Source organism: Bactrocera neohumeralis, chromosome 2 (assembly GCF_024586455.1).
Source record: "Bactrocera neohumeralis isolate Rockhampton chromosome 2, APGP_CSIRO_Bneo_wtdbg2-racon-allhic-juicebox.fasta_v2, whole genome shotgun sequence".
Lineage (NCBI taxonomy): Eukaryota > Metazoa > Arthropoda > Insecta > Diptera > Tephritidae > Bactrocera > Bactrocera neohumeralis.
In genome coordinates, this window is record NC_065919.1 from 4,323,533 (window position 1) to 4,376,801 (window position 53,269).

At 36.6% G+C, this 53,269-nt stretch overlaps 6 protein-coding genes across 8 annotated transcripts in view; 3 read left to right on the forward strand and 3 right to left on the reverse strand.

Moving 5' to 3' along the window:
* The first annotated feature begins 958 nt into the window (after nt 1-958).
* Nucleotides 959-3,276, forward strand: LOC126752737 (uncharacterized). The gene is made up of 2 exons (XM_050463701.1): nt 959-1,330; nt 3,122-3,276. Exons 1-2 carry the CDS (start codon nt 1,132-1,134, stop codon nt 3,250-3,252), a joined length of 330 nt encoding a protein of 109 aa, XP_050319658.1. The 5' UTR covers nt 959-1,131; the 3' UTR covers nt 3,253-3,276.
* Nucleotides 3,277-3,451: 175 nt separating this feature from the next.
* Nucleotides 3,452-4,514, forward strand: LOC126752722 (uncharacterized). Its single transcript, XM_050463696.1, has one exon. The coding sequence runs from the start codon at nt 3,454-3,456 to the stop codon at nt 3,865-3,867; it is 414 nt and encodes a 137-aa protein (XP_050319653.1). The 5' UTR covers nt 3,452-3,453; the 3' UTR covers nt 3,868-4,514.
* A 32-nt stretch (nt 4,515-4,546) lies between these two features.
* LOC126752692 (cilia- and flagella-associated protein 43) lies at nt 4,547-14,564 on the forward strand. Of its 3 annotated transcripts, none has more exons than XM_050463674.1 (13): nt 4,547-4,614; nt 6,896-7,164; nt 7,890-8,266; nt 8,338-9,536; nt 9,816-10,632; nt 10,698-10,925; nt 11,447-11,940; nt 12,001-12,559; nt 12,716-12,859; nt 12,936-13,079; nt 13,156-13,292; nt 14,001-14,162; nt 14,226-14,564. In XM_050463674.1, exons 2-13 carry the CDS (start codon nt 6,942-6,944, stop codon nt 14,380-14,382), a joined length of 4,641 nt encoding a protein of 1,546 aa, XP_050319631.1. In that variant the 5' UTR covers nt 4,547-4,614; nt 6,896-6,941; the 3' UTR covers nt 14,383-14,564. The 3 variants fall into 3 exon arrangements, with proteins under 3 accessions (XP_050319631.1, XP_050319622.1, XP_050319638.1); XM_050463665.1 differs by lacking the exon at nt 4,547-4,614 and adding an exon at nt 6,643-6,828; XM_050463681.1 differs by lacking the exons at nt 4,547-4,614; nt 14,226-14,564 and adding an exon at nt 6,643-6,828 and having other exon boundaries at nt 13,953-14,008.
* On the reverse strand, nt 14,393-19,264 carry LOC126752712 (putative fatty acyl-CoA reductase CG5065). The gene is made up of 8 exons (XM_050463693.1): nt 17,986-19,264; nt 16,725-16,949; nt 16,497-16,660; nt 16,278-16,436; nt 15,448-15,743; nt 15,109-15,383; nt 14,831-15,041; nt 14,393-14,763 (listed from the first exon to the last, which is right to left on the reverse strand). The coding sequence occupies exons 1-8, from the start codon at nt 18,032-18,034 to the stop codon at nt 14,697-14,699; spliced, it is 1,446 nt and encodes a 481-aa protein (XP_050319650.1). The 5' UTR covers nt 18,035-19,264; the 3' UTR covers nt 14,393-14,696.
* Nucleotides 19,265-21,240: 1,976 nt separating this feature from the next.
* Nucleotides 21,241-36,631, reverse strand: LOC126759473 (solute carrier family 22 member 13). Its single transcript, XM_050474306.1, has 6 exons — nt 36,327-36,631; nt 23,325-24,242; nt 23,098-23,252; nt 22,529-23,032; nt 22,317-22,457; nt 21,241-22,233 (listed from the first exon to the last, which is right to left on the reverse strand). Exons 2-6 carry the CDS (start codon nt 24,101-24,103, stop codon nt 21,821-21,823), a joined length of 1,992 nt encoding a protein of 663 aa, XP_050330263.1. The 5' UTR covers nt 24,104-24,242; nt 36,327-36,631; the 3' UTR covers nt 21,241-21,820.
* Nucleotides 36,632-50,335: 13,704 nt separating this feature from the next.
* Nucleotides 50,336-53,269, reverse strand: part of LOC126754444 (solute carrier family 22 member 3) — a 5,948-nt gene continuing 3,014 nt past the window's right edge. Inside the window, exons 3-6 of the mRNA XM_050466409.1 lie at nt 53,077-53,245; nt 52,589-52,911; nt 52,394-52,528; nt 50,336-52,336 (exon numbers count right to left, since the gene is read on the reverse strand). Coding sequence (XP_050322366.1) covers nt 51,789-52,336; nt 52,394-52,528; nt 52,589-52,911; nt 53,077-53,245 — 1,175 coding nt within the window. The 3' untranslated portion in view covers nt 50,336-51,788. The remainder of the gene's footprint in view (nt 52,337-52,393; nt 52,529-52,588; nt 52,912-53,076; nt 53,246-53,269) is intronic.

Sequence of the window (53,269 nt, forward strand, 5' to 3'; positions counted from 1 at the left end):
TATTCGGGCTTCCTGATACTGAATATGTGGACCCCAGTTTTTATTGCGAGAAAAAATGTAGATTGAAACAATTATGTATTAGTTCATACTAATAAATGTGCATAAAAACGAAGTCTTAATAAATATTCTAGTTAAAAAATGCCTTCTCCCTTTTGGGCAAATGAGCTTCATAGTCAGTATTATACGGTGATCTAGATGAGGTCTATATAAACTAGTGTGGGATAATATATTTTCGATCTGCATAATATGACTGCAATACGGAGAAGATTCACTTTTAATGGGGGTCCGCCTTATACCTAGACTTACAATACAACGAAAAGACATACGTGTAGTTGAGTTTTATCAAATTCCGGAGAGCGACACTTACACTTCTAGAACATGACATCTTCTGTTATACCAGAACGTAAAACGGTGGTCGATTTAGTGTCTAAAATCAAAAATGAAAATTATAGAATTTCGATAATGCTCCGACTGTCAACCCGCCTACAGAGCAAACTTACAAACTTATACTTATTTCATGCTAGCCCAACATTCATACTCCCAGACGGAGGCAGCACTTAATGATATTGATCGATGATGTAAGGTTTATACGAGATGGCGTCAAGTATTACATAACTGACAGCGTTTTTATCTCACTCTCTGGGAAAGATCATAATTCTACTAGCTGACAATGCGACTTATGACACTTGGTAATGAGTAATAACGCCATCATCCCATCAGATGGTTTGCCTTCGCTTACGACTGACCGATTACCCACATACCTATACTTCATTGTATGTACCAATATGTGATAAGATTATTTCTTGATTTGCTTTTCACTTTCTACTGTGCGAAAATATGTAGTAACAGGTAATCAATAAAATCAACTTGGAAGCCATAGACATTTCCCGTACATGTGTAAGTGACCCAAAATATGCGCGGCTTAGCGCAAGTTCTCATGGCAATGCAGCATAATATAATTTAGAATTTAGTTGGCGACCACTAAGCGTCGAGGTTGGAACTTTTTCGCAGCAATTTGTGGCCTGCACAGGCTGCGAAATTGTTGAGCGAATTAAATTTTTTCCTGAATCGAGACTACAGTCAACTGTCAGTGATCCGTGGTCAGTGACAAGTGAAGCAAGTACTTTTGGAATGAAGCCTAAGAAAGGCGCATTTGCCAACTCCTCGTCGGGTTATGGCAAATCGCGCAACAGTTTTCGCAATAATGCGGGCAAGCAGGAGGAAGCCGACGCCAAGGTGGAGGAGAAGCTCAAGGCAGACAAGGCCAAGGAGTTGCACTCGGAGAATGATCTGAACTCAGGTTTTGGCGATTACCTGCGTTCGCCGGAAGGTATGCTACATATAATACTTTTCATTAAAGATTTAGTGTGACAGAGGTCTAAAATTAAAAAAAAAATACTTTATCTGAAATCGATATAGCATATGATATATAACAGTTCGGACACTTATGACACTTGGACTTGGAAAAAACTTAATTAATTTCGTTGAGATATATCAGTTGTTTGGTCGTATATAAAGCATTATACTTGTTTGACTTTAATTCATATGCTCACTATGAAAATGATCCTTAAAGCGACCTAGACATTTATAAAATAATCTATTATGATTATCTATAATATTCTAAAACTCAATTAAGGTTGGTTTAAATAATCTTATAAAGGACAGAAAAAATTTGTAAATACTCTTCTCAAGTTGCTTACCAATAAATTTACGTTATATTGGAGCAGTAACATAACACTTTTTCCAAATTATTTCAGGGAACATCCTGTGGAATATACTATATAAATACTATACCCATTCATTTCGTAGATCTTATTTTCTTGAGAATGATATTAATTTTTGAATTCGTAATCTCTCTAAACTGAGCCAACTCTTCAATTTTATAGATTTTATTTCGAATCCATATTATAGAAAAATTCAAAGGAAGCCGTCAATTTTTTGAACCAAAAATTTAAAATGAGCAAAAATTAAAAAAAAAAAAAACAAAAATTATATATCATTGTATAAAGCATATATCTATAAATACAGATAGCCAGGCGGCTTTGAGATCACTCAAGTCTCTTAGGGTTTCGTCTAAGTTAGTGAAAGAAAGACCTGATCTCTTAGTGGAAGTCCTATTTAGCGATAAACCTGCAGTGGGTGCCAGGACATAGTGATATTCTGGGAACTGTGAAGCAGATGAACTAGCCAGAACAGGCACCAGCCTACAATTCGACTCTGGAAAAGAGGGAATTTGTATGCTTCTGACTACTTGTAGATATCTCATCGACAAATATATATGTTATAAATTTAGGTGAGTATCGGTGGAATCAATCCCTGACTTGCTCAACAAGCAGGCAAACGTGGCATGAACTGAATATGGGCCACACATGCCGATTATTAAAATGAAAAAGGAATTATATAAGAACTCTGTATGAGTACTACAAGCCACTGTCTAATAGGTAGTCATGCCAAGCAACATTTGGTAGTAATGCCAGTAGATTAGGAATGCCTAATAACGACTAATGTAGATGCTGTCAGGAGGAGGAAATTATCAAAGATCTTCTATGCGATTGTAAATCTCTACATAAGTCGAGGGTTTCCTGACAACGTCTCGGAAGTTGCTCAGATAAAACTTTTCATACTGATGAACTTCATCAGAAGCAGGAGATGGTTCAGAGAGGAAACAATAGAGAGAGGGAATATTAGTCCCGATGGCATCACAATGGGCCTTCTAAATGCCTAAGCCATAAAGTTGGACTATAAGCTTTCCTATGTTCAGTAATCTTTGGAGAAAACCGAATCGAATAAACAACTGGTAGAAGACAAATAGACTAAATCACTTAATGAGAGCTTGATTGAGGTATTAACATACCCTTTTGCGTACAGTTGAGCTGGATAACTATATACTTGTATGTACTTACTTTCATGTATACATTTTTTGGCAAGCGAGCAGAGCGAATACAGAATAAGCGAATCGAACATGATTATTACTATTCTTTTTAGATGATCCCTACAGTCTACAGAAAGTAGAAATTATTTTAAACTGATTGTATAGCTAGCATTAATTACTAACTATAATCATCGGAGGAATTACATACATTTGAAAATAATTGCTTTTATTATTTCATTTGCTTTATAGCCGTGGAGATTATGAAGCTCTTTGTTTTCGCCAACACCATCATGCTGATTGTTACAATGGCCTGGCCGAATTTCAAAGAGCAGTACTACATGTTGCGAGAATGGTTGGAGTCCTTCCAAGTGGCGCAGTAATTTGTGTAAGACCACAACAAATATTCAAGACAATTAAAATACCCAAATTAACTTAAATACTAGAAAACGAGGCGTATTTATATATTATAACCAGAAATGATATAAGAAATCCAAAGTGGAAGAAAAAAGAATACTGTAACTGTTTATCAACGTACTATATATTATATAACTATTACATATTGACATAAAATAAGTTTGAAAATGGTCGGACCCTTCATGCAGGGTGTGCTCCTCATGGGCATTATCTATTGGTACACCAAGGGTATGCTCTCGCTGATCAACGACTATTATCGCAACGAAATTCTACGTAAGATACAAACCAACGAACCGTTGAATGAATCGGGCGATTTTATTAATGTCGATCAAATAGTAGAACATCATTTGGCGCAGATCAACGGTGGGGAGCAACAACAAGGTTTTGAGCAAATAACAAAAGAGTTGAGAATTAATAATACTAGTGATGTAGAAATGCAAAAGCAAGAAACAAAATACAAATACGTGGACATTAAAGGCGTCTGCTTACGTGAGCAACGTCTGCAAGAGTTCTTTAGATTAGTGAAAGCAAAAAAAAACATTTGTTGGTTAAATGAGACGATTTGGGCGACGGCAATATGAGCTACCACAATATAAACATGGAAATATATTATATATACTATACACATACATATACTTAAAGACGCCTAAATGTTGGCTTATATAAATGTCTATTAAAGAATGTGTTTAAAAATATTGCAGGAAAATAATCAAACTTAAAAATGCTTATATACAAGCAATTACATATATATATTCAACTATATTATATATTTACTCAAACAAATTTATTCACTCTATCTAACTATGTATAACGGTATTTCGAATGCCATATGTACAATGCGCGTAATGCGAAAAGATCGCAATTAAATGCTTAGGCATCTTCTCCAATACATATGTACGCTTTATACCCTACTCAATATAATCGATAATCTATTCTTATTGCTTATTACACAATATTTGATTTTATTGACATTAAAGCTTACAATTTATCATGAATAATACATGGATATGAATCAACTTTGCTAAGAACTCAAATGATGTTTACGAATATACGTATAAATAAATATATAAAAATACAAAAAATATAAAGAAAATATTAAATAAAAAATGAATTACAGTTACTCATATATGTTATAGTAGTTTAGATCTGTGAGCTTGGTATGCATAACTAAATCACGAGAGCAGCTTGAATAAAATCTCAGTATCCTGTGCATCGTTCTACGCAAAAATTGTGTGTTCACTAATTTGGAGAAGAAGATTTGTACAATTGTAGATTATTTGGAGACTTTATAGTGATGAGTTTACTCCTCTCCTACGCAAAAAGAACTGGTGAGTATGAAGATTATGCTGAGTACATATATTATTATTTTAGGTAATTATTCTTAAATGGATGCATATCAGTGAAAACATTTAGAAAAAAGGCTTAAGTCATATTAAGTTATTGAATGTTTTCTGGTTGTTTGCAAAAACTTGATCATATTCCCCATCTCTGCTTATTCCGAATATGAGATTTATCCGGAAAGTAATAGAACTGTGTCGATTTATAAAAATTTATTTAACCAATCCTTACAATTCTTTAAAACCTTTCAAAATAGGCTCCTTTCGATGCAGCGCTGCCAGCTCGATTTCCAAGCTTTGAAGGCGCCATGGAAGGCATTCTCCGGGTTAACCTTGAGAGCCGAGGTGCATGCTGCTTGGATCCCCTATGCCGTCTCAAAATGCTTGCCTTTCATGGGCCTTTTCAGGCAAGGGAACCAAAAAAGTTCGGGGGGGTGGGGCATCACATCTGGGCTGTAGGGCGGCTGCGGAAGCGTTGGGATGCCGGCCTTGGTTGGGTAGCTGTTCACAAGAATGGCAGTATGAGCCGGGGTGTTGTCGTGGTGCAACTTCCAATCGGCTGCGACCACGTAAAACTTGGCGTTGACGATTTGTGCAGGAGGAAAAAATTCATGGTGGATGATGCCTTTGATGTTAAAAAAAGACAATGAGCATCGTTTTTACTTTGGATCTGCGACCTCTTCCCGGCCCTCCAAAAAGGCCTGGAGTCTCCGAAACACATCACCTCTTGCTAAAGCAACATCTGGGTACGCCTGCTTGATCATATCAAACATTTCTGTTCAAGATTTACCGAGAATGTAATTGCGTACCTCCGCTCTAACGTACGCTGCATTTTCGGTTTACACTGCTCACAGAAACACGTCGAGCAAAAATGTTTGTCTTGACTCTCCAGGTGCTCGGAAATAACTGACCAACCGCTCGTTCATTAGTTAAAAATCCGCTATACCGAATTCAGTCGATGCGCGCACGCTCTGCAGTATAGTCGCGGTGAAGAAATTACTTCTCGCACAAAACCTGTAAGTTGTTGATAACTTAAGTTAACTTAAGCTGTTTGCTACCTGAGCTAGGAAAATATTTTGGCGAGGAGCTCTTTACAGAACTGATGATAGTGATTCAATTCAACAGTGCTTCGTTAGTTCTACTTTGTCTAGTCTCAATAAATAAGGGAAATGTAAGAATTTAGTGAAGAACTGATGACTTTAGTGATGAACGATAATATATTCGAGTCGTGGTAGAAAGTTATAATTTAGAAGTTCTCGTTTTCTCAATGTCTGGTTAGTAGCCATCTGTCAGGTAAGTTCTAATTAACTTAACCAAGACTGCTTCTTTCAGTAACGAACCATTTTTAACCAGAAATTAGCTGACAGATGAATTCTAACTAGACATTGGGAAAATGGCCCGAAAGCAGTTTTGTTTGCCTTGGAATCATACAAGTATTTAAGATAGACTGATTAAGAAAATTAAAAGTAACAACCTTTCTAAGCGGATAGAAGTATAGAGAGGTGATATAGAGAAAGCTATAAACCATTTCAATGTGCCCAACCCTCTGGTGATGGTATTTGATGAAGAGACACTAGAGTATCATACCAAAGAGGGAGACCGAGGAAACGGCTATGTTTTTTTTTTAATGAAAAACCCACATATGTGCATAGTCTTATCGTATATGGCATATATTTGGCTATAAATTTTTGAAAATAATATTTTATAGAAGTATAAGATATAGTTACTCGGGAAACCCAGCTCAAAAAAATCAAAGTTTTGGAACCTTTCTCATAGTTTCATCTATCGGCAGACAATTTCGGACAGCTGTGATTTAAAGATGCTTCTTAAAAGAAAGTTTCAACTAACCTAAGGCGACTTAGAACATGTGAAACTCTCAAAAAGTATATTAGAAGCCACAATCTTGGCGACGAAGGAATAAAGCACTTGTGCAATCACTGTCGAATAACCAATCTCTGGGTAAACAAATGAAATTACCTGGCAACAATAACGTTTCTTAAATTTCTTTACTCAGTTATTATTCGTTTCCATATCAACGCTGTATTGTTTCAAGACGATTTCAAGTCAATTAGTTTATTCAGTAACTCAACGCGAGCAGCACGATTTTCCATATTTCAATCAAGAAAAAAAAATTGTGTTCTTAAATACAAAATAATTTTCAATAAAACACAATCCAATGTCCAGTTCGGAAGCGTGGGAATCTTGGTAATTTAACTAACAACTGATAGATTCTATTTTTAGTCAACTTAATCCTCATAACATTTTCTTCCAGCTTATGGGCAACCTATTCTTCGCCATATTCGCTTATCAGCATCGGCATGGAGGCTTTGGCGGCGCTTCACGATCACACAATACATTTCACCGACTTGAAGACACGAAACAAATTGTACTACACCATTGATAATCCAGGTGTGGGATTGGGTGCACGTAATCTCGCTGGACACTTCTCGCTGCCGATGTTCGCCTATTCAGAGACTGTTTTGCGACCAACCATACACATTGTGCGCTATCCGGATATGCACAAGCTGTTGCAATTACGTTGTACGTATGAAGTATTTAAGGATATATAGGTAGAAAACCGTCTAACCTCGCTAAAACGAAGAGTTTGATTTGAGTTTCCCTGCCGATTCTATTGTATCTACCATTAGTCAAAGTTGTCTACAATTTCTAAGCTTTATCCGATATGCGTGTTTTGTACTCTAAAACCCATCTGCGACGAGAGTTTGAACGCCTCGTCTTGTTTGCGCTTTTTATCAGGCTCATTCACCTTTCTGGTGCATGAATGTGCCAAAATATTCTTTACGATATTCCGAAAGTAAATGTCGTTTTGCATCTTTTTTTGTAAAGCTGATTCTCGAGTGAAGGAGGGAGATGATATGGGAAACGGTCCAAATATTAATATTTCACAATTAGAGTATAAATAATGGTCGGAAAAGACCATTGTACCCATTTTTCGCTGTACATAAATGCCAGCATTTTTTGATTAATTGGAAGATAGTTGTCAAATAAAATAAAAAAAAAAATTTTTAGAAACGTAAGAAGCCTAAGCATCTTTATAATATTCAATGAATCCTCCAGTCATAAATCTATATACCTAGCTCTGACGGATTAAGAAAAGAGAATATCCGCAGCTGAAGACAGTAGGAACCCTAGTATTATGTGTGTCTTGCTGAGCTCCGTGGATAGTTTAATTTTTCTTTTACGCTCTCTTCTGAAATACCTACAAAGATATCTAAAATATATATATTTTTTAAATATAATATTAGGTAACAACGTCGTCAGCTATGTGGACATGCTTTTCTCCAACTACGATATGCTTATCACTCTAAGTGGTTTCCCGGATTACTCATTCCGTATTTGGAATTGTCGTACCGGTAATTTATTGGTCGAGGTCGCTACTGGTATTAAATGCTCAGTGCACTCATTGCACTGCTCCAGCCGTACTTGGCCCATGATCATGCAATTCTCGAAGTTCGAAAAAGCGATAGTCTTCTGGGAAATGCATTATACTGCCGAGGCGATGGTACTGCATGAGATATCGCGTGTCCAGTTGCCGAAATCGCATTTGTTAAGTACACAATTCGCTATGTGCTCGCAAAACGATGTGATGTATGTGGTGAATGATTTCGGTGTTGTGTTCAGTGTAAGTCGTAAATGCAATTATTTACTAGTTACATTCAAGATGTCTCACACGATTTTTATTTTTATTTACAGATAGAAGTAGCACAATTCTTCTTGTCACGTCAGTGGGGCACCACATTCTCACACCATGACCAACCACAACCACACTGTTTATTTCCGCACAAGCAGGGTCTTATAGTGTCCAACGCCAACAGTGCGACATTGATAATTCTTAAACGTAACAACTGGACTGTAGAATGGGTGTTGAAGGACATTCGTGTGCCGATTGTGAAAATGGTTTCGAACTTCGCCGGCGAAGCTTACGTTACTGACGATGTGGGCTCACTGTATCAACTGCAGGCGAGCGAGTACTATAGCACACTTATCGACTTTTCCGTCTCGAACTATACGGTGGAAGACTTTACCATATTGCGTGGCCTGAAGGAAGAGAACCTACTCATACTCACACGTGGCAATATGCTGTGCGCATTCGAAATAAGCCACAATACCAAATATTCATCATTGCCTATACCGAACGGTTCATGCGTTGCCACGCACAATTCCTCGCCATTTGCTGCCGTCGGCACCACAGATGGTAAGGTGTACTTCTTGTCGTTCGAGAAAATACGTGCACCCACCATTCTACACATCATGGAGATCGATAAATGTGGCATATCAGAGACACATTTAGCAAACCAAACCGGTCTAATCAAGACCATGAAGAACGAGTATAAAGAAATGGTTGTGGATTTTAAGTCCGAACGTTTTCTCATCGTAGTGCCGTTACTCAGTCGCTCACACAAACGCATGCTGCACTTCTTCTTGATCGATCAGGATCATGCCCTGTCATTTTTATCGCAAGACGAAATCAAAGACACTGATATTCCGTATGCGGATGAATTGTGGATTTCTGCTTGGCTCGCGGACAAGCGTGTTGTCAATCGTCGTATGTATAACTTACAGAAGAAATATCGAAGCATCACGTTGTTGGACGTCTCTCATAAGGATCATGTGGAACTAATCGCGTTGCCGGTAGACAGTTTCTCGCTGGATATTTATTTTATACAGCATATGGAAAAAGTGATCTTAATGCGCTCTTTAAATACGTTGCATATGGCATATGTCTCTGGTGTGGCGGGCTCAAATCACATCATAACTTATGATGTTAGCACCCTAATGATACACTTTCGTCACCATAAGCGTAGCTCGAAGCCGTATGTGGTGTGTCGGAAACTGTATTCAAGCTATTCACAGCGTCTCATAAGGCACATAAAAGAAATCTACAATAGCAAGTGAGTATGATTTCTATATTTAAGATGTGAGGTTTAACTTGAAAATTGCTAGTTGACCTCCGAACAAAGTCGCACAGTTTCATAAGCTCCTAATCTTTAATGTTGTGTTAGCACCAACTGTCAGGGAACATATCCCTTCAAAATTATCTACCTTCTTTGATATTGCCTGAGTAACTATTCATGTGTGTATGTTTTGGATTTCCATGAAGTTCAGAGTCACCTAAAGACCTCAATTTCAACTTTTTTAATTTGAGCCATATATTTATATAACTTTTTCAGATATCTGGCAGTTTTACTAGAATCTGGTTGTTTAAAGATTTCTCGCCTACCACCGCTTGCCGATAACCTACGAGAGAACACCGAGGTACTCGAGGCACCAGTGGAGCTCGAGTTAGAACGTGAGGTTGAAACACCTTCAACGGCATCATTTACTAAGCATGTGATTGCGAAAGAAAATTTTGACCGCCGCGCTAATATTGATCAACGGCTGGCTCAATTGGAGGAGGAGGTGCGTGCCCTCATTGACTACGACATCGCAGTAACGGGTAAAACACAAGGTATTTATCGCAAGTTTTGCCTTAACTACGCCTGGTTGAATCAGCTGAATGCGGAGGCGCGTAAAGTCTGCGAAATCGAACACAATTCACTAATGGATAGCATTCTGGATAAGAGTCGCATACGTGATTGGATTATGAATTTGATTGCGCAAAATTCGTTGAAGATCAGCACGAAAGTTCGTGCAATCTTTGCGAACAACGCATTCGAGAACTACTCTTTAAGTAAGGTGCAAAAAGACATGATGGATTTTTTCGACTTGTATCGTTTTCAAGACTTCGAACCGCTCGAAGAGGACGAAGAAACCGAAGAAATTGTGCCGCAAAAAGAAATTGTCGGCACTACTAGTGTTGTGTTTGCCATACCTGCTGATGAAGCTGAGGCGGAAGTTGAAGTGCCTACTGCTGTCGTGAAGAAGAAACGCAAACTGTATAAAATTGTAGGTAATGTCTTTGAGCATCTAATGTCGGAGGATTTCCAAATGCAGGATATAACTTGGGTTACGGCGAATCAGATGTGCAATCACGACATTAAATTCAAGGTGAGTTGGCTTTCTGTGTACGGTCTCTTCTCAACAAATATTATCCTTTCTTACTCTTTCCTCAGGTTCTTTTGGATGTGCCGTTACGCGAAGAGTACAATAAATTGTTCGAACAAGAAAAACTATACAAAGAAGAGATCATGAAAAGTATTATAAAAACAAATGCCTCGCTGACCCATATTTATAACGATACGAACATTATGCTCTCACTATTGGGTATGAAAACATTCACGCCGCAGCAGTTATCGGTGCCAGTACTAATGAACGATGAGGTTTTGGAACGTATAATGACGGTAAGAAAAGGAGGATCAACTCTTGATACTACTTTCGGTATTAATTTCTTAGAATATAAAAATATTTCGTTGTATTTTAAAAAGAGATATTGTTACTTTTTGAAATCTGCTGCTAGTTTTCAGAGACAGCTAGACTGTTTAATTAGTTATGGGGGACCAAATAGTTAGTGGCTCTCGAGGTGTCAAAACTCAGGTGAATAATTAAAACAGTATTGATAGAGCTGTGCCAGACGGTGTCATTACAGAAGTGTCTTTAGAAATCTAATCTCTCGTTCGATGTTTTCTTAACTTTTGAGATATGCGGTTTGATGTCATCCACTAAATGGTGGGACCAACATGCTTTGGGTTTCATTCGAGCAGTTAAAGAGTCTTTTTATATAATATAAACTTAGATATATAATATCTACAAAATTGCTTTTAAACTTTATATATTTACCACATAAGTCTTCAATATCCGATTTTCCCTGGTTAAGGTTTATATATTTACCACGTAAGCTTTCAATATCTGATTCTCCCCGTAGGTTGATGACTCTGAGATTAAAGCGATCAATAGACGCGCCAAAAAAGCGGTGGTTAGCGATCAGAAACGTGGACGCATGCTGCTGTGGTCTATTGATTTTTGGATGCGTGCTCTGAATACCATGATGGATGGCGTGTTGGAGAAATTGTGGGAAGAGGAGATCAAGAAGACGCCCCCGGAGCCAGAGTTCATGTCGAAACGACAACCGCACGAATACACCTTGGAGGACCAGAAACTACTGCGTATATATGAGGAAACATTACGCATATTAACCGAAGATCGCAATAAATATTTACGCATATTGAATGTGAACGAGCGCAAGACGAACGAGTTGAAAATCAACTATATTCATAAATTTAATGAACGCTGCGCTCAAATGGCGATACTTAAGCTGAAATATGATTTTGCTTTGAAACATTTCCGTGTGCGTTTATTGGGTTTGAAGGTGTCTTTCTATCAGCGTGTGACGTTACGTAATTCCATTGCAGATTTGAGGTTAGTAGCTCATTATGTTCAACTCTACAAAAAATGCATCACTTCCAACTAACATTGTAGAGTTGAAACCGAAAAGGCCAATGAATATACCAACCGTTATGTGAAACTGATTGAATTCTCCGAGAAATCCATCGCTGATATCAAACAAGATATGGAGACCTTAAACGCTCGTGACAAAACTATTGAACGACAATTTAAGGGCAACTTTCTCGCGAATGTACCGAGTTTTTCGCATGAATTGAGTAAACTTTTCAGGCGACGCCCGAAAATGCAGCAACGTTCATTTCAAGCGGCTTTGGTGTGTCACGAGGTCGCTGCTCGTTTGGTTCATAAGAGCCGTTTCACGTTCCCCTTACCCGTCGAAGTGCAGGAGTACTTTACTAGTTTGCACCATTTAGACGATATACAAAATGCGCCACATCAACTAGAACCAAGGTATTGGGATCAATTTGTACGCTTGCGACGACAGAAAATCGAGAATGAACTTAAGATTAAGGGTCAAGGCTTCCATTTGACCGATTCACAGGACAAATTAAATAATTCCATAACGGACTTGAATAACTTGAGAAGTCTGAAACAGCAGATGATGTCGGAAACGGATCGCCTATCGGGACAGTATGTGAGTATGAATAGTAAGAGAAGTGTGGAAACCGAATCGAGGCGGCGACTATAACTTGATATTCGCTTGGTTGGTTCGAGCATCTAAATTTTCCTCCTCATTCGTTCTCGAATATCTCTAGTCCTCTGATAATATGTATATTTATTTGCATTATAGTTCAACATCGTACAAAATCAACGCCTGGAATTGGTGTTGCCTTTGGGGCAGGTGGAAACATCCATCGGTGGATCCATGAAGAATTTACAAAACTGCATTCTAATGAGCATTGACGATATAAATGATGTGAATAGTTTAATTAAGGTAAGTATACTACTAAGGTGTTATGTTGAGAATTTTAGTTAAAGATACAGTTTTATTTTATTTAATGGTTCTATAGAAAGCTGGTGCTAAGAAACTACGCACAATGCAACGTTTAGCCGTCTTTCGTCGTCAGGTACTCTACAAAGAGTGGGAGCATAAAATGTATCGTGCAAATATTGATTATCTCAAGTATATGTTGGAAGTCGTCGAGAAGTGTAAGGTAAGTGTTACGATAATAGTAAAGAGACTAGTGGTGCGCGTTAGTGTTTTGATATCACTTTCATTAATTGCTTAAGGTCACCGCCGAATTTCTACAATTGTTGCGAAAATGGAAGAAAATCAAGGAAGAGCGTATAAAATTATCCCGGATAGGCAGTATCGATCAGTTAATTGAACAGCGCGTGACGGCATACCGCAAAAATTTAGACCGCATGTAAGTACGACTAACGAAAGTTTAAAGTACGGCTAATAAGATATCAAAAAATTCTTTAATGAAGTAAGATGGAGTCAGTCTATGAATTTGAGTTATCAGCTTTAATGCAAGAAATAATATGTTCTGAAGCTCTTTTGTGTTGAAGGAACGAATTGTTGGAACCTAATTGCGAGTTAATATTCTTGGTCTTGAATTTTAAAAAGGCTTACACTATAAATTGTTTATCTTAGCTAAGAGTGTGTAAAAATAAAAACAGTGAGAAAAAGTTAATTTTCAATAAGTCAATCAAGTAGACCAGACGGGTGTGGATCCGAATTTTTATACTTCTAAAAACTATTTACTCAACAGTCAAGTGATTTGTTATAAATTCAGTTTATTGCTTCCAATAATTGGTCGGTCGAATACATTTTAAAGCCTAAATGTGCTATAGGTTAGGTTGGGTTAGATGGGTGATCCCAGATCATCCGATCATAAACCCATAATCCGAAAGTAATGCAATGCTGTCTATACTCAACTTCTGAGAACATTTCTAACATTAAATAATATGCCAATTAGTTTTCAGAAAATTTTCGTAATGTTTTGAACTGTAGAAATAATTTTCGATACTCCCAAACTTTATTTTTTAGAATCTTTAATCTTTTTTGACTAAATTTTATGTAGATAGAAGATACTCTATGATTCCACACATACTTTTTTCTTCCAACCCAGCAATGAGAAAATAGTTGTATGTAAAGATCAAATAGTTGAGGTAAAACGCAAAAATCAGGCATTAAATCGATCCATCGATGAGGTTAAAGTGGATGTAGCTCTATTTACCGCAAATCGGGATACTCTCTTGGAAGAGAAACTGCAAAGAGAGCGCAATGAAAGGTAAGACCTTACTCTCTGCCAGCGAATCGTGTTTTCCAATTTATCTGTTTCCCCTGTCTGCAGCATGGAAAAGGTGAAACGGCACAGCTACTTGATTAACGAAGTGCGACAGGACTATGCGCATATATTGGAGCTGAAGACGATTTTAGAATTGCAACGTTTGCGCACATTCCCTACCTTGGGACCACCACCCGATGATTGTGGACAGCCAATGAATTAATACAAGTTCCTCATTTTAACCGAAAATTTATGTTTATTTTATAATAATTGTTATTTGTTTATGCCGGGGAATACAAGATGGTGGCATTTTGTGTGACGTCAGTTTAGCGACGCTCTGAGCGAGTACGAACATTGATGTCGGAAAAATAGCTGATGTAGAGCAATTATTGCATTCTCTCATTACTGGTTTCATTATATACATAATTTATGTACATAATATATATACATATGTTTATGTATCTTTTAAATTTTTGATTTACAATATATTCGTTATGTCATAACAAAAAAAAACTTTCTATTACTTAGCAGCTTATTCTAAAATAAACAGTAAACCACTAATAGAGTTATAAATATGTGCATAAACGCCCAGGTCCAGTATAAGCTGTGGAAAAAATAGAAAACATCTTCAATAAAGTCTTTCGTTTCTTTCGCCTTAAACTGCTGCTCACCGTGTGACCTTCCATTTACTGGCGTTCTCCTGAAAGCGCTCACGATGCAGATACTTCTGTATGCCGATTACAAACTCTCTTATATAGTTATCATAGTCGAGGGCTTCCAAGTTCCATGTTAAATGTTGTGCGGTTGTACTCTGCAGCAATTCTTGAAAGTAGTAACGACTTTGGTTTTTGAAAATCCACTCATTCAGCGAGAATGTGCGACCTGCCAATGGAAGAAACCTTAAATTGTATATCTTTTATATCTTTATGCTGCATATTAAAGAGCTTACCAGCCAAGCAAGCTTGTCTAAATTTTTTTGCAATCGGCAAAACAAATTTTCGTTTCTGCCGCAACAAGGTCAGCAGATCCATCAATAAAGCGGGCACATAGTGTAGTAAAATAACGGCGATTTCGTGTAACATGAAACTTTTTCGGTACTTGAAGTATGGATACATCAAAATACGCTTGGTCGGATAGATGCGTGACCACTTTAGCGTCAGACAGCCTAGGCGCGCCCATGTAATGGGATTCGTAACACCCGAAGTGGCGTTGGCAATGTAAACTCTAGCGAAGATAATGTTTGGGTATACATTTAATGATATGGACTCATAAAAGAAATGTTGCAAACCTGCCCAGCGTCGCCTTTTGTGCCATCAATATTAATGTGTTGACCACAAAGTCCACCGGTATTATATCGCAAATGATGTCCTTATCACCTAATATGCTGCTGATTGTACCCTTTCCGATTTCCATCATAATGCCGGTGATGCCCTGTATGTTGTCGATCCAGCCGGGATATGGTTCACGATGCGCTGCTGTCACGATCGATGGACGTACGATTACAATTGGTATACACTGTTTGTAATCATTCACTATTTGCTCGGCGATCGATTTGGTGAAGGTGTAAGTGTTCGGATGCGGACCCTTTGGGAAAGTTGGTTAATTTAAAAAGGGAGTATTGTTAAAGTCTTGGAAAATTGTTTCTTAGATTTTAAACAATAAAAATAATTTTTAGTGATAGTAAGTTTGTGGTAAAAGCTTCTTCGAAACTAACTAAGACTTTCCAATGCAAGAAACTGGTTCTTACCGAAGTTGTCAATGAAATTCAGCCAGTATTTTCTTCATATCAAAGCCTAAAGTCAATTCAAAATATTATATAACATCAAGTCCTTTAAAATGTGGTTTCGAAGACCTTAAAAATCGTCGAACGATTCGTGCTTACTCCTTGGGCAGTACTTGTGCTTTCACGTGGCTTGATATCGCTTGATAAATGGAGCGTTCTGCACATTTTGAAAAATATTCGAAAGCTGCTGGATTGTAAAAAAGTACATATGTATCTAATTTTGGTCAGAAGCTGGGACCGAAACCATGTCTTAACCACTACATTACCACCGCCGACACTTATTGAACTGAAAACGGAACAACTTACCGGCAAATATCTCAAAGTTAGTTACTAACCTTAATATAGTTGGCTAAGCTATTGAAATAAGCATCTGGTATTTTGTTGGTGCAATCAACAAACATTTTCCAGTTGACGGGCGGCAAAGTGGGATATATCAATTCATCGACGAACTTACGTCCCGGATTGCAGTACGCCGTCGAGACGTAGACGAAGCTCTGTAAGAAAGATTACTCATTAGATTTAGTAACTTGACGCTTCATTAAAATATATCACACCTTTAGCTGTGGCATTTCCTTGCATAACTCCAGCAGATGCCAAGTGCCGATGGCGTTCACGCGTGCGGCGACTTTCAAGCGCTCGTTGAAGCGCACTGTGGCGGCGCTATGGAAAATGATCTGCACATGCGTGCACAAGCGATGGCGGTCCGAGGGACTTAAACCTGAAAAACAAACGGAAAAAGCAATAGTAATGTATGAAGCGTCTAATTAACTAGCGCCACTCACCGAAATCGTCACACTCAATGTTACCCTTCAGGTAGACCAGTTTTTCCAGCCGCTCCGGATAATGCGTGCGCAGGCGTTCAAAAATTTTATGTTGCACAAAATCCTGATAACGTTGCGCCACCGTCTGGCCGCTCTTCTCGCGTATTAACATGTAGATGTGAGCGATTTGTGGAAAACTCCAAAGCAACTTCTCCAACAGCGTTTTGCCTACGAAGCCAGTGGCGCCTAAGTGAAAAAAATAATGAAAAATGGAAATGGAAATTTGCGAGCAAAACAACTACGAGGGTAGTTATAAAGGACTGGGCGACTGCTTTAATAACAACTTAATATGTGTGTTCAGTACTCTACTCAAAGCTTACGAAAATAGTATGATCTATGGAACAAATAGGTACTTCAATGTACTTGGCTTGCTTTTGATTCAGAAAATGGTTTGTTGAAATTCTTAGAAGAGATCGGCTTCCATGGTGAACCATCGTTCTCTTTGTCGAAAAAAGTAAATTTGTTGTAAGTTCGCCCATAAAGGTCTTCGATTTAAAGTTTTCTTTTCTCTTGAGTATTATAATGGCTCCATGTTTCAACGTTTCAACAACGAGTATGTGTTGCCTCTAAAATTTGTCCACTCAGTTAATTAACCTAAGATTTACTTACGATATCATTTACGGTCTGAACCATGTGAAAAAATTTCGTTTTCTGCTCGTTTTTTGGATTTTACGATCTCATTTTTTGGCTACGATGACTAGGTCTTGTCGTCCGAATGAACGAAAACACTCCATCGCTGAAAGTATTCGACGCAGTACCCGCCGGTGCAAGCAGAGGACGAGGAAGACCTCCCCTCCGTTAGAAAGACCTGGCTTGCCTTGGAATCTTCAATTGGCGCCAGATTATAAAAAGTAGAAACGACTGGCGCGCTGTTGTTAACTCGGCTATAACCGCGTAAGCGATATCTACGTCAGTAAAGAAGAAAAAGATCTGATTTTGCAGTCACTCGTGATCTATTAGCACTTTCGAATCCTAGAAACTGCCGGTTTTCAGACAATACAGAGTTCAGCTGTCAAAATTTTGTGAAAATTTTACAGTTTTTGTTAACAAACGACAACAGCAGTGTTGCATTTAGATTTATAAATGTCACACTTCACATTCAAATATTCACGGCCTTATTAAGCTACTCTCGTAGAAAAATCTCTGCAACTGTATAATCTTATGGAAAGCTTTTCGATTTACAGTTGATCAAACAAAATCGTTTTTTCGCCATCCAACTCACCCGTTACAAAAATCTCTGCGTCCTTGTAGAAGTCCTCGGGTGCGGACATACTGCTTCAGTAATGCGTCTACAAACTGTTATACATATATGCAGGTATTTATTGCATAAACTACTTTGTTGTTGTTGCTTTGTTTTGTAATTTCAATAAAATTTAGATTTTCCGCGTTGCTGCCATGCAAACACTCCACCGAGCCGAATGAAAGTGAAAAGTGTTGTGCGAAAGTAAATGGTTGATAGCGGTGATATTCGAAAACAACATCAACATCCTAAGAAAACAAGTTTTCCAGTGAGCATTCCATTGACGCTCTGCTTCAGCGACTCTATGCGGCTATGTGCAACAATTTGTGGCAGCATACACACACACACGCATAATAAACCATTGTAAAGTGGTGCTTGAGATATTAATAAATTTCTGCTTTACAGTTATTCGCAACATTTGCAAATTTGGCGGGAAACGCTTGTTGCAATAACGCTCTCTTGCGCTAACGCTCTCTTTTCATTTAGTTTATCTCGCTTTTCCAAAATTGTGTCTGTATGTCCCTGGGTAAGTATTGTTGTTGCTCACCTGAATGTTTCAATGATGCAATCTACCGCTTACCCATAACCTGCTTGTCTTCTAATGTTTTTGCGGATTGTTTACTATTAAGTAACAGTGGCGAGAAAAATACATGAAGCTGTCGGGCCGAAAATGGCCTTAGTTAGCCATGCGTAAATATACATAAAGGGTGCTTAAAAAAAAAAAGAATTAGTCTGACTTGACTGATTTATCAGCATGGACCACTGATCTGACGAACCCCAATTGAAGATAGATTAATTCTCCGTTTCCACGACAGTCGGCGCTAAGTAACCGGAACGGACCCAGTTTATTATTCGTTCAAGGACTGTTAACTTGCACCATTCCCCGAAATTACTTTAGATATGTTTTCTGCTGCTACAACAACCACATAGACTAATCCTTACCTAAAGCAATGATTTGTAAAAAATTATTTGACCAAGATGTCCATTTTTCAAATATATTTAGGTTTAAAAATTTGACGATGACGACGACTTCTTGTACATTCTCTTTCTTGGACCTTCGCTCTATGGGATCTGGATAAGTTCTAAGAAGATCCGACGTTTTCGAGCCAGATTTTGTTCAGCGATGAGGCCCATTTCTGACTCAATGGGTCTGTAAACAAGCAATATTTTCGCATTTGGGAGGAAGAGCAACCTGGAGTGATTCAAGTGCTGTCATTTAATCCAGAAAACACAACGGTTTGGTGTGGTTTGTGGGACGGTGGAATCATTGGTCCGTATTTCTTCAAAAAAGATGCCAACGAGAATCAACTATTTGATGCCTGAAATTCAAGCTCCTGATCTCGGCGACATTTGGTTTCAACAAGACTTCACCACTTTCCACACATCGCATCAATAAATGGTTTTATTAAGAGAACATTTCGATGAGCAGACAATTTCAGGTTTTGCGCCGGTCGATTGGTCACTAAGGTAGTGTGATATCACACCGTTAGACTTTTTGTTGTTGGTATATGTAAAGCTCAACGGTTGCACCATCTGAAACGTAGCCGCGACCAACATTTGAAAGAGATAATCTTCAAAAAATATATGCCAAAGAATGTACTTTCGAATGTTAATAAACATTCCCCATTAAATTAGAAGTTTCTGTGGCATTTCACACACATTTCCAGGCGGAATGGAACCCAGTTTCATGTAGACTTATTTAAATATTTAAGCTATATGACAGAAATTTTGTAGCAGAATTCTGCGGACTTATTTAAATATTTAGCTATATGACAGAAATTTTGTAGCACAATTCTGCGTATTCTGCGATTATCGGGTGTTAATAGATATTCAGTAAGAATATTGAGGTTTTGTCGAATTGAAATGAGTACGAATAATCGACTCTGCTGAAATCCGTTCATATATTTTATTCTGCGAACTGTAGAAGACGAAAAGCGAACATAAACTATAAAATGCATCTTTGGAGAGCACTTTTCATATAGACGAATAGCTGTGTGTGTCTTACGAACGCGGTATTAGCGCTAGTGTGCTAGTGCATCCATCGGAATTTGTGCGCATGCGCGGCTTGGTTAATTATACGCCGTGTGATTACAACCCATACATGCGTTTTTTTTTAAGTGCAATATTTATTACAAAGTTTACTGAGTCGATTTAATTTTTGTGCGAATTTTAGATGGAAAAGGCGAACCAGTCGAATTTACATAGTTGTTATTCAACGAAAACTGTTAAAAATTTGAAGTTGTACAAGTTCAGTATTTTGCATATTTGTAATTCAAGTTTACGTCCGACACACGCCCCATAAATTATCAGCATAAATATGAAGGTAATCATGCGTAATTGCTGCACAGAGTTATTAGTTGTTTCGTTTTGTGTGACCGTTATTTACATGCAAATAAAAATATAAAATTATGCAAAAAATATAATAAATATGAAATAATATTCAAGTCCAATTAAATGTGAAATACTTTTTTTTAAGAATATATATTATATAAACTTAAAAGTGGAAACAACACATTCAAAAATCAAAATATAGCTTAATTGGCCAATAGCGCCACCTAGCTTAAGCTTTCGGTAAAATAGCACTAAAAATAACAATAGCACATAAATATAAATAACAGAGCTGCGAATAGATAAACTAAAATTAACTGGCATACATATTATCCGTTTCTGATCATCTTTCAGTAGATTTAAATTGTCTTAATAAATATAAGGAATTATGAAAAATAAAGCATTAATTGATGTTGACGTCTGCTTCTAATCGCCGACACTTGGATCCAGCACCCAAGAGTTATAATGTTTTATATCAAATCAGGAGTTGTCAACTCGGTTGCACTTCCATAGTATTGGTTGAAAACATGTGTCTGCTGCATCAGCACAACAATACTAACATTTATGGTCATTTATACAACAATAAAACTGTATACGTCCTTAATAAAGTTTGAACTGAGTAACCGAAACAATTTTCTGCAGAGGCTTGTCACTCAGTGGCTCACTCTACTCAAGTTTCATCAAACCTAAATTGATTGAATCCTTTTATCTTATATTGAACTTTGATACTCGAATAAAAATTGTGCTCCTGAGCTTTAAAGCTCTTCGGCTCCAACGAAATCCTTTTATCTTAAATTGAATTTTAATGTTCTAATAAAAAGTTATGCTCCTGAGCTTTAAAGCTCTTCGGCTCCACCGAAAACTTAAGTCTCGAATATTTTTAAGAGTTCGGAATAATTAACCGTCGAGTTCGTATTTTAAAGTGCATATATTTATGTACATTCGTATGCGACTGTCAAATAATTGTCTTATATTACTAATATATATGATATAAATCGGTTTTTGAATGCATACATATACTCTTGTATGTGAAAACAAAGTGCTCGTGTCGTTAATGTGGTACTAATAAAAGTAATCGTAATTAAAACTTAAGTACAATTAATTAATTTACAATTTTAATTAGCAGATTAGGAAACAAAATTGCCTAGGGACTGTGCTTGTCTAACTTTGCGAGAAATTTGTTTTGTATACATATATATAAGTATGTACACATACATTGTTATGGCTTTGTTAATCACAGATTTATTAAACTACATTTTTTTTTAATTTTTAAGGTTAGTTGTTAATTTTAAATGTATGCGAGTAACAATAATATCTTTAACAATAGTAATAGCTGCACTACAAACTAATTATTAATATGGTACATATATATATATATATATATATATATATATATATTAAAGGGAAGACTTTGTTTCCGATGGCACACGCTAAATTAACTAAATAATACAATTAATACACATGAATAATAGTGAATGGCGCAACCTACTTATAGGCGCGTATTACTCGTATCGCCCTCGACCGTCCAAACAGTGGCGGTTAACGGTGAACGCTCCTTCTTACTCGCTTCATCGCTACCGATCGCCTCTGTCAACGTCAGATTAGCTGTATTTTTCTGCCGAGGCGGCTGCAGCAAGCAGGTGCTAATGCCCCCAATTACCGTTAACACGGCGAAAAATGTAAGCGAAAGTGCGACATCTGTCTTTTTGAGTAGATTGATGAATGGCGCGCTCAACAGCCAAATGCGCGCAAAAGTCACGACGGAGAAAGCAAAAGGTTGCTTCTTATGTGCTGGCATTACTTCGGCCATGCAACCCTGCATTAGCGACTGCGCACAGGAGACGCTGACCTTCGGCACCAGGGCGATGAGCATCCAGAGTATGACTTTGAAGTCGGCATTCACTGCACAAACAATGAAAGAAAAGAGAAGATAGTTCAATAAAGGTTCCTAAAATAAGCTTTTGTCAATGTAAAGCGAGACTTACAATTCGCGTGCGTAAAGGTCCAGCCGAGGCAACCGATAAGACCGGCGACAATATTGAAGCAACCAGCATACACAAATTTCTTCTTACCCTGCTTCATGGCAAAGTGTAGAGCAATGAAGCAACCAACGATCTCAGCCACGCCTAAAAGTTGTGAAGCAGAAAAGCTTTAAGCATGCGAGCTTTCATAAATAATGCGCAACGTTTTCACTTACCCATCGCTATCGTGTTCGGCACGCGATAGTCGCGTCCGAATGAGCGCAAATTCAACAGCATGCCCATATAGTTCACAATGTAGCAAGCGAGTGCAACGTGCGCCGCCAGCATGTAGTGCTTGGCACGTGGCCCGCGCCACAGCTGCAGCCAAGTGGCCGGCGGTTTTTGGGAACGCAGAGTTTCGCGCAGCTTTTCGATTTGTTGGCGAAAATCGTCGGGTATGAGGAATGTACGTTCATTGATGTCCACAGCTTTGCGTATCATACGTTCCACACGGTAGACGTCGTGTTCGTTGCCATTCTTCAACAGCCAACGCGGAGATTCTGGTGTCCATTGCAGCAGAAATAGCAGAATCACGGTAGGGAATGTAATACCCAAATAGAGTTGGCTCCAATTGTTGAAGAACGATGAAATGCCCGGCAGCAGTATGACGCCGAGCGACCAAAATGTGTCGTAGAGTATGATGACACCGGTGCGATAGCGTCCGCCAGTTATGTCAACAACTAAGGGGAACAAAAGAACGTGTTAGACACAGTTTTAAACGTTATGAAGTGCGCTTGTTACTTACAGATTGCCTGCGCTGAGGTGAACATCATCGCGCAGCCAATAGCTGCGAGACAGCGAAAGATGCAGTGCATGGTTAGATCGGTCGAATAGCCGGTGACCACACCCAGTATAATCTGCAGCACCGCGCCAATGATGTAGACTGTGCGCGGACTGAGTCTGTAAGAATATATAATAACAAGATTAACGACTGCTGCTGCCAGCACTTTCTCTCTACTGTCTGCTACTTACTTCAACATCGCTTTGGTGCCGATAACACCGCCCACCAACACGCCGAACAGATGCCAATACTGCGTCCAGGCCACGAATATCTCACGCAGACACACCAAATTGTACTGCATGACAAACGAGTAGAAGTTGTCTTCGTAGACGAATTGCGTGCATGGCTTCTGCGAGAGCATCTCGCCGGTCGAGGTGCCATTCGACGCCACATTTGCGCTCCAATTCACCACGTAACACTGATTCGCCGTTACCGACTGATTCGCAGTCAGCTCACCCGCGTCGCAGTGATACTGCGTGGGCGGTTTAATTTCGGGCGCTGTGTAAATTATGCAGGCCATGAACCAGGAGGCGGGTAATTTGCACAGAAAGAGTATGAGCACCGAACGCAACTGCCAAATGCCGAAATCGCCTAACACGCTGCCAATGATGTCGCCGGCTGTTGTGGGTGGTGTGGGCGTCGCTTTGGGCATTTGTGCCAGCGCTGCCTCGCCGAGTATTCTGCTGCGCACGTGGGCATTGAGCGTCGGTGTGCATGGTGGTGGTGTGGCCGGTGGCGCTGGGCTTGCTGGTGGCGTGTAACCACCTATACTATTGGCATCGTTGCGCGTCATATATAGACTGGCATTGTGCGCTTGTGTGAGTGGTGGTGTGGTGGCGGATGTTAGTGACGCTGACAGCCGGCTGCTATCGTTGTCATTGTTGTAATTTGTTGTTGTGTGCTGATTGCTGTGTATGCTGTTATTGCTGTTGTTGCGTTGAATATGTTGCTTCAAGAATTCGGGAGTCATTACTGCGATGCTGTATGTTTCTACTACTTGTTGTTGTTGTTTGTTGGCAGCGTTTTAATGTCAGAAATGCATAATAAACGCACTTAAGTAAATGAGTTGTTGTAAAAATGCTTGTAATTGGCAAGGACTGTGGAAAATTCTGGAAGGATAAAAAGAGAAAAACGTTTGAATTTGAGGTTATTTTTATTATAAAACTACAATTGTTTATTTAAGAGAAATTAATTGTAAGAGGTTAGCTTATATTTTATACGGTAAATCTAAAAACACTGAAAAAGACCACTTTACCTATATGATAAACCTTAAAGCTTGCAACTGTATTTGAATTGCTTAAATTTAGCAAGCGGCGAAACGATCAAAGCTCGAATATAGAAATATACTAACAAGGAAGAACTATTCACCGAAAGGATATTTAATGAAGTCTTCTTATCTAATCTTTGCCAAAAGAGTAGAGCAGGAACTACTGAAGAAAAAATGAATCGATAACGGTTTACGCTTTCTATGCCGAAAGTGTTATTTTTAATATAGAAAGTAAAGGAATTCCACAGTCTCATCTGCTCACACTCTAAAGAACCACTTGAAGACTTGTTTACTTCTTCAAAACTTCCAAAAAACATAAAAGGAGTTATTCTATCATCTCTCTTGACTTTAGTCACGCAATTTATAAATAAACTAAGAGAATCCAGATGGTTTAAATTTCTTTTTCCGTGAGATTTTAATATGGGATTCACAAAAATGAGTCATTGACAAACCAAAACGTCACACTTGTTTACAATACCGCGAACCTGTTGTAATTTTAAAATTCTTCTTGGAAAATGGTGATGAATGGGAACCTTAAACGAAGTGTGTATTTAAATTTAACACGCTTGTGGTTTATTTTAAGGGCTAATGCGCCACAAAATGCAATGCTGGCAGCATTTTTTTGTGACAACTGTGTTTGCTGCATGCACTAAATAATAAAGTGGGTTTAAAAAATGTTATTGGAATACTTTTTTTCAAACATGCCTATAGTACATACTCTTTTTTTCATAAATAATATATGTACAAATAGTATGTATGTACATATGTATGTTCTTAAAAAATAGTTTTCCCAAATTTATTTACAGTTTTTGAATATACACATGCGTATCTTCATTTTCAGAATTTTCAAAAATCATCAAATTGCGCTTATGAGGTTTTTAGTTTTCACACAAATACATTTACGTTATCTTTGCAATAATTACACTAAGAAATTTAATTTTGCAATCCTTTCAGTTCTTTAAATAACGCCATTCCACAGGCCATGCATTATAATTGCTTAAAATGATGACGTTTGCGAACTGTGGAAATAAACAATTTTTGCGTCATATACTTTACATAGTATATAGTGAATTTGCGCACGCGTTTTGTATATTGCATATGCATATGTAGTACTTACAGCAAGAAAATAATAAAAAGTTAGTTCGAAAACCGTGACTCAAATATTGTAATATCGCGATTGCTTTTGTCTGCTGGTTTTGAGCTAATTTTAATTGAAAAAGAAGTAAATAAGGATGCAAAAGAAACCCTGCTGTGCCACACCCAAAGGAGAAAATTATTGTCTTTAACTTGATTACACTGCGCGACAGGTTGCTGGTAACTAAAAGAGGATTAAGGTAACATTCCACCGAATGGAGTATTTAAAGGGATTCTAAAAAGTTATGTTGTGCAATTCCGACAAATTTAAAGATTTGAAGAAATAAACCCTTTTTCTAGAAAACGAAGATTGGCGATCTTTTCGTGGAAGGAGAAACAATTTACCTTGATTATTTTAGAGTTCTTTAGAATGCTCATAATCCGGCTATATAGTCATATGGATAGTCGAAATTGGTTTAGGACATTAATACACTGTGTGTCAGTTATTGTTGACGAAAGGCAACATGAAGTCCCGAAGTCTTTTATGTGAACGCTCTCGAGTAAATTTAGAAAGTTACTTTAAAGCCTGAACAAAGCAAGGCTGTCAGTATGCCCGACGATTGGAACTTAAGTGTGCTCTGCCCAATCCACAAAAACGGGAGACCCCACAATATGCGCAAACTACCGTGGGATGACCCTTCTAGGCATCGCATATATAGTTCTATGGAGCTGACTGATGTTGAGCAATACCAAAAGCTCCGTTAGGATCGGGGAAAACCTCTCCGAGCCGTTTGATACCAAACGAAGTTTCAGACAAAGACCAGGTGGAGAAGGACCTGGCTACACTTGGAATCTCCAATTGGCATTAAATTGCGAAAAGGAGGAACGATTGGCGTGCTGTTGTAAACTCAGCAATAACCGAGTAAGTGGTGTCTACGAAGAAGAAGAAAGCAAGGCTGCCATTAATTTGGATTTTAGCGGGTTTGATGTTGAAAATCCTTCAACCTGAACCAAATTACCCAAAATGCCGTGCTAAAATTCTTAAATCCTAGGCAATTGTCTAACTTGCCGGCCCTACAAATAGTGCGGACTGTGTTCGGTGATCAACATTTCCATTTCCATAAGTCCTCTCCTACGACCAGTACGGTTACTGCCAATGCTAGTTTTTTACCTTCTATTCTACACTTTCTTAAGTATAGATTATATGTTTTGACCAAGACCTGTACTGTAAACTAGCAGAACTCCAGATTTCTGCGTTTCACAAATTCAAATGACTTCCCCAAATTTTGACTGATTGCGTTTCCATTTTGACAGTTCCCGCAATCGAGTCAGCAAATCGCACTCCCATTGGTCGCCTTTTTATAGCTTATGTAGGTGGCGACCAATCGTGAGCGACGACACATTTAAGGCTATACCGTGATTTATTTCTTTCCATTTCCCCCTCTTTAGTGATAATTAGTTTTTATGTGCAACAATTTTTAAATTCGGTATCGATTACTTACATTGTAAGACTAAATATATATTTTTTTAAATATATGAAACTTGTATTTTTTAAAAGAAATTTAGCTGAGGTTTAAGAGGTCACTTTGCACGCTCACACTGCTCCGACAGAAACGACCCTAATCCGTTCAACGCCAATAAGTAACTGAATAACTGTGTGCTCGTGTTAACGGTAAGCTCGGCGTCAATTATCGAGCGCACTTCGAAGGTGACTAATTCCGACTGCCGATCAGAAGAAATATGCGTTTCCAAAGAAGCGCAAGAATGGAGCATTTCATGCGTGCAAACAAGAGCGAGAGGAAAAGTGGAAATAAAAAAACAAAAACAATAAAAACTTTACTACAAACAAACAAATGCATTGCGGTGATACGCGAAAAAGATTTTGTCATTTTGACATATTTGACGTAAGCAACAATCATAATATACACATGTTGACACACACAGCAACAACACACCGGCCGCTATGGCGTGTGTGTGTGTGTGTATGTGCTTGATTTCAGTAAGAATTCCGGAATTTCGCACGAGTACTTTACAGCTACCGCTTTCAAATTGCCGGCTGTTCGGCCAAATATAGCAGTAAAACCACAACAAAAAGGGCAATAAAGCAATAAATCGAAAAACACGCATGGAAAATATATAAAAAAAAGCCACAAAGGCAAGGAAATAAAATGGGCTTTGTGTGTATGTTTGTAATTGAACTTGTTATTGTAATTAAATTGATAAGCATTTATTGAAATCTTTCACATTGATTGCGGTTTACTCAAGACGAGCGCAACAATTATTGCCTTGATTCATGTGACACAGACATACATTTGTACATATGTACATACATGCATGATAAAGAATAATTTCAGTTACTGTTTTTTGGGCTCGTCCAAGTGGGTAATACATATGTATTTATGTGCATGCATAAATATGTTAAATAATTACTCAAGTGTATGTCGAAGATGATGCACAAGAGGATATACATATGTATGTGTTTATTTTCGGTTCCGCATAAACAATACTTTTTTGGCGCTGAACTTGCACCTTGTACCTTGCGAACTTTCTCATGACGTATGTATGTACATATGTATGTATGTTGACATATTTCACGCTTATTACATCACGTGATTTCAATGTTATTGTTGTGTGACTTGCACGAGCATTGCTGATGGGAGCTAAAAGTTATTTCAGCTCCCCAAAAAGTCGAAAGCATTGCAGCTAAGTGGCTCTGGGTTATCAAGAAATTTCATGTGCCATTAAGGGAAGTTGCTGCTGGGGTTAAATCCACAAGAAATATTGAAAATTGATATAAACAGCATGAAGAGTCAGAAACATCATTAGAGAGGCTATCAATTCACCCAAAATCGGTTATGGTTAGGTATAAGAAGGAATTCAGAACTATGACCGCCCAATGTACATATCGTCACCTGAAATGCAAAATAACGTATCATCAAAAAATTCGAAATTGAGTGTCTTATTGATTACGCTTCACTACTTCAAATTACAAACATACTATTACATACTATACTTATGTCCAACATTTTCAGGTTCTGCGCTCAGATATAAACCAGTTTTAACCAATATTAAAAATTTTTTTCACTCATGTTCCATTTTATGTCGTGTTTAATTCATGCCACTGTAAATTTCCGATAATCTTGTTACGTTATTTTGCATTTCAGGTGACGATATGTACATGTATGTATGTATTTCCATCCATGAACTGTACTTCAAATGTTTTGATAAGTGGTTGATTGCGCTTCAATAACAGCAACACATTTTTATTAACCAACCATTGTTTGTAATAGGTCTTAAGCGCGAGGCAACTCATTGAAGGAGTATACATGCAAGATCAAATTTGAGCCGGACATGTTAATTTCATACAAACATAAGAAAATGTTCTACCAATCCAGAAAACATTTTCTTAATGATTCCGTTTGCTTGAATAGTTTATATACATAGATCTGTCCGGATTAATTTTGATCTTGTGTGTACATACAAATATTACAATAATATATTATTGAAACACATATCGTTGGTAAATTTTTTTGAAATATCAGTCAGAAAACGACTCCGGAAACTCCACTGCTGCGGTGAATCCGGCATTCTCCGTAAAAGAAATCTTAAAAAAATTCTCTCCAGGAGATATTTCGAAAAAATGTTTAATTGAAAAAATTGTGGCGCTCTTTATGAGAAGTTTAATTTTACTCAAAATTTTTCTTTTAATTTTCAACTAGACAAAATTCGATTTTTGATCAGATCAAAAGATTATGCTATTGTTTGTAGTGCTTATACAGCACATGCAGAAAAAATTGATTATGATCGGTTCATTTGTGTCCGCGTAATCACAGCTGCAAGCGCGGGAAATTGAAATGATTGAACAAAGCGGCTACAATTTAGAAGCCTGTAACTCGAAAGCTATTTTAGATATCGATTTAAAATTTTAGTCTGGTATTAATAAAGGTATTAACTATCGATATATGCAAAAAATTGGTCAGTGTTTTAATATATCAAACCAGTTGTGACTCTTAAAACTACTTTTCGATTAAACAAAATTTAGCTTTCAGCTTTCTCGAATTAAGAATTTTGCTACACAAGAATTTATTATACTATATTCCATTACTTCTGACACGTTTTTAATTATTTACTTATTATAAATCATTATTTTCTTCATTTTAAATCATAAACTAATTTAAGATTTTTCAGCCCAGTTTTGAGCTTTTTAATTTTGTTTCGAGAACTTATTATTTTTTGGAAATAAATTTATAAAAAAATAAATATAACTAATAAATTACTGCTAATGTATTACTTTTACGTTTTTGACGACATATTGATATTTTGAAATTATTATAATTTTGCGCTGTTGCCGACCGAATTGCTTATACAGATATAATTTAAGAAAAGTGCGCTAATTTCAACAAAGATTGGCACCTAATCAATGCTTTGCGTATGTTGCTGTGATTATGTGAATATTCATACAATGTACATACATACATACATACATACATATGTATGTACATATATTTTAAATGAACCAATCTAATTAAAATTTGAACAGATGGTATATAGTATGTAAGTATGTACATACATACATATGTATGTGTGTATATCGACACACTTAAATTTAGTGAAATTTGACAAACATTGTCTTAGCTCAATTTAAGTGCTCACTTCGACTCACACCAATGTATTTTTGCAAGAATAATTTTTTTAAAGAAGTTTACAAATTTATGATTTTATGATTTTACGATTTTACGATGCTTTATGACAAGTTGTGAGTGCCCTAATATAGTTTTAACGATTTCGATATTTCCACAATTTAAAGAAAATTTTACAATTTCTAAAATAATTTGAAATTTGACTTTCGCATGTATGTAGTTGCTGAAAAGCAGGTCGATCGCCCCTAACTTTATAGTGCTGTGAAAATGACAGCCACTCAACACACTGACTTACATACATAAAAATAAATGTGTACAGTTATTTTGCCTGCATTATGACGATGGCCGGTTAATTTGTGCGCATCCCGTTCAATATTTAATTGAATTCAATTGGAGCATTGGAACGCAATCGATTTGTGAAGTCAGCGGCGAGTAAAGAGCAATCAACATTTCACTTGTGGCAAACGGAGCGCTCCACGCAAGCTGCCTTGATTGTAAGTATGCATGGCACTATTTCAATATGTTGGTATGTAAAAATATTCATAAATTCACATACATACATGTACATACATACATATATTGTATATAGTATAGTTCGAACGCTGTTGCTTGTAAGGAAAATTTTTGCAGTGGCGCTTCTTACTTGGCATTTGCGCTCGCACTTCGCTTACTTTGATTGGGAGCGTATAAAAATAGCGTTTAAGCGTTTTTGTTTCTTACTTTGGCTTGCTGTCGTCGATCGCAAACTTTGCAATTGAAGATTTCATTTGAGTAATTGTTTACACAAACAACTGGCGCACGTATCCATAAACAGCTAAATTGATGTATTTACGCAGAAGAATAATGAACATATACATACATACATATGGACATGTGTATGCCTGTAAGTGCCTTTAACAAACGATGACAATTGAAGTGATCGAATTAAAGTAAACACCACGTAGAATCATAAATAAATTTTGCTGACAAGCGCACAACTAAACACAAGGCAACACAATGAACGATTGCTCACGAGATTGGCGCTGCGATCGCCGCACTGTCGTTTTGCCAAACATACAAATAATGGACAAGATGACATCTTGGCGATAATGTCACTAACTGCTAGCACCGCATGACGCTCGAGTACCACTCACGTAGGCACAGCAATATAATCGCAATATACCACCCATTTGTGCACACATACACATGCATACACAAAGTCTTTATACAGCCGAGAGAGAAAGTGGCCAAATCAGTGCACGCGGATCAGTAAATAGTAGACTAAAACTATGTGTGCGCGCGGGTGTGTGCGTTGTTGTTGCTGCGAGTTAAAAGTAAACATCCGAGTGCCGAAAATCAGTAACGACGATAAGCGTGTAGCATCCGCTATATGTATACTATATGTGTAGGTATATATGTACATATATAGTTATGTATGCATGTGTATTCATATGTTTGCTTGGTACTATGCGCACGCATGGCAATAACTCGTGTTTGCCCGGCAGAAGGTGTGATTTGCCGATAAGCAACCTGATTGGTTTGATTTCTTTAGTGATTGCAACGAAGAAGCATGCGAACGCATACATAAACGTACATACTATGTACACACATATGTATGTATGTATATAGTTTAACGATGCGCTAATCGTTCGGTAGTTATTATTAGTGTTTATCTGTTATGTTTATTGCATGCACATACATACATATGTACATAAATCAGAGCGTGAGAATTTACAGTTGCGTATAAAGTAATAGCAACTTGTGTGCAATATTTATTGATTTATTAAAGGAAATTTTTTTATTTTAGCATATAATTTAATTTTTTATTTATACTATATTATTTATTATACAAATTGTATTATTTTAGCATTGAATTTAATTTTTAATTTATATTATAATACTTATTTGTAATTTTTTCATTTATTATTTGTGATGAAATATACGTTTAATTGCTCTTTTAAGATCTTCGTAACCAAAATATTTATTTTGTGACTCAATGGGTTCTTAATATTATTTACAGACTTTTATTTTCATAATAAATTCATTTTTTCGACTATTTAAAACATAATACGTTAAAGAAAAAAAGTGAAAATGCTACTTCAAATATTCTATTATCAGACCCGGTTGCCGCTATTCTGCTTAATATTTAATTCTATTTAAGTATGCAAACAAAATAAAGTAATGAGGACGAAGATTTTTATAGCAAAACAAATAAAAAAGGAAAAAAAAACAAGAAAAATCCATAACTTCGGTTGCAACAAAACTTGAATACCCTTCATAAATAAAAAAAAATTATTTCAAGTTCTTAATTTTGATCGATCAGTTTGTACGGCAATTACATATGCAAATACATACATATGTACATATGCACATATGTTCATACCAAATAATGAATGAAATTGATACACTACTGTGATCAATTGCTTCTGCTGCAATACACTTATGCCAACGAGCTTTCTAGTCATCATTGCACTTGGAAAAATCCTCCATCGTGATGACCATCAGAGCCTTCTTCGATTCGGTTTTTATATCCTCAATTGAGTCAAAACGGTGTCCTCGGAGTGGTCATGTGAATTTGCTGAATAGCCAGAAGTTACATGAAGGTAAATCAGGCGAATGCGGCGGTTGCGGCACGATATTAGTTGAAAATGTAGCGAGATGATCACAAATAACCAATGCAGTATGAGATGGTGCATTATCGCACTCCTTTGTTCAATAAATTCAGACATAGTAAAAATCGCAGATTTCACTTTTAGAGCCTCACAAATGTATGTATGTACATACATACTTATGTATGTTAATTGTCATTCATTCATTCCTGTCTGACCTGGGCTCGCAATTATTAGTTCAATAGAAAGATAGTTCTGTTTTTAGAGAATACATTTTAAACACTCATTTTTGATCGCTGCGATGGTGTGTGTCCGGTTATAAGGAATTTTACTGTATATCCTTTAATGGTTTAAAATCGGCGTTTCTCACAAATGAGCAGCTTGTTGTGGAAAAAAGAGTGTGTGCAAAATTTCAGACGAATATCGGAAAAACTGAGGGACAATTTCGCGTATATACATACATATGTATTTTAATTAATGAATAACTGGGCAATCATAGCAACAACACACTCTCATACATACATATGTACACATGTCCATACACACGTGGCCACGCAAAGCTTACCACTCAAAGCACCCAATTTTCAAGTGTTGTGCATATTTGACAACACTTTATAGCGGTACTTTTTGCGGTACAGAAATTTTTTATTTAGAAATAAGACAGGTTATTTATTAAAAATAATAAAAATTAAAAACAAAACGCATTCAGCTAGAGACAAAATCATTTGAAAGTTAGTGAGCTCTACAAAATAAGCTCGAAATACGAAGAAAATATATTTTTTATTTTTTTATTTTTTTAATTTAATTTCATTTACACTATAATTGAAAATAATGTTTTATTTTATTTTTTTTTTTAATAAAAAACGGAATTTAGTCGCGTTATTACTTTAAAAAGAATAACATCAACCGCTTTTGCATAAGCACAGAAAAGCTAGTTTTTGTTTTACTAATTAAACGTAAAAAATTAAAAACTATAATTATGTACATACGTACTTACATCGACATCGCTTCACTCTATGAGCTCATTTCTGTTTCTATTGGTATGTAAACAAGCAAAATTGCCGCATTCGGGACGAAGAAAAGATTCAAAAGTTGCCATTGATTTATTCAGAAAAGACAACGGTTTGGTGTGGTTTGTGTGCCGGTGGAATCATCGGTACATATGTACATATGTATTTCTTTAAAAATGATGCCAATGAGAACGTAACCGTCAATGGCGACTGTTATCGGGTCATGATAGCCGTCTATTTGATGCCTGAAATTGAAGCTCGCGATCTCGGCGACATTTGGTTCCCACACATCGCATCAATCAATGGATGACTTCGGTAAGCAAATAATTTCACATTTTGATCGGTCGATTGGCCACCAAGATCGTGTGATGTAACACCGTTAGATTTTTTTCCAAAGCCAAGTGTAGAACTTTACGTTGAGTTTAAAATTTCTACGTACTTCTAGAACTCTAATTTAAGTATATTGCGAACCAGCAAAGGCTATATAAGAATGTATAACTTCCAACCCGCCTCACAAATATTGATTAAAGATTATTATTGGATTTGTGGTGGATTGTTTATAATTATGTTGTTGATACACACTTGCGCTTAGTTGTGGAATTATGTAATTTATAAGTATGAGCTTGTTGTATACAGTTATGCGCTGCAACGAAAACAGACTTTAATTTGGAGTAGGTATTGCATTACAAAATTCTGTGAAAAATATGAATGGCATACACATGTATGTACGTTTGTATGCATACGATTCACAACTCCGATATTCTGGCGTAGAACACAAGATGTGGAAAACCTAAGACTTGAATTTAGTGGCTTCTGGTTTTTGGAAAAATTCAATATTGAGTAGTCGTAAGACTTGACTTCAGGGTTTAAGCTTTAAGGGTCATGAGTTCAAATACCTTGTAAGGCAAAATCAAATTATTTATTTATTTGATAAACACCAAAGTTTTTGGCTTCTGAGAAAGTGAAATCTAAAACTTTTATGCCTTCTTTATCTTTGGTATTATACTCAAAGCGAACTACATAAGTATGTATAAATTCCATTGACTAACTTTGGAGAGTTCGCAAAACCTCGATCCATATATGTACATACTTATATATGCTATATATTTTTAGAAAATTACAGTTAAGTGAATCAATGGTCGTCAGTTTCATCGGGTAATGCAAGAATGCAAATATTCTACCGTAAAATAAAGGAGTTTTATAATATTGTAGTGACCAAGCGATATAATGATTAATACATATTTGGATTTGTATACGGCCAAGGATTGTCCACTTGGCAGTTTTCGTTACTATTTTAGTGACTACAATATCAACAACAACTTTGTTCACACTCGCACACCTTTGATTTACCGAGGTCTGATATTTACTCTTGACATTCTGAGGTTCTGATATTTTTAATATGTTTTATGAGTTCAAAGCATGCTTTATGACTTATGATTGATTAAGTGTGCTGAAAAAGAATTTATTTTAGTCCTAACACGATTTTACCGGTTATGACTGGAGGACACTGAAATACATCTACATGCATACTTATGTTTGTTATTCAAATGCGCTGTTTGGTTGGTTCCTTGAAAGCGAAGGTTGGTGAATACCTGAGCCCCAATTATTTACCGTTCATCCACTTAAGCAGTCCCTGTTCTTATATATGTATGTATGTATGTACATAGGTATGTTTAGTTATACGCCGAAGCTCGGTTAAAGTTATTTGTATATACCATACATATACATATACATATGTATGTGTGTATACAAAAATATATACTGTATATACAAAAATAGGAAAAAACCGCGTCTGCGGGAATCGTTCTACGGATCATACTGAAAAACGTTGCCTAAGAGACTATGGGTCTTAAAACGGTTTCGTGCTAGCGATCGGAAAACTATAACACATATTTTCCATACAACCGATTTTTCGGATTTTTTAAATTTTGCATTAAAAATCGCAGTCTCGAAACTGGTTTTAGACTCATAACTCTTAGGTAAAGGTGATCAGAGTGATCCGTAGAACATTTCACGAATTCGCGTTTTTATAGTGAGAAAATCGACCCCCTCTAATGTATACATACTATATATTTGAACACGTTGTATATTTAAACTATCCAGTTATAATTTATTTATAAAAAATTGGGGTGAGGTTTATTGCTGCACACATATACACACACATACAGCAAACAGTTCATACAGTGTGTACTAAAAGAAATGGGTCATTTTACAAATGCTCATATCACCGATTCCATGACATTCTCTTCTGAAGTTTACACTTAAATTAGCGCGAAAACAAAAACAAACCGAAAAACAAAAAAAAACAAAAAACAACAAGTGAATTGACTTGCATAATTTTAGCGCGCAGTGTTCGCCTCTCGGTGAGTTGCACAATTCAAACAGGTGTTTCAACGCGTTTATTAATAACCGAACCCGAACTTTCGCGTTCATGTGCACCCGTGTGTGTATGTATGTATGTACATTTATGTGTAAGTGCATGTTTTTTGTTTCGGCGCAGTTTTCAAAAAGCTTGCCCATTGCTTGTTTGCCACAAAGAGTGAATGTGACATTAGAAGAATGAAACTAAACGTAAACAGAGAAGATAAATATTTTTGTTGTTGTTTCTATTTACCTGCGCAGGATGCTGCAACACACACTTTTCGTTATTTTTATTATTAAAAGAAAACAAAAAACACAACGGTTAATTCACCAAACAGTTAGTCACAACAACTCTAACATGCAAATGCGCGCTTTGGTGCCGTTGCACAAGCGTTTTATACTTATCAGCCACTAGACTAGCTACCGCGAACTACAAGCGTTTTGCCGTTTCGTCTTTTTCTTACGCTTCGCGTCTTTTGTCTTATTTACTTATGTTATTCTTGAGCAACTTGAAAACCGTCCGTCCGGTTGAACGCCCGATGCGCAACTGAAACGCTTGGAATGAACGCCAGCGATCGACAGAACTTAGAACAGTAAGATTTATACAAAAACACAAAACAACAAACAAACACAAAAACAATATGAATTAAGAATATAAGCGGCCAGCTCGCCACATATGTAAGTATGTACGTTTATATAATAAGCATGAATGAAAGTCAGTAAAGCGAGCAAGCGTGTGTATGTATGCATGGGTGTAAGCGTGTAAGTGGGTAGCGTCATTTTAGGCAGCCAGTTCGGTTGATCGGAGCGGTCAAAGCTGTTGCCGGCAGCGGAGTTGGCATACACGCTGGAGAAGCTTTAAAGCAGCACAAATCCAGTCACGCATACACATACATATGTATACTCGCTTATACACATGCATACAATCTTCAAGGATGCTGCTGGAAGTTCCAAACTATATGACTTGGCAGCTTTAGCACTTCTTTCGATTTTTTGTTGGTTGACCTCAATCAACTACTGCCCTGCTAAATTTCTTCTAAATGCTTTAGCAAAATTTTACTTAAGAGCCTTATTTCATATGGGGCTTAAGTTCTCGAATGAAGCTTTAAAAAGCGGAAGAAGAAGTAACAGCTTCCAAAAACGCAAAAAATCATAATCCTAGGATTCGCTGTTGTCACCAGCCTGCTGCCGTAATGGTTTGGCGGGGAGTCTCTTGTGAAGGCTTTACACCTCTTCACTTCTGTGAAAAAGGGGTTAAAACTGGGGAAAAAGAGCACCAGCAGAATATTTTAGAAGGCGTGGTAAAGCAGTTATGAAATACTCTCTTTTTTGCAGAGCAGTGAGGTTTTAAGCGAGGTTCTGCACACAAGGCAATAAGTATCCATCAGTTCCTTAAAAGTAATATTCCTGGTTTCATAGGTGCAGATGATTAGCCGGCTGGAAGTCTAGATTTGATTTCTTTGGTCTAAAGTTGGTGGTCACAGTTGGAGAACACGGCTTGCCGAATACGCAATAGAAGTGTCTCCAAAAATTTTTGTTTTGAGCAGCACCGTCAATAGCAATAGAAACTGTGCGTGAACATGTAACAGGACTTATGGCAGAACTAATATTGAAATTTTAACTTTAGCTGTGATATTAATTTAGAAGTATATACACCAGGAAGTGCACAATTGACCACGCAATCGATATTGGAGACTTTTTAAAATAAAATATATAGCTATATATGGTCACTTAAAATGTATAATAACGTAACATCACGATATAATAAGGCACTCATATTGATAAAAAAAGAGTTTTGGTTAGAAAATGGTTAGATATTGGTTATATAGTGGTTATAACATATTTTATGATAATATAATATTTTTTATTATACGAATGATACCTTGTTTTGCATTTTAGGTGACGATATATACTTTTGTATATAAAAGTAAATATTCACATACTTAAAGTCAAGAAGTATCAGAATTGGACTTTTGTTAGTTGAGTCAGTTGTCAATAAAAGCAAGTAAAAATTAAATAGAATGAAATATGTATATACGTATGAAAATTTGTTATAAATGTCGTTATACATTTACTCAAGCCTTTATTTATTTATTTCTATTAAATAGTTGACGCAAGCTTGTCAGCGCGTGCCAATATACAAGCTGCGTTCTAAAGTTAACGGGACTTTTTGAATCTAGTAGTGAACATCTCCAAAACATCGATTTTTCACATTTTGGCCGAACATTTGGGCTTACGAAAGGTGTGTGCACGGTTTGTTCCGCACAAATTGACTGACGACTAAAAATTGCTCTCATCGATCGACGCTTGTGACCGATAATTTGACCAAAAATCACATTTTAATCATTAACCACTCTCCGTATTCGCCTGATATAGCACCGTGCGATTTCTTCCTTTTCGGAAAAATGTATTTGCCAATGAAAGGAAAGCGTTATGCAGACGTAGGGGGCATTCAAAAGGCCTGCATCGGCATACAGGCGGGCATACAGGCCAACGAGCTAAAACACTCGTTCGTTATGCTTTTGGACCGTGCAGAAGGAGACTATTTTGAATAAAATAAATTGATTTTGCCGTAAAAACCATTTGTTCTGTTTTTTTTAAGTCCTGTTTACTTTGGAACGTTACTTGTATAGCAGATCAGCCTAGTTATGATGGCTTGTTGGAAAATTACGACTTACCAAGGAAGGTTGGCTTTATTTTCTACGCTAAAACATAGTAAAATATTAATTTTAATTTCAAAACTCATTAGAATATGCGGTATCGGAGCATCAGACTAGATATGGACAGGTGCATATACATATATCGTTATAGGTCAATATAGGATATGGTTGTGTTTCAACGTAAATTATAATTTTTTATACTTTTATACCATATTTTTCCTGCTTCAGAAATCTATTTTTTAATCAATAGCCTATTTTTGTTATGAAACATTTTTGCACTTATTGAATAATATTATACGTTTTTCATGTTTAAAGTATTCCTAATATATTTCAAAAACATCTTTACAATATTTATACGAAACCCAAAGTTGGACCAGAATGTAAAAAAAAAATATTTTTTCCCCTTAAAATATTAAATTTCAGTTTTCCTCTGCAAAGCTGCTCTAACCAACCCAGAAATATGTTTCTTGGAAGGCTTCAAAAAAGGCTTGCGCAGCAAGTCATGACAATATAATTACACAAATTCAAATTTAACACCATTTGTGGCACTTGTGACGCTTCAATAAATTTACGTAAAAGCCAAAATATACATACTCGTATGTTTGTACACACGTTTAGTGTTTGCTGCTAATTAGAAATATGAATTAATAACTGAAAAATGCCTTATATGCGAAAGCTACGACATAAGCATTTGAAAAAACTTATAAAAATATTAAAGTATATATAAACAGTTGGTCTATAAACGACCGTGACTGCAAAACTGTCTATGACTTATAATTATTAACGAAAATATACATTAATACCGCTGAATTTTATGACAATTTAAAATGGGAGCGTTATTGTGGCGGCGTGTGTATGGTGTCTTCATGAAGTGTGACTGTCACGCGTCGCCACAAATAATTGTTTGCAATAAGAAGAAAAGAAAATGCAAATAAATTTGGAGCACGGCAGGCCTTACGCATGTGAATGACAGCATAGAGTGATATTAATTGATAACCGCCCAATAAAATTTAATAAAATAAATTTAAAAATTCTTCATTTTAGTTTTAATACTTATTATTTGCATGCTTAAATGCCTTTTTCCTTTGCATAGTTACGTTACAAATAGAAATACAAATGCATTAATACATTTCATTCATGCCAAATGCGCTGCAATTGCACAAATGTTGCTCATACGCCCCGCTCACCCATTTCGCTTGATACTCGGCTGTGTTGTAGCATCTTAATTAATCATGCAATGACTGTTTCATTAATTCATTTATTTATTCATGCTTCGTTTATTTATTTTCTTAATTATTCGCATTTCTGGTGTTTTTTGTTTGTTTTTGCTTTATGCGAATTGGCGGCACTTTTGCACTTATTAACACTTTAACAAGCGATCGACCACCTCCACACGCCCGTACAGAAGTAAACATGTGTATAAAATGGTGTGTGTGTGTGTGTGCAAGTAGCGCATAATATGTTTCGCTTAGCTTTTTTATTGCTAATTTCGTTGCGTGTGTTCATTGTCAAGTGCAAATTAAAAATTTCTTCACACATACTAACTGAATTTCGCATATAGTTACATACTTCCCATATGTGTGAGTGTGAACAAATATTTTTAATGCGTGTATGCATTAGGGGTGTTCTTAAACTATCAAATAAATCAAAGCGTTAAGCTTAATTATGTCGTAAAGGGTTTTCAGGTATTCCCACTAAAAACAAAAAAAAGTTAATTTAGTTTAAATGGCCGCTATAGTGCTCCGATTTGATTCGTATATCCGGAGATTGTAGCGCTTGCTTAGACAATAATATCTGCCTACTTTTGTGAAGATATTTTGTCAAATAAAAAGCTTTTCCATACGCGGACTAGATTTTGGCTAATCAGTTTGTATGGCAGCTGGGTGTTATAGTAGTTTGACCCAAACGATTTCGTCAGGGATTACAACGTTGCCTTAAATAATACACCTTGCCAAATTTCGTGAAGATATCTTCTCAAATAAAAACTCATACAAAAACTTGATTTTGATCGTTCGCTTTGTATAACAGTTGTATGCTTTAGTTGTCCGAATCAACCAATTTCTTCAAAGATTATACCTTTACTTTAGATAATAAATCGTGTCAAATTTCGTGAAGATTTCTCGTCAAATAAAAAAGTTTTCCATACAAAAGCTTGATTTTGATTGTTCCATTTGTTTGGCAGCTATATGCTATAGTTGTCCGATATCTGCCATTTCGAAAATTAGCAACTTCTTAAAGAAAAAAGGACGTGCGCAAAATTTCAGACTGATATCTCAATGAATAGCTAAAATCCTCAGTACCGTCTTCCATATACATATTATATCTAATATTGACAAAAAACGATAGTTTTAATATAATTTTTGTAATTACAATTTACGAAAAATAGCAACCCTCACTCATATTATTATAGAAGCTAAACTTTATATATTTTTAAAATTTTGTACCTTCATCTGTAACTTTTGTGGATAAATTAGAAAATTGCGCCAATAATAAAAATATGTAAAACGAAGAGAGCATCACTAATATAATTTATTATTACTAAAAAGTAGAAAAATGTTAAATGGAACAACCCTATTAAAAATAAAATGCACACTTTTTTTTATCTTTTTGTTAATACATATGTACGTAATTCAATACTTTATATACAATAAATTGCAAGAATTCTGCCACTTTCTGTAGAAATTTGTTTACTATGTCTAATTAATGACAGTATCGCATAAATGTCAACGGCATAATACACATATGAGACATCTTAATTGTTACAAATTACAATACAACTTTATAGCATGCGATAATTGTTTCAATTAAGTGTGGTAAGTACCCACCAATCATACGCCATTTGACAGCAGCTGACAGGTACCCGTTAAAACTGGAAAAAGAAAATATTTTAATATTTCACGATGGCAATTGGGTGAGAAAGGTGATTGCGGTTGATCCCAATGGCCTATTTGTTTTATTTTTTGTAAATTATATTTTTGAATGGTAGTAAATGTCATACATTAAATGCGTTTAATTAACTAAATTGAGAGATATTAGCTTCGTTTCGAGCAATTCTTCCAGCAGAGGTCATTGTTTATTTCAAAGAAATGGTTTATCAATCAAATATTAAACGTATAATAATTCGTGAGTTTGGAAAATAGATTTCATATTTAATTGAATGACAAATATTTGTCTACTCAGCTGCCACTTGTCATTAAAATTAAAGTTATTCGACAGCTTTACGCTTAAGTTTGAAGTTTATTGCGTATACTTATCAAGAAAGTAAATATTCTTCATTATTTGATTTAGTAAATAAACATATGTATATCAATATAAGTTGCTCATATTCCTACATATAATATATAAAAATAAATTTTCATAACTATTTTTGGCGGGCATAAAATATTTGATATTTGCTGGTTAAGAGGCAGGTGTGCTTTGACGAATCGAAATGGCTGTATATCGTCACCTAAAATGCAAACTAACGTAACATCACTTTTCATAAGTTTACAGGCGAAGGAAAAACGATATGATAGAAACCACTGATATTAAAATAAAATTTGAGTTTTGGTTATAAAATGGTTATTGGTTATAAAATTGTTATATATTGGTCTGACAAAACTGAACTTTTTATGTATCTTGCAATTTAAATTTAATAAGTTGTTTTGCATTTTTATATATTGAGGAGGTTATTTATCTGACTAACGCGTACAAGGTTGAATAAATTTTTTTGTGTACAAAACTTTGAATCTATTTTCCCAAATATGTCATTTTTAAAGTCGGTGACCAAAAAAAACTAATCGATTGTTTTGAAATTTTGATTTATATATGATATGACGTCGTTTCCAAAAATTTGTTTTGCATTTTAGGTCGATTTTTTCGTCCAAAATCGTCATTTTGTTAAAATGGAGGTGCCAAAAATTGAAAAATTAAAAAAAAACTCGACGTCAATTGAAAGATAAACTCATAAACTAAAGAAAGCATTTTAATTTTTTGGTTTCCGATGATCCAGTGATGCTGTATGGTAGCACAACAACTTTTTTTTCGAGGTGCCTACAGAGATCGACGATAAATCCGTTATTTCGCTATTTTTCGATAAAACTTTTTTAAGTATTTCAAATGTTGTACTTTCATATAATAATAAGTAAAATAAACCTACAGCAATAATTTTTTTCTAAAAATATTCACGAAAAAGGGTCTTTTTTCGACGAAACAAACTTTACCCCCCCCTTAAAGCGTTTTCTGATTTCAATAAATTTATTATGATTTGAGGAGTTATAAACTTACTATATAGTATATGTATATATACTATATAAAAACTATAATTTTTTGTAAAGAAAGTAGAAGTATACAGCCGCACTTGGCTACATTTCTACAGTTGGCAACCGTTAATCAATTCCCGATTAGACTTCTCTAATATTTTTATATCTCCACACAACGCGCATTTGTGTTTTGACGTCATTTGCCCACTTGTGGCCCAATCTAATTATTAATTTGTCACATTTACAGCGCGCACTGACTTTGGCTAACTGTAATCAAGTGTTATTGCCGTGAAATCAGCGCTACTGCTCAAAATTTAGCGCCAATAAAGCTTAAATCTAATTATAATTTAAAATTAATGAAAAAGTGCCAACTTATCGCTAATCTTTTTTGAATTGTAAATTGATTGAAGTGGTGCGCGATATGGCCACACCGTAAATATCTCATATCACACTGTTTATTTATAGCCCTGGCAGTGATACTTGAAAGCTGAGAAGCATCGTGGCTAAGTGTGAATAGCTGGCTAATATTTTACACAAGCGGCGATATAAATAAAGGTTCTAATCTCCATTATATTTTATTTGTTATGCTAAATTTGTTTAAAAAATGCTTAAGAGACGTTTATTTTAAAGTTATTAACACACATTAATAATGTAGTATGGAATTTTTTTGTTAAATATAGTAATAAATTGCAACTATTTTATAGTGGAATATTAGATAAGCGATTTTTAACAAATTTATAATTTGATTTTATCAAATTTAAGGTATGTCGTCCAATATTGTTTGAACATCTGAAACGGTTAGCGACGGTTTTGGACCGAATGTTTGCTTTCAACATTCAGTTAAGTTAACTTCGCCTATACCGACGCTATAATACTCTTCACAACTAGAAAAATTCGGTAAATATGTTCGGAGAGGGTAGCGCTGCCTTGGATAACAATCCATGCCTACTTTGTAATAAAAGTATCTTGTTAAATAAAAAAGCTTACGACGACTTGTATTTGATCGGTCTGTTTGTATGGCAGCTATATGCTGTAGTAGTCTGATCTGTACAATTTCTTTGGAAAATGTAGCGATGCCTTGGACACTAATCCATGACTAATTTTGTAAAGATACTTCGTCAAATAAAAAAGCTTTCCATATAAGGACTTGAATTATATGACAGCTAGATGCTATAAAGGCTCGATATCGCCTATTCCGACAAAGTTTTTTGGAATCGATATCAAGGCACTTATGTATATACAAACGGACATGGCACAATCGCCTCAGCTCATGACGCTGATTATTATATACATACTTATTCGTATATACTTAGTACGAAGATCTTCGCAGTTTCCTTTTACAAACATCGTGGCAGACATAATATACCCTGTTCAGGATATAATAATAGATTCTAAAAAATGCATTGCACAAATATGAATGGCAATACATCTACACGAATTAGCTGCTTCAGCCTTCAATTTGGAACGACCTTCGCTCTACGCACTTGATAGACAGTAGTCACTTCGCCTTGAAATAATAAAATGTCTGTAGCATTTAAGGTCATTATTTTGAGTTTAATTATTGAAGTATGTGTTATTTGTAGCAATTTAGATGATCAAGCTATGTCAGAAATATTTATAACGCAGTATGCATAAGTAACGCTCATTCATTCTCGTCTACTCATTATCTTATCTTTATTTATTTTATTTTTTTAATTAAACACTTTCAATTTATCTCAAACGGAATCATTTCTTTATCATAAGAAAGTTATACTATAAAATGACTTCATTGTCAAAGAACATGCTATGTCTTCCTGCTCGACGCCTAGTTAATTGGATAACGTCGTCATTGATAGGTTTTAAATAAAGTGTTGCGAAATATTATTTTTAAAGTATTGTAGAGGAGAAATTATGCGGGCATCTTTGTATTGTCATCGGAAAGCTGTGGTCTTCTGAAGCTCAAACGATATCCCTTTGATCCCAACAATCTCACATGTTTTTTTTTGGAACGAGCGAGACGTTGCATCGATATTTGAGAGATGTTCTATAGTAAATATTAAGTTCGATGATTCTTTCTTCAATATTGACTATGATTTTAATCTTAAAATTATCTTGAAAACACTTTGGAATCTCTTCAACTTAAGTTTCTTTGAAGTATCTAGTTTGTGATTTATGTAAATTCATATAAACATAACCTGATTCTGCAACCATCGTAGCTTTAGAGTGACCAACACATGATCCACTATAAAGCGCCGATTACTTCTTGCACCAAAAAAAAAAAAAAATGATACAAATCAGTAAGAAAGTGTTATGTTCGGGTGTAACCGAATATTTTATATTATTGCAACTTGCCAAGAGAATCGTATGGAGTAAAGTCAACCGGGTATTCGAAAATCCTTATATTGGTTATATGGGGACTTGGTCAAGTTCTCGCCGAATTTAGCCCATTTCGGGCAAAAAGATTCCATGTTATGAGTAAAACACGATCTCTTAATTATAAAGTCACCCGGAAATGTGAAAATCTTTATATTAGGGGTGTGGTGGTTAAAGGAAGTATTTATCGGGTAGAGGTTCTTATAGGATTTATCTTCCGCAAACTTTGGTTTTTGACTTAAATGGTTTGAGAGATATGTATGTATGTACATTACACCTATTAGAGTGTGGGGCCACGCTTTAGGTCATACATACAACCGTTAGGCGAACAAACCTATTACAAAAGTACTCTGTAGCAACATGTTGCAAGAGTATAAAAAGAGGAAAAAACTAAAATTATTAATCTTAGTTTAAAGAAGTGTTAATAAACGTTGAACTTAAGTTCTTTTTCAATACACGAAATAAAATAGAAAAAGCGTTCAATTATTTTTTAGAAACACTTGAAATTAATTGACAACTTTTTTCGATCCATCAAAAGTCCCAAAATTTTTCAACATGCACACTTAAAATAAATATTTACAACAACTAATTCCTCTTGTATTTACCAAACATTTATTAATAATGGCTTCGCTTGCGTCCGGCTGGGTCCGTCCGGATTCGTCTGCTTGATTGCTCTTTCTATCCACAAAATACGAGTTTAATTCGCAGGCGATAATTAAGTTACGCTTTCATGCCACTTGAGACAATGCTAATAGTCTGGAGAATTTAAATTTTACCACTTGAGACATATGAATTTGCTGTTTAGAATAAATTTTAAATGCCAAAGTCCTAATTAATGCTAATTACCGACGGCCACACAATTGGAATACACTTGTCAGTGGCTTGAGTTTATATTAATTGTGCAATTACATTTTCAGACCTTGAAAAAACTGCTTGCTGTTTCAGGAAAGTAAACAAAAAAGCAGGCTATTGTAAAAAGATCTAGCTACTCATGATATATGTATAACGCTATAATCTGATAACTGATACTTTTGATAAGAACTTGAACGAGATTCTCTTACAGTTACTAGTTAGTATATATGGAAGTTAATTTGCTCATTAACTGATAAACTGACTTTATGACAAACTTTATTATGCCAGAAATATGCTGCACAGTTTGGCGTGCTTTGACGAGGAGCGGCAGCTCTTATAACCACCATATTGTCTGTTCAATACAATGGGCACGATATTTCCATTACATTCAATGGAGTTTACTTTACTCACGATGGCGTGGAACTATTTTCCATTGTACTTATACTATTTCTATGATATTTCCAGTTACTTCTAATATCAGAGGGTTTTTCTGCTGCTCCAAGATGCAGGAGCATTATTAGCGCTAATTACTGCTTTTACAAACACCAAGTGTAGCTGAAGTATTCACCAGAGAACCTTGGTACAACTTAGAACGATCACTTTTGCCAGCGGGAATATTATGCCGGGCTTGAACTGTTAACAGTTTGAAAATCCATCGTTATTTATGAAATTTTATTTATTTATTTAAATTATGATAGGAGTAGGGTTAAGAATTTCGCTGTTGGGACCTTGCTTGATATTGAGGGAGCTTTCAATAGCGTCCTGCCGGAAGCAGTCGCTCTGGACGGTCTTGGGGTTGAATGAAACGTCAAACACCTCATTATCAGTCTTCTGTGGGACAGAGTGGTTGAAATGGAAAGGGGCAACGCATCCACCTACAAGATGGAGTTCACTATCCTCTTCTATGGATCCTGGTTGTTAACGACCTGTTTAAAAAACTTGAGGATGACGCAGGAGTATCTCAGCGTTGTAACAAACTGGGCGGTCGGAAGTGGTTTGCCATCAATCCAACTAAAACCGAGATGATTTATTTACTAGAAGATATAAGATGCCAGTGGCCACGCCGCCGCAAATGGGAGACATCAGTCTGCAGCCGGCGGATATAGTGAAATATCTAAGGCTCATCCTGGATAGGAATTTCATGGAAGCCGAATATCGAAGAGAGAGCAAAAAAGGCATCTATTGCCTTATACTGTTGTAGAGGAGCCATTGGCAAAAGGTAGGGTCTCTCACCGAAAATGGTCCTCTGGCTCTACAATACCATAGTAAAGTCCATTTTGTGGTATGGAGTCCTTATGAGGGCTCTAGAAAAGACCACACTTGGAATCAAACTCGGGAGCGTTCAACGCGCGGCGCTCATCAGCATGTCCACACTAACCATGGCATTTAACGCTTTCTCAGCGCCCGTAGATATCGTCTGAAGGTGTATGGCTGCAAAAGTTGCTATTAGGCTCAGAGAATCTGGGTTCTTAAAAGAACACATATCTGAGCATTCGAATATCCTCACACACTTTGACTTCATATCGGATCACTTGGATTATGGAGATGCCTAACAGAACTCTGCACCTCATTAAGGCTAGTATCTCCCTGGTTGTGGGGCTATTAACAGGCCATTGCACTATTGGCGTCCATGCTGTAAGGTTGGAAATCTTACCAGACGCCATTTGCAGAAGTTATATGGAAGAAGATGTGATGCGAACAACTCAACGTTTCCTTCTTGACGGTCCTGCGTTTGGGAGGTAAAGACTTAAGCACTTGGGAGCACATACCTTCAGACATCCGAGCGAGCTGGCGGGAGTGGAAATTAAACGCTTGTGCAAATTTGTATTGCCTACTAAGCGTTTTGCTAGTTTATAAGTTCGAACAGAGGAGTTCTTCTTTTCTATTGCTTCACAAAGGACTATATCGCAGTCTATGTGTGATTGCTGATCCGCCCTCTAACCTAACCTAACTCCTATGATAGCCGGTAACATGTGGACTGAGGACCTTAATCAATCCGATAAGATTCTTGAGTCAAATCGCATGAGAGATTAAATTTGTGTAAAATTTTGAACGCTTTTTAGTTAAGATCTTGTTTCTATTTTGTAATTTCAAACTTCTAAATGTATTGCTGCTGTGAAAATACTTTTCATGAAAGCTCTGCTGCAAACTCGCAGCAGTTTGGCTTTTAATTAGTAGGAGTGATGCTTTAATTGTCGCATAATGTTGAGCCGCAACCTCAAATCGCAGAAGAACTTTCATCAAATGTCTAGTAGAGCTGCAAGCGTCTTAATATAAGTGACTATGTGTTCTCATGTATGCATAATATGTACATATATTGAAGAAATCAATTATTATCGATTTTATTCATTATAAATCTATCAATGTGAAATGCTAATTGACATTACAAGTGACAAATAAATATTGATAAAAATCAGTAAATGACATTCAGCCATTGAAATGAAAGTTTCCAGCACTTAATTATCGCCCAAATGCAAACATATCAATTGATGGCTAAATAAATAAGATACAAACATATGTATACATACATATATAAGCGCCGCTGACATTTAAACGCTTGTCTAGGCCATGTCTGATCACTGGAGAGTAAATATATACTAATTTACGCAAATGCTTGACTTGAATGGACTTCGCGCGTTTAATTTGACAAGTACTTACAACATATCGATATCTATTCGTATATACATACATACTTGCATTATAATGATACAATGTATTGTATTTACATAAAATTGCACATACATACAGATGTAAATATGTTAGCTCATTTAGCATTTTATTGACGCTCATTCCTGAAGTGTGATGCAACGGCCTGACAACGGAATTGAGATCAATGCTAAGTGAAGGCTCTAATTGCATTTATTTAGTCGCAATCATCGAATCGAGCGCCACGCACCTCCGCAACACCGCAATGCCGCACTGCACTGGTATTTCACTTCCTCAGCGCATATGTGTTGGGTTCAGCGCTTATCTATAACTTTTAATTAAATTCGCACTCGATTTTGACATTTTTTTCGTGGGAAACTCTCCACCGTTTCAACAAATTTTTTTTTAAAAGTTCCAATAAAATATTTACAAAAATATTTTTGTTTAAAGTTAGAGTGTTGTCAGTTCTGGTATGATACCACATATGATTTAATGGATAATCACACCATAGCAGACGATACTTTAACTTTAAAGAAAAATATTTTGGTATATATATTTTATTTCATTACAACAACAACACTTACAAAATGTCTGCAGTCAACTGTCGGTTAAATCCTGCCTTAAGCGCTATCAGAATTCCCAAAACTACACAAAACTACACAAAGCTTCTGTGTACGCGTGATCACATATCGCTTTGTTATGCACATGGCATATGAGTTTCATGCTAACTCCTTCAACAGATATTCTCTTCCCGCTTTAATTTAAATAAGTACAGCCGTTAATAACCAACTGGGCTTAGCGCTATCTGTTGGCGAATACTTTAGGCAAACTGTGTTCGCTTTTTCCGGCATTCAGCTGCTGCCTAATTGTGCATTGCTATTCAAAGTATTGTCTGAAGTCTACTTTTAGGCAGTCATGTAATTTTGCATGGAAATCGAACATTTTTCTGCAACATACAACAAAATTGTATTTATGAAAGAAGTAAGGAAATGCTAAGTTCAGGTGTAACCGTACATTCTCTTGAAACTTGATCAAAACCAAGGAAAGAGCCTTCAGGTGTACAAAGTTTGTTACTTATATGGGATGTAGGGCAAGTTTTCACCCGATTTTATAAAATTTAGGTACAAATGTACACTCTTAGTAAAAAATACGCTCTCTCTCACATTGGCCGATATATGAGATATAAAATCATCCAGAAGTTCAAAAATCTTTATATTAGTGATATAGGGGCTTAGAGAAGTATTGACTCGATATAAGCCATTTTTGACATATCATCCAGAGTGTAAAGTCTCTGGCGCCTTTAGTTATTGATTTATCGCAGGTGAAATCGGATTTCTCGGTAATGTAGTAATTCGCAAATACATTTAAATTTCGATTATGTTTGAAATTAATTATTTAATATATTGTTATTGGAATATATAATAATCTACATATTTTAATAATTATTCAAATTACAGTTAGTATACACATGTAGGCTTCTAATCTACATACATATAATACAAGTGCATTAAGGTGTTCCTTAAAAAATATATAAACCAGGTTTTCAGTCTCATTCCTTCAATTGACCACGAGTTAGGTCGGAGAACTCACATATAAACTATGATTGCTTTGGATGGGTCTTCAGTCGCCACCTAAACTTTTTGTTAAATCGACAAAAGAAGTGTAATGTGGTGTAGTCACGGGTAAGCAGCTACAGACGTAGGGCAACATCCAATTTCTACTCTTACGTCCTCGTCGCGTCCCTGGAAACGTGAACAGCCATTGTGTAATATGTGGTAGCCAACCCGTGTGCAGACTGAGATTACGAATAAGAGAGAGGAAGCTTCAGCGAAGCCACTCCGACATATACGGTTTAAGGGATCGCTGAAGTCTAATTGCGGCGTCTGTGCACCAAAGGTGCTGCTGCGAGCAGGCGTCGGTCTTGAATCAAGCGGCGAGAAGCTATAATCACAACTGACAGCTAAATGGTTTTTACTCGACTTGCACTTTTGCTATCTAAGGGCACTCATCGGCAACTCGGTATAAGGGAACTGTAGGACGAAAAGGTCGAAGGAAGAGCAGGTACGATGGAGATTGAAGTATCACAGTAGAAAGAAAGGGGACAGCCTACCTCGCAATGTTGCGATCGAACGACAGTGAAAGTGTAATATCTGGAGATGGCGAAACCGATTCCCCGATCTATGGCGCTGGAATCATCTAACCATTGCCTGACTATGATGAGGTTCAAAAGACTGAAGTCCACTGTTAACAAACAAATGGAAAATCTACTACCGACCAGATTTTAAAGCCGTCTTCGACAGCACGAAAGGAACTGCCTCCATACATATGTCTGAACTTGGTATCCCCGCAAAGCTATTACCAGCTGTATAAGCTGACATTGAGCAATACCAAAAGCTCCGTCAGAACCGGGAAGGACCTCTCTGATCCGTTCGAAACCCAGCGAGGTTTCAGACATCGAAACTCCCTAAATGTGTGACTTCTTCAATCTAGTTTTAGAGAAAATAATCCCCGCAAAGCTAATACGGCTGTGCAAGCTGAAGTCGTCAATAATTTCGTCAATATTAGAACCAGTAAAGACACCATTCATGTCCTGTAACAATGAGATCAGCTAATGAGTCGGCCTTAGGAGTATTCCAGAGAAAGGTTTTGTGGAAGATTTATGATCCGAAAGGATGAAAACACTCCAACAAGAGGAAGGTCTCCACTTCGTTGGAGAGATCAGGTGGGGAAGGACCTGTATGCAGTTGGTATCTCGAATTGGCGCCAAAAAGCAAAAAGAAGAAACGCCTGGCGCGCTGTTGTTAACTCGGCTATACGCGTAAAAGCGGTGTTTACGCCAGAAAATAAGAAGAAGACAGTAGTAGCATGGATTTGATATTAGGAAATTCGATTGAAAAATTTTTTTAGCTGTGTATGTTAAGGGAACACCCGAACACACGTACAAATGTGTGCATGGAAATTTGCTTACAAATGCTCTTCTGATATTCGCTTCTCATTTTCCCTTTCTCTCTCATATTTCTTCCTCGGCGCAGCTGCAACTTCGTGTTCCGTTATGGCTTCAAATTGCGAATTTACCAGCCATAGATCAGATATGCTTATCGTTAAAGAATTGTCGTAAAATTCAGATTTCGCACCAAGTGAACTACGTCGCAAAAGCTCAGCCGAAGAATTGCGTCGATATGTCTTCGGCGTGAGCACTTTAGCCACGCGCGGTTTTTCCATATTCCAGAAGGCACGATTGAGCAAGCAAAGCAGTACCCCCGTAACGACTGCCAAAGAGGCTAACACTGTGATGGGGATTAAGTTGTGAAATTGAATTGTAACCGCTATAGATGGACCAAAGATTAGCCAAAAGCGACTGTGCGTCACCACAGAGTACATCAAAGTGGGACGTTTTTCGGACGAAACGATTTCACCGGTACACGTAGCAAGCACGGCGAAAGTAACGGCAGTTGCGAACTTCAAAAACATCCAGAAGATCATTTCGAAACCGACACGTCGACTTGGTTTTACTGGAAATATAGAAGAGCATTATTGAAATGACTTCGTACCTTATTTCTGAAACTCACACGTATTCGGCACGGTCCATATTAGAAAGGTAACGGCGCCCGCTAAGGTCAACAGCTGACCGCACCAAAGCCAACGACGTCTGGTGTAGAGTATCAAATAGAGACCAATAAAGATGCCGAGCACCTCGGAGAGACCTACATACAAGTATTTGGTTGTAAATATAATTTCAAAGTACTAAATTTCCTACAACTTACCCAAGCACACGGTGTTGACATGTATATACTCCGTGCCCATGGTTCGAATCATCAGGAGCGTGACGTTATGCAGGATAATAACCCCAACCCACGCGACATGCACGCAGCAGATATACTGACGTTCGGTGGTCTTATCCCATATGGACCAATAGCGTGGCGCACTCGTTGCTTCTTGTTGTAAGTGCTTCGCTTGATGCGCCAACTTTTCCTCTAGATCTAGTGGTATGGATCGATGGTTAAGTGTGGCCGAATTTAGTAACTGTTCGAGCGCTTGATCTAATTTGTCGCAACCTAGCAGCCAGCGTGGCGAATCGGCTATCCATCTGATAAAAGTAAGAGAGTAAGGGCGAGATAGTAAAAATGGAGAAATTTTAATTTGTCACGACAGTTAGAAACGGTGGTAAGAGAAGAGTACTGAAAATGAGAAGACGTAAAGCATGCAATGCTCTAAACGTCTTCTGATTGCAGACTCTTCTCTATGTGCTTACCTATGCACAAAAATCAAAATAAGCACCGAAGCCGATATGGCCACATACAAATAACTCCAGCTATCGAAAAATATTGATATGCCCGGCAGCAGTATAAGTCCAATGCCCCAGAATAACTCAGAAAGCGTGGTGACGATGGTTTTCGCACGCCCGTCTGTAATGTCCATTACTAAAGCAGAGCGTAAGTGGCATA

What these genes read in the sequence shown, in the direction of transcription:
- LOC126752722 (XM_050463696.1), top strand. Translation starts at nt 3,454, where the DNA reads ATGGTCGGACCCTTCATGCAGGGTGTGCTCCTCATGGGCATTATCTAT.
- LOC126759473 (XM_050474306.1), bottom strand. Translation starts at nt 24,103, where the DNA reads ATGACTCCCGAATTCTTGAAGCAACATATTCAACGCAACAACAGCAAT. An exon ending in GGCACCAAAGCGATGTTGAA is followed by an intron (nt 23,253 to 23,324) that starts GTAAGTAGCAGA and finishes ATATTCTTACAG; the next exon opens with ACTCAGTCCGCGCACAGTCT. An exon ending in GACCTTTACGCACGCGAATT is followed by an intron (nt 22,234 to 22,316) that starts GTAAGTCTCGCT and finishes TTGTTTGTGCAG; the next exon opens with TGAATGCCGACTTCAAAGTC.
- LOC126752712 (XM_050463693.1), bottom strand. Translation starts at nt 18,034, where the DNA reads ATGTCCGCACCCGAGGACTTCTACAAGGACGCAGAGATTTTTGTAACG. An exon ending in CGCAGAGATTTTTGTAACGG is followed by an intron (nt 16,950 to 17,985) that starts GTGAGTTGGATG and finishes TTTTTCACTTAG; the next exon opens with GCGCCACTGGCTTCGTAGGC. An exon ending in TAGACAAGCTTGCTTGGCTG is followed by an intron (nt 15,042 to 15,108) that starts GTAAGCTCTTTA and finishes TTCCATTGGCAG; the next exon opens with GTCGCACATTCTCGCTGAAT.
- LOC126752692 (XM_050463665.1), top strand. Translation starts at nt 6,800, where the DNA reads ATGTCCAGTTCGGAAGCGTGGGAATCTTG. An exon ending in AAGTCGTCGAGAAGTGTAAG is followed by an intron (nt 13,080 to 13,155) that starts GTAAGTGTTACG and finishes TAATTGCTTAAG; the next exon opens with GTCACCGCCGAATTTCTACA. An exon ending in CAAAGAGAGCGCAATGAAAG is followed by an intron (nt 14,163 to 14,225) that starts GTAAGACCTTAC and finishes CCCTGTCTGCAG; the next exon opens with CATGGAAAAGGTGAAACGGC.
- LOC126752737 (XM_050463701.1), top strand. Translation starts at nt 1,132, where the DNA reads ATGAAGCCTAAGAAAGGCGCATTTGCCAACTCCTCGTCGGGTTATGGC. An exon ending in TTACCTGCGTTCGCCGGAAG is followed by an intron (nt 1,331 to 3,121) that starts GTATGCTACATA and finishes TTTGCTTTATAG; the next exon opens with CCGTGGAGATTATGAAGCTC.